This window comes from Quercus robur, chromosome 5 (genome assembly GCF_932294415.1).
Source record: "Quercus robur chromosome 5, dhQueRobu3.1, whole genome shotgun sequence".
NCBI lineage: Eukaryota > Viridiplantae > Streptophyta > Magnoliopsida > Fagales > Fagaceae > Quercus > Quercus robur.
Window position 1 is genome coordinate 31,605,015 of NC_065538.1, and position 72,089 is coordinate 31,677,103.

Genomic DNA, 72,089 nt, shown 5'->3' on the forward strand with positions numbered 1-72,089 from the left:
AAGGCAATAATTAATCATGTTTTCCTACTTAAGCTCAGCCCGTTGAATTTTATCAATGTAGCAATGTACATTTTCTGAGATGCCATGCGATTGCTATTGGAAATAGTTAGATGCTTGAAGAGATTTGAATGCCTTCGTTTGCCATAAAAAAAAAAAAAAAAATTCAAAACCTTTCAAATGCCACTTTTTACATATATATATATATATATTTTTTTTTAATTATATCGGTTGAAATACCAATACCAATCGAAACAGTTGAAGCATTCTGGTACAGTTGGTGCAATTTGGTATTTCATTTGGTACTTTTTAGAGGAATATCGATACCATTTTAATGGTTGGTACCATGGTTGTCAAAATCACGATCCCACCTCACCAAAACATTTGGAATCGCAGTAGGATCGTAAAAATGGTAGGATCGTATGTAGGATCATGTAGGATCGTATTAGGATCGTATGGAATTCAATCGATCTTACCAAAAACATAATTTTTTTTATGGGATAATTTATTTATTATTTATTATTTTTATTTATGAAGCTTTAAGGGTTTTTATTTTTTCATGTTACAATAGTATGACTTTTTATTTTTTATTTTATAAAATTATGTTAACTTAAGCAAATGTTTTCTAGTTTTTAGTTCACTTGTAATCAAAATGAAATAATACTTCATCATTTCTAAATGAAGAATTTGATGTTAACTTTGCTGCCTTTTAAGTTATAATATTGTTGAATTTGTTTCATCAATATACTAACTAAAATATTTTTTTATATATAAATTTATCAGTTATGCTTGTATTTGTATACTGATTGGTTGATTTTTTTTAGCTTGCTCTTTAATTGTTGTTGAGTGGTATAACTTGAATAGTTGATTGCGAAATTGTATCTTGATGTCTTTTACAACTCTAGTATACAAATATATAATGCCTACATAGATGATGAAATGGATGATGATGATTAGGAATTTAGGATGGTGGTTATAAGAATCTTAGAATGGGAATAATTAAATGTTCACTCCACCTTAATATTCATTTTGCTTTTGGATTTCATATTATAGTTAACTAGTTTCCATTTGCTAACTTATTTTAGATTTCAAAATTGTAACTTAGAACTTGGAAAATATTTTCCATGTTTTGATAAATATTTTGGTATTTGGTTGCTAATTAAACATTTATTGAACTTTTTAGATACATTGGGTCAAAACTTAAATATATTTGTTTCGTTAGTATAGACTTTGACATGTAGATTACATTTGTAGGGACAAAGTTTGGAGCCCAAGCCCACACTATATGGAATCCTGGTCAAAAAGCCCAATACAATGAATTTTGTAGAGTATGGGTCAAAGAACTAGGTTTAGATGAGTCAAGCAGTGGTTTGCATGGGATTAAGGAACATCCAGACAGGAACAGAAGCTATTATCATGAAATGACCTCAGGTCCGAGGAGACTTAGAATTTTATTTATGAATAAAGATCACTACAGTAGGGTTCTTTTGCATGCTACAGTATTCTCCTTTATTTTTCTCGTCCCCCCCCCCCTTATGGGGGCTTCTATACATTATATAGGCTCTTCCTGATCATCTAGGCTTTACACTTGTTGATCATCCAAGCCCCTACTTGAGCACCTATCCCATCAGACACCTCTTTCAGTCCTTTGTGAGTTGTGGTGGCTAAGATAACACTGTTCAGGGGTCTTCTCTACATTAATGTGGCTAGGAAAGTAGCTGCAGTGCATTTAATGTGGTGGTGGCAGCTTTTGCATAGATATTTTGTGTTTTCTTCCTTTTCATGTGTTTATGGGATGCGCTTCAGTGGTTTGAACATACCTCTGCTCTGGATTTGCAGTGTCCAAGGAGTGGTTCCTCCTCAGACCCTCTTTCTTTGTCTCCCGTGATAAGGCTTATAACGCAGATCGTCTAAGTCACGTTGTCTCCTCGGACTAACTAGTGTCCTCGGTCGGCCCAAGGCCCAACTGGTTACTTTGGGCCATAACCCCCACAACATCATATAATGCAAATCTAAGTTTTTCTATGGATGAATTTATAATTGATTATTTAACATACAAAGCCATTATCAATATGTTTTTTTTTTCTTTAAATCTGAAAATATGTAGAATCTTATGGTTTACGATCCGATCCTACGATTTACGATCCCACCTGCCTTCAATGATTCTACATAGTATTCCAATTTTGACAACCTTGGCTGGTATGATATATATCCCTAGTTCGGCTGGTACCGGTATCATATTGGCTTTCCTGATATAGGTCCCTCTTATGTCTCACACATTTTCTCATTCTCAAATAAATAATTCTAAAAACATAATAAATTTTACAATATTTTTTTTACAACTAAAGAGGTGGCAAGTTATAATTGGTGTAAAATAAAAATAATGATAGTGGTGGTCATAGTAAAAATGATGTTATACACTAGTTACAATTAATCTGCCAACTCAACAAGTTGTTAAAAAAAATTATGAAACTTAATATGTGACCTCATGATTTTTATCCTACAATTTGTGTACGTGATACATTTTCTTGGAAAACTAGATGGATTGGGCCAATGTCTGTCGATCGCGCGTATTGAAAACAAAGGTGCTTTATGTTTTCGTTTTAGATGCTTCTATTTACTTTGAAGAAAAAATTACATGTGAATGGTTCTAATTGATGGGACATGGAGTGAGGCATACCCATGGGATCGAGGATTTTGATTCTCTTGATACCACACGTTTCTTACTTGCAATTGATTAAACTTCAAATCCTCTCATTGGAAAACCACAGTGGTGAAACTAGATTTTTTTAAAAAAAGTGATGTATATTTTTAGAGTTATTAACTTATATGAATAACTAGTCGCTAACCCGTGCAATGCAGGGAAGAGTCGAACAAAAGTTATAAATTTTCACTTATAAAAGTTACAACTTAAGAGGAAAAATAAAATTTAAGACCAAAAGTGAAACTCTAACACCAATAATGTTGTATGGTCTCAACCTTCAGATGAATAAAATGACATTGTTAGGGAGTGAAGACAAATAAATGTATCAAATATTGAGTAAAGATTGCTTTAGTCATCTGACTTAAATAGTAAAACTATTTAAAAAAAAATTCATTTGGACACTTTTAAGCCAATAAACAAAACAAACCCTCATCACACACACAAACGTGAGAAATTTGGAAAGAATAGATGTTGAAATATATGAATGTAAAAAAGAAGAAGAGGTACCAATTGAAAGGAAAAAAAGAGTATTAATCGAGTAAAAATGCAAATTGATCAAATATATGAAAAAAAAGAAAAAAGGGTGAGGCATTAAATTCCAGCAGAAGATGGGCTACTAATAACATATTTCATAATTTAAAAATAAATTCAAATCTATAAAGATGTATTTCATGCCTCTTAGCCCACCTTTTCTTTACATACCAACAATAAAAAAAAATAAAACAAAGTTATAAATCAAAGAATACAATTATTTTATGTGTTATTTTTTTTTTATTATAAATTGTTATAGTTTCTTGATTACACCTAGCATCATTGTATATGAATGCTAAAATGCAAATATATTCGTAACATATTAATGGTGAAATATATCTGGTATTCCATAGCAAAAGTAATTCTCATAGGATTTGAAATCATGAAAATTTTCTTTACATACCAACAAAAAAAAAAAAAAAAAAAAACAAAGTTATAAATCAAAGTATACAATTATTTTATGTGTTAGTTTTTTTTATTATAAATTATTATAGTTTCTTGATTACACCTAGCATCATTGTATATGAACGCTAAAATACAAATATATTCGTAACAGATTAATGGTGAAATATATTTGGTATTCCATAGCAAAAGTGATTCTCATAGGATTTGAAATCATGAAAAATAAATAAACTTACAAAAAATATTCAAAAGATTTTCTTTCCGAGAAAAATAAAACTACAGCTCCCCAATCTTTAATCTCTCTCTCTACATATTAGTATTATATATATATACCTACCAGTCCTTCATTGAGGCATTCCCTTAAAAAAAAAAAAATCATAAACATTGCTAATCAATGCAATAAACTCCAGTATGCAAGAGAGCAGGGAAAACCGATTAAAAAAAAAAATTCTGCCCAGACGCCTTTGATAATTCATTCCCAAAAAAAACAAAAGGGTGGAAAATTTTTATTACCTTCAGCCTTGCAGTAAGGTTGCTCTCTAAGAAGCTTCAACATTGTAAATTGCCAAGCAACGATGGCTAGCATGAAAACCACCTTCTCCTTCTTTTGCAAACTGAGTTTATTTCACTTGAAGCTATATGGTCCAATTCTAGTGCTGGTAACTCCACTGTGGGTTGCATTGACATGGAAAGGGAAGCCCTTCTTAAATTTAAAGAAGGTCATGATGATCCTTCAAGAACTCTTTCCTCCTAGGTTGGCGAAGATTGCTGCAACTGGTTGGGAGTACCGTAGGATTATAAGTCAAATAAAAAGAAGCTGTATTAGGTTTAGGGTTAGTGTCGTGGAGGAATAATTCAAATTTATTATTTTATAGAGTCCAAAATGAAGAAGGAAATACATTAAAGTAAAAAACCTAAAATAAAAAAGAAAAAGAAAAATAGTGATGACGTGGAAAATTGTGGGAGTTTCAGAGGTTTCGGTTTTATATATATATAGATAATATATCTTGATATATATATATATATATATTATAATTCATTCTACATTGACATGACAATAAAATTCAGATTCTAATTTGACTATACTTTATATATATAGTATATATGGGAAAGTAAAAAATATTGTATTAGGTTGTATGTCTCACTGAAGAGCAATCAAGAATTGACTTAAATAAAATATAGGTAATTAATAACATTGTGATAAATATTTCATTCGTAATTCAGAAAAAAAAAAAAAAAAAGACTCACTTTGTTGATATTTGTTGAAAAAAATAGAAGAAGGTAAGAAGCGGTTATTAAATTTATGCGAATACGACATTTTTGTAACTATAACATTATAATTAAGTGGTTTGATATTTAAAAATTGACAAGTCATATCTTATATATAATGACAAAATATGAATTTTGTAAATTTATTTATAAAAAAATCTATAATCTTAGATGACAAATTATTAACTGTTAGTTTTGAAAGATTTTTTTTTTTTTTTTTTTTAAAGTTTTGAAGGAGATTTAACAAACTACAAATTGAGATAGAGATAAATTGAAAGAAGAAAAAAAAATCTCTTTTAATTATAAACAAGACCAATACAAAAATATAAGATAAAATTAAACAAGCCCTTTTAATTGCCACACAAACAATTAACAAACCCTTTTTAATTTTTCAAATTTAATTTAAGAATATTATAGAGGGAGTATAACTATCATGGGTTCTGGTTAAAAGTAACTTCTAGAGTTTAACGAAATTTAAATAATACTAGTACAAAAGGTTTGTACTTTGTATTCAAAGTTTCAAACCTCTCACAAGAAGTTAGACCAATATGGGTGTCATTAAATTTTTTATTTTTGGGTAAAAAAAAAAAAGGTAGAAAGGAGTGACTAGTGTGACTTTCTTATCTGAACGTGACTATAATAGTACTTTATCCACTCTCAAGCGAGATCCCATATTTTCGATTGTGAAAAATTCATTTATTATTTTTTAGACTGTCTGAGATAAAGATAAAATATAAGAAGTACCAACATATAGTTAGTTGTTGAGACTCAAACCAAAATCTGGAAACTTGTTGGCCAGTATCTTACCAATTATGCCACCCAAATGTTGGTGGGTGTCATTAATTATTATCTTAAGCATACGTGGTGTATTTGTATTTTTGTGTGCAGTTTATGCAAGTAATCACTGACTTTTTACTGTTTATTAAAAGAAAGGAAGAAATGATAGCCTGAAATCACGGAATTAATGGGTGATTAAATTAAACTAAATTAGAAATTTGTCTAGTCCAGCATTGATCAAGAAAAGAAAAAAAGAAAAGAAAAGAAAAGAAAAGGACGCTCTTGTCTAGCATAACCCATTTTCCACGTCCACTCATTTGTGGTTGTGTTTTGAATGGTGCACCACTTTCTATTTGTCCTCTTTCAAAGAAAGAGACTTCACACTTTCTTTCGATTAAGAACGTAACTAACAAGATATATTGTCAAAATTGTCATGCACGAAATATCATGATATGATATGACCCAATTTATTGGAAGATAATGTCACTGTCGTAGTTAGAAGAAAATGCTTTTTAAATTAGTAAAGGTTGTCATTGTTTAAGAGACACGTGGGTGATGGGTGTGTGCTTTCAGTTTTTCTAATCAGAAAAAGTATAAAGCAAAGAACGAACTATGGGTTTGTGATTGGGATTGAATGACTCTGGAAAATCCATTTGTTTTTCGGTTGAATTCTTTCACTTTATAGCTTAAGCCCAGCCCATAGAGCTAACAACATGGCAGTTGGCCCTCAGGAGCCCATTCAAAGTTTATTTTTTTTTAATAATAAATCCGACTCCGACCTAATTTAAATTGTATATGAAATTCCCTTTTATAAACTTTAAACTTTGGCCTTTGACTCCCGTCTTATAAGAATTTGTATTTGTGAAGATTAATTGAAGAGGCGAATTACATATTATATTTTATAGAGGTTTTTATTTTAGTTATGAGTATAATTTAGAAGCCCATTGCTACACTTTTTAGAATCCTCTTACGATAGGAAATTATAAATATTTGAATCTTGTGAGTGGTTGAGGTGCTACTATAGTCACGCTAAAATAAAGAAGCCACATGGGTTAAACCTCCTCTAGCCATTTTTTTTCACCAAAAAAAAAAAAAATGTTTGCATGATAACATGTGGTACAGCTTCAAAAAGACTTGTACTATTTGGTGTCACTTTATTTAATTATCTCCTGAAATCACTCATGCTTTGGCGGGACCTTTCGGAAAATTATTATGTACTTCTGGATTACTATAAATGCGTATTGTGATATTGTCTCATCTCACATGAATGGTGGGTCCCACTAATTAAATTAATGATGGGACCCATCATTTATGTGAGAAGGGGGTACGCATTTATGGTACTTCGGGAATACCTAATAATTTTCCTGACCTTCCAAGCCGCTCATCCTATCTATCTCTCTCTTTCTCTAAATTATTTTGAGATGTCACTTGATTGTAATATAAGTTGCATGATATAACGAAAAATTGAATTTAATATACTGTTTCACAGTGAATATTCAGCTAACTGGAAACTGAATACCATTTATTACTGAAAATTGAAAATACTGTAACAAAATAATTTTTAAATATATAAATAATATCGTATGACCCAATTTTAAAATTGATTTTACCAAATTTAGTACTTGCAAGTAAGTCCTATAAATAGTATATGAGATTTACTATTTAAAATATAAAAGCAAGTGAGTTTGGATTTCAGCTGTATCCAAACTCACACAGAAAAGAAAAACACGCAAAAGGACTTTGAAATTCTTTATACGGCAGATTTTGCACTAGTGGATTTTTTTTTTTGCTAAATGATTTTGAACTAGTTAATAAATCACATGATGTCAATAATCACACTGGGAATACAAAACAACGTTGACCCAGAAGCAGGATCAAATATCGAGGTTTGATGGCACTTGGAGTTCTAGCACATGTTTTTAAGTAGCACATCAAATTGACCACCAAGAAGATGAATCTTTGCTTTGAAAATTTGTTTGAAATGCAAGTGGCTTTTAACAAATTCCAAAATTCCATCCATCACATTACCAACTCATAGGGTTTTAAAAATGTTTCATAGGTATGAAATAGAATAGTTTAACTAAAAGTTGGGACATTACTTCTTTGTTTTTATTTATTTATTTTTATTTTTAATAAAAAAAGTATTCATAATAGGTATATTCTTAGGACATTAGTTAAAGAAAAGAAAGTATTTATACTACTTTTATGAGAAATATAAAAAATTATCAAAAATTAAATTATTTTTTTCTCATAAAAAGTTTCTAAAAATATTTTTCTAAATTTGTTACATTTTCCCTTATAAAAATATATATGGTATCTATGATGTATAACTATTAACAACATAACTATTAAAAACAAAAGGGTTATGTTTCTAAAAATGGTTCCTAAACCAATACCCTGATGACATTTGTTAACATTTCTTTTATTATAGTTAAATTATTATATAAGTTTGAGATATAAGTCATATTAAAGAGGGGTCAGATTAACGGATAATTTTAGAAAAATTTTTAATATCACTTTTATGGGAAATATAAATTTTTTAAAAAAAAGTCCTTTTTTTTTTTTTTTTTTTTTTTTCTTTTCTCATCAAATATTGATACTTAATAATTTAATAGCAATGCTATAGACAAAAAAAAAAAAAAAAAAAAAAAATCACAATAGTTGAGTGGACAAGCATTTATTGGTTTTTATCTAGACCTATTACTAACATCATGTATTACCTACCACTAATAATCTGCCATATCAATTAGGTATGAATTTTTATTTTTATTATTATTATTATTATTATTATTTTTTTGCGTTTATAGACTTTCTCATAATTTTATGGATGAAAATTCATCTCAAAAGACCTAATTTTGATGCCTCGTATGAATAGTCAAGAGATTTGTAACTTAAATTGTTCTTATTTCTTGATCCTTTTAATAGAGACATTTAAGGTGATAATCCTAAGTGGGACCTTTATATTTAAATATCAATTAAAAAAATTATTTAATACTAACGAAATAACCAATCTTAATTTGATGAATTAGAAATTTTATGAATTAATACTAACTAAACTAAGGGTTTGTTTGGATTGAGGAGGGAGGGAGGGGGAGTGGAGGAGAGTAAAGCAAAGTTGGTTGAAAGTAGGCTGGACTAACTCTACTCTACTCCCTCTCCCTCCCTCTCCCTCTCAATCCAAACTAATCATAAAGTTAATTTCATATTTTTTTTAAAAGAAAATTTTAATTTCATATAGAGATAGAGATTGTTTGATGTGTAGCTATATGAAAAATTAGGTAAGTAATGTTGACAATATGTTGTGTAGAATGTTGTCTGGCAACAATTACAACATCAAAACAATTTTTTTTCCCAAAATAGTTTATGGTTTTCAACTGGGTTTAGTTTTTGTTGGTATAATACTTTGGAGACCTTTTTGGAGGTGAGATAAAAATCAACATTGTACAACCTTTATTTATTTATTTATTTTTAAACACTTATTATCATATAATCTTGAAAAATGCTAAAGGTATTATAAATTTTACCACATAAGGCACATAAATTGATGTAGCAATGAATGTAATATCTCCATCATCACTCTACAATTTTGGACCTTTTTATAATGAGATAGAGCCTTTATATAAAGGGTGAAATCATTAAAATATTGGGGGGCCTTAGGCTTAGGCCTTGAGCCTTCCCTGCATCTAGGGTTCAAACTCACATTAAATAATAATAATAAGAGTGGACGGTAATATAATATAGTTGACTCCAAACTTGTAAGTCTAAGTTTTTGGTTTTAAGTGGTATCCTTACACATCATATCAAGGTTAAAATGTAAATTGCACAATCTAAATTTGACTGAAATTTATTTTAATAATTTCATTAAAAACAAGATCGGTCTTGGCGCATGTGCTTAGTTAGAAGTCCCTCAACTAAATTATGATCAACGACAAGTTTCCCATTTCGGCTACCGATGAGCTATTAGATGAGTTGAATGGGGCAAGGTTTTCTCAAAATTAGATCTATGATTTGGGTAACATTAGATTCGTTTCCTACATGCTGATGTTCATAAAATAGCTTTTCGCACACTCCATGAACATTATGAATTCTTGATTATGTGTTACGTGATGTGACCTTCTTTTAGCAAAGCAACGTGTTTTGGTTTTAATTTGAGTAAAAACTAGATCTTCCAAAAGATTAACGTCCGTTATAATTTTCTCATTTATATCATTGTACAAAGTGTTAAGTTATTTATAGACATACAAACTCCAAATTGAAAGAAACAACTAATTAACATAAACAACAGATAAGAATAGCACAATGCTTATATCAACTGCTATTCAAAAGACTTCCTAACTGCTATGGATAATTACCCTCATTATTCAAAAACTAAAAAATAAAAAATAATGATAATCCACAATTGAATTATTCTCCAGCAGTATATTCCAACAACCTCTATGATAGTGTGCCAAGTAGGAGTTCTAGAATTCCTAAGCCCAATTATAAATACTTGGCTAGCTTGGAAGATAAGGATGAAAAGAACTCTGCTACTATACATGAGAAGTTGCCGCCAAAACCTTAGGAGTTTGATGATCCTTATCATCGTCTTTAATTATATTATCATCTTATCATTATTTTGATAATTGTTGTTAGTTCTTGTCGTTGTTATCACATTATCTTAGGACCTGTTGGTTAGTTGTTGAATAAGTCTCCAATTGGGAGATAATTGTTTAGCTTTAAATATTAGGATGTAAGCCATTAGGAGGAGGTTGGTGAATTTTCTCTTGTACTGTGAAGAAAGTCTTTTATCAATTTCTCATCTTTGTTTTATCAACTTGGTATTAGAGCATGGCCACCATGAAGGACCAAATTGAGAAATTAGAGAGTGAAATGCAGGAGCTAAAAGAGAGTGTGCAAAAGTTGACCATAGAATCACAATTTCTTGGTTCATCTATGCGTGAAATCAAAGAGATGTTGTCCAATTCCCGTGACAAATTAGATTCTTTTTCAACCCCAAAATCAGATGAGTCAATTAGATTCAAAACTACAACACATGATCAACCTCAACCCGCCAAGCTGGATTTTCCAAAGTACTCGGGTGATGATCCAATGGTTTGGCTTGACCTTGTAAGTCAATATTTTGACTACCAAGGGACACCTGAAGATCGTAAAGTCACGTTAGCTGTGTTTCATTTGGAAGGAGAAGCAAACCGATGGTGGCAGTGGATGAAGAAGGTGTTTCAAGAGGAGAAGACAAAGATCACATGGAAGAAATTCAAAAAAGAGTTATTGGTTCGATTTGGGCCAACGGAGGATGAGGATTTTGATGAAGCTTTGTCTAAGATATGTCAGAAGGGAACACTCCGGGAGTACCAGCGAGAGTTTGAAAGGTTAGCTAATCAAGTTGATGGGTGGCCTCAAAAGGCATTGGTGGGAGCTTTCATGGGTGGATTAAAAGAAGAGATTGCCTCGGAAATCCGAATGTTCAAACCAAAAATTCTCTCGGAAGCTATTGAGTTGGCTAGAATCAAAGATGAGAGTCTAAATAGACGGCGTCAAGGCAAGAAGGGTTTCCAGCAGTCCAATTCCATGACCAAGTCTCTGCGGAAGTCAAGTTCACGTAGCACTCTTGGTACAACGAATCAAGCAACGGAAATTGGAAGCACAGGGAAGATTTCTTGGGAGGAAATGCAAAGGGGGAATGAAAAAGGGCTATGCTTTAGCTGCAACAAGAAGTTTACACCGAGGCATCGTTGTGCCACACCACAAGCCTTTTTGGTAGAAGCTTACTCACAGCAGGAGCTATTGGAAGTCACTGACAGCAAATGGGAAGAAGATGATCTCTAAGAGAATGAGATCAACAAAGAAGATGCTCCATTGATTTCCCTTCATGCAATCGCCCCGAACCATGCAAGTAAAAGCGTGAATATAGGTAAAAGAGAACTCATTATTCTCATTTACAGTGGATCAATCCACAAGTTTTTGGATAAGAAGTTGTTCCAATCACTACAATTAGAAGTCACGCCTATTAAGGAGTTCATGGTGATGGTAGCAAATGGAGAGAGTTTGGTTTGCCGAGAGAGGTATGAACATGTCTCAATTACTGTCTAAGGATTTCCATTTTGCACTACTTCCTATTCCTTACCACTCAATGGGCTAGATTTGGTGTTAGGCATACAATGGTTGGAATTGTTAGGACCGGTGGAGTGTGATTGGAAGATTATGACTTTCAATGGGAGGGTAAACCATATGTAATCATGGCTTCCTCAATCAAACCCACTCAAGAGGTGACCCTATAAAGGCAGCTGGAACATGAAATGCAAGGTGGGGGGGGGGGGGGGGGGGGGGGGGGAACTATTTACCATCATGTAGAAGGGAGAGGACAACATGGGGATGGCTCTGGTACCGGCTTGATTGCAACCATTGCTCCAAGAATTTCAGCATGTATTGGAGGGACCAAAGACTCTGCCTCCTTCTAGAGGATTTGATCACCAGATTCCATTAAAAGAAGGCAGCTTACCCATTAATGTGAGACCTTACCAAAAAGATGAAATTGAACAAGCTAGTGAAGGAGATGTTGTCTATAGCAATTCGTCCAATTTGAAGTCCTTTTTCCTCACCTATCCTGTTAGTAAAAAAAAAAAGACGAATCATGGTGGTTTTGTACTGATTATAGTGCTCTAAATACGGTGCCCATTAAGGACCGTTTTCCAATTCCAACAGTGGATGATATGCTAGATGAGCTTCATGGAGCGACTTACCTCACCAAGTTGGACCTTCGAGTAGGATACCATCAAATTCGTGTCCACCCTGATGACATTCACAAAACAACTTTCCACACTCAGTGGCCACTTTGAATATCTTGTGATGCCTTTTGGGCTTTGCAACACCCCATCCACTTTCCAAGCAGCAATGAACGCCATATTTCAACCGTATTTACGAAAATTCTTACTGGTTTTCCTTGACGACATATTGATATACAACAAAATGTGGGAGGAGCACATCATTCAGCTCAGGAAAGTTTTTGAAGTACTTAGCAACCTGTGGACGCTTGGAAATTAATTCCCTCTTGGGTTTTTGGTTTCCACATTGGGTGCTTTGGCGACGTGATTTATGGGTGCATGTGTTTCTAGGGTGAGGTGTGTGAGTCTTTTTTTTTTTTTAATTATTTTTTCAATTCTAAGTAGTCACTACCAACCATTGGTTTTGTATTAGGTGTGATTGATCATCTATTTATCTAATTTGTTTTACTTAATTAACTAAAAACTGATTCAAGGGTATTAATTAATTAATGTAAACAATGTCTCGAACTAAAGATTTTGGACTCGGAAGTTTGATTACAGGTGTGAAAGATATTAGAAATTCCACACCGCCTATTCAAAGGATAGTACCTTATTTTAATTTAACTTCAACATTCACATTTTAGGAAAATAAATTAAACACTTGACATTTGATTTTTGAAAGAGTTTTCATCACACAATACATATACATGTCATGTGAGTATTTTGTTTTATGTATAAAGCATCATCATGTTAATATTTATGGCAAGAAGTATATACGAAAAAAAAATGTAAATTATATATACATATCATGTGAAAACTATTACAAAATTGCAAGAATTTAAATGTATTATAATAAACAAGTGAATATTATACTTACTATATATTTATCATGTGAATATGCTTATTCCATAACATAAAAAGGAGAAGAGAGGAATGATGTCACTTTATGCATTTAAGCCCAGTTTATTGCCCAAGTTTCATTCTCATGCATAAACACAATGAACCAAAAATTATTAGTGCAAAGGGGAGGGGGGATATGTTAGCTTGATGGGAGTCTAATGATTCAATGGAAGTGAATCATAGATACATAAAAAACCTCTTAAAAATGATGTCACTTTATGCATTTAAGCCCATTTTATTGTCCAAATTTCATTCTCATGCATAAACAAAATGAACCAAAAATTATTAGAGCAAAGGGGGAGGGGGATATGTTAGCTTGATGGAAGTCTAATGATTCAATGGAAGTGAATCATAGACACATAACAAACCTCTTAAAAATGATGCAATTTTTAAAGGAAAGATTTAAAAGCAACTCTATATAAAAGGAAACCTATAATTTTCTTTTAAAAAGATGAGTGTTTTCTTTTGAGAAAATCTCATGACTTTTGGAAAAAAGGTTTACTTTAAAACTAACACTCTATTGGAAGAGATCCTTAAAAAAAAAAGAAAAAAAGAGAGGATTCTCTTGGTTTTACATGAAAAAAGTGTTTTTATTTATTTATTTTTATTTTTTTGAGAGTGTGAGAGACCTCGACAAAAGCGTCCCTCAAAAAAGAGATTCGGGTACCTTTTAGGGCACCTCTCTTTTTGGGTATGTGGTATGGAGTCGCCACTTATTTTTTTTTTATGCAAAAATAAATAAATAATAAAAAATAAATATATACAAATACATGACTGAATTTTTCTTTTTATTGATTGATTAAAAGAAATTACATATCTTGAAAAACTTTAAAATTACATAGCTTTAGGTTCTAGTTACAATCTACCAAAAATACATGGCTTTTGTCCTAGTTACATTCTACCTAAAATAAAAAGTAAAGACAAGGCTAGGTCTACTTAACCAATGACCTAAATTCGGAGGCTAGGTTACGGAATGGGAAGGTATTAGGCACCCATTTCAACCAGACAGAGTCTGGTCTTCTAAACACTTGTAACCAATGTACTTTTTTATGTATGTTATGAATGATAAGTTGAACATGTGACACTAAAATTAAATCACACAAATTTATTTATGAATGAAGTCTCTTCTTTTGTTTTAAAAAAATTTAGATTTGTTTTGATTGGTAAAAAAAATTGATTTTGATTTGTCAAAATACTAAATCTGTTTTGTAGTATGTAGAAAAAAGTGGTTTTTGGAGGTAAAAATTCAGTTTTTTTTTTTTTTTTTTTTTTTTACATAAAATAAAGTCTTTTGGTTTGAAAAAAGTATTAGATCTGTTTTTTAAGAACTAAAAAAAAATGGTTTTTGGATTTATAAAAGATCAGATTTATTTTGAGAAAAAAAAATGTTTCTTTGATAATAGAAAAATTAGATCTGGTTTGTATATGTTAAAAAAAAATGAAAAAGATTTTTTAAGAAGAGAGTTTCACTCATAATCTAAATTTATGCAACATGAATTAAAGAAAATAAACACAAACACAATTATGTTTAATCTTTTTCTTTATTTCAAATCTGCATGTATTAAAGAAAAATTAGATATGTATCTAAGAAAGATACAAATCAGTTTTTAATTGAGAAAAATTCAGATCTGCATCTCATAAAGATGCAGATCTGTTTTTCTTTGAGAAAAATTTAGATCTACATCTAAGAACGATGCAGATCTGTTTTTGTATTGAGGAAAAATCAGATGTAGTCTAATAATGATGTAGATCTGTCTTATTTCAAGAAAAATCTAGATCTACACCTAATAAAGATGTAGATCTGTTTTATTTTAAGAAAAAGAATTGCTCACATGCAGTTTGTTGACATTCAAGAAAGAGATTATAACAATCACATAAAAAAAAAAAAATCATGCTTTAAACAAAACAACAATTAACAATTCATGCTATGGATAAAACATTTATCACCATAAAAAGATAGCATAAAAAAGAGAGGACGATTGAAAAAAACCTCTTGCATGAGCACTCCTTGTTCTTGAGAGGATGTTTTAAGGTTTAAAGAAACTTATTCAGTTATCTTTGAAACCTAAAAACCCTAATTTAAGCAGCAAATCTCAGAGAGGATCAGCAGATATCAACAATTTGAGAGCCTCAAAACGTGTGCCTCTTCGAGCGTAAAAAAAAGGGTGTTGAATTATGAGGTTTAGTCTCTATTTATAGAGGTCAGAGGGCTCTAAAAAATAGGTACAGACGATTAGGGTTTGAATTCGGATGCATCCTTTTGCGAAAAGATCGAAAATGGTATGCATTATCGTCACCCGAAGGTCGTTGGGCCAAAGCCCAATACATGGAAATTCAGCCCTTTTAGAGTGCCATTCGGCACTCCAAAAGTGCCGAATTGGCCTTTGGACTCCGAACGTTCTTTCGCATTTGGGTTCCATTTAGACTCCTTTTCTAGGGTTTTTTGGCTGGTCCTTGTACCTAGACGTGTTTTCATCCTCCGTCTATGATTTTTCATCTCTTTTTTGGATAATTCAGGCTATTTAAGAACAATTATCTTTTAGATAAATACCCTAAAATAAATCTTGATAAAGTTCAGATTATCCACAATTTTATTGTTATCCAATCATCCCTTTTATTCCTATGCATGCAATCCTATTTTAAACACTAATTATTAACCAATCACAAAATTATTTAATTAATTTTAATGGCTTAATCAATCAGAATTAATTTAAACTAATCATGTGTGGTCGACCTTACCTAGACACAATGCATGTTGACCGTGCAAACTTAATCATGCGATATCTTTTGATCTGATAGCCCGATTTGAAAATCGGAAACATCGTTGCGATCGTTAGAATCTCAAGATCATTTTTATGATAGGCAATGAATGAATTAATGCATGTAATGCAAAGACAAGTTGATGCATGTAATGCAAGAATCAATTGATGCATGTGATGTAATTTGTGGTACATGGATGGTCATTCAAGTCATTCTCCTTGATTAAATTATGGGTGCAAAATTGATTGTCTACAATGAGAAAACATAAAAATGTGCTAATTTTAAGAAAAATGGATTTTGGGAAAGTAAAAAGAACTTTTTCGAACAATACTTTAAGACTCAAAATCTTTTTAAAAACTTGTTTTTTAGGGAAAGAAAAGGGGTCTCCAAAATTTTTGGGAAGAAAAAACCCAAAACTTAGATTTGGATTTAAAAACATTAAAAGAAGGAGAAAGTTTTTAAGAAAAAGGGGGTTCCATGGTTTTAATGAAAACCATAGTTTTTGTTCATCTTTTAAGGTATTAAAAAAAAAAAAAAAACCCTAAAAATGAGCTTAGTTGAAAAAGGAATTTTGGAAGAATAAAAGGTTTAAAATTAAAATCATCATATTTTAGGGAAAAAGAGTTTCCACATCTTTTTGAAAGAAAAAACCTAAAACTTAGGTCAAAATTATTTTTAAAAAATAGGGGTTTTTAAGAAGAAAGGGTTCCATGGTTTTTATTCATTTTTGTGTAAAAAGAAATAATCAAACTTAACCTTTTTTTTTGGAAAAGGATTTTGAAATGGGCATTGATTGGGTTTTTTAAAACCATACCCCTTTGGAAGGTATTTTGCTGAAAGGGAACTCAAAAGAAAGTCGCATTTTATTCCTTGAAAAGATCAATTTTAGAAAAAGTGGATGGCCATTGGTGCCCATTTTTTAATCTTTTGGAAAACAAATTTTTAGAGAATTGTTTACCCAAACTTCTCATTATTTGGTAATTTGGGGTTCATGGTGCTAACTATAGAGCTAGTACCCATGAGAATGATAATAAGCAAAATAAAGAGAACTTATAGGTAAAAGAAATGAATTAAAAGCAACGAATAACATAATTTAAAGGACTTAAAATGTAACAACAATTTATGGGCAAGAACATAATTTAAAAAGTTGAAAATAAATGCAATTTATAAGCAAGAACATAATTTAAAAGACTTTGAAAATAAAGGAAATTTATAAGCAATAACATAATATCAAAGACTTGAAAATGAAGGCAATTTATAAGAAATAAAATAATTTAAAAGACTTGAAAATAAGGACTATTTATAAACAATAACATAATTTAAAGGACTTGAATATAAAGACAATTTATAAGCAAGAAGCCAAGAACATAATTTAAAGGACTTGAAAATAAAGGCAATTTAAGCAAGAGCATAATTAACAAAGAGATGATTTGAAGCTTTTTTGAAAATGAAATCTCCCTCAAATGAACCCTAAAACTTGTAAGAGCCAAGCTTGTAGGCTCCCTCCCATGATGGAAATGGAAGTATCTATACTCCTTCTTTCGAGTGATCCTATCCCAATTTCTAAAAGTATTCGCATGTTGTGCTTGGAAAAAATTTTAAGATTCATTTAAGAAAGACCTACCTATCTTATATCTCCACTTTCCTACTAAGATTGGTTGTGCGCGAGGCTATTCCAGCACATGCCTTCTAGTTCGGAAGATGAAGGTTTACCATATTCATTAAAGGAAAACCCACCTATGTTAAATCTCCATATGCCTTCTATTCCACCACAAAGAGAGAATTAAAGAGAATGATGTAGCTATGAACAAAGCTACCCATTTCTATTACAAGGCTTACGAAGCATACTTAAGAGCTTTGGAGGTATGAAAATGGTGGAAAAGAGGGCTGGAGTTTTTGTTTAAGTGAAAGCTTTTCTAAAGAAAAAGAGAGAGAAACTAAAATTAGAAAAATTCCTAAGAGAGAGAGAGAAAGAGAGGATTTTTGGGATTTTTGTGCATGTTTTGTTGGTAGGAGGGTGGGGGGGGGGGGGGGTCTATTTACAGAGGGTGTGAGATGTCAACATCTCACCCAGCCACACAAAGCATCTTGCGGCTTGGGGTGAGATGTCAACATCACCCAAAATACCTTGATGCATACACAATTTCACTTTTCGTCTTTTTATTTTTTTAAACTCTATTTTTTAGCTGATTTTTGGAGGCCTTACGAAGCTTGGGTTTCTTCAAACTTAGTGTCCATGGAAAGGTCTAGATGTCTAGTTTCCATAGTTCCTAACCTTGCATGATGTGGAGTTATGGTTGTTGAGATATAAAGTCTAGAAGGGAGGTGATGCAGTGCAGGAAATTTAATAGCACTGTTTTGGAAAATTCATCTCTCCCAATCTGGGCAGATATTGCCAGCTCTTTTTATGGAAAGTAGATGACTCATCATAATTCAATCTAGTTCAGGCAGATTGCACTAGTTATGGCAGGATTGATATAGTTTATTGCGTGAAAACGCCCTAAAAATAGCTCTTTTTACTTGATTTTGGCATTTTCATGATATCTTATCCGTTTTAATTTTGATTTTGGCTTGTGAAATGTTGTTTCGAAGAGAATTTCATGATATTTAAGATGGTTTAAAATTTACCTTGATCAGACGGTGGATAAAAAAGTCAATGTTTTGACCACACCTAGGTAGGGTTTGATCAGCATTGGTCAAATTTTGCTAGAAATGACAAGTTTTATTTTGGATTGTTTGTTTCATCGTCCAATTAGGGTTAATAGGGGTTTTACTCATTGTTTCCAACTTTTGGTTTTAAAAATCATGAGTTTCACCATTTTTTGAGATTTAAATCACTATTTTGGCATGTTAATTGGGGCAAAAAGAAAAAGAAAAAAGAAGTAGAAGATATTGACACTAATTCATTCGTAGGTTTTGTTAATATTCTTTAGACTCACAACTAATACCATTTTATTATCTATCATTTTAAAATTGTTATCTTAGCAATTGTGAAAAGTTGTCTATCTATACTTACTATTTACTATAATATATGTAGAAGGGAGTAATTCATGGTTCTTACATACGACTAGGAGTGAGCAATGACTGAACCTCACCGATAAAACCAAGCCTTACAGACCGAACTGCATTGAACTTTGGGCCGACCGAAGGAGCCAATGCCTATGAATGGAACCTGGTGACTCTTCCGACGTTGGTGCGGTAACACAGACGGAATTGATTTTTGAAATTGACCCACAAACTGCATCGACTAATTCATATATAGGAAAAAATTCAACAACACATGGCACCACTAGTAAATCTACAACTGAATTGATATGCAACATTGCAACCCACCTTGAGCCCATAGATGAGTCTTTGACTCTTTTCTTAGAGTTTCAGTCCTTCCTCTCTTCTCTTGTTGCATTCCATATTTTCTTAGTTTGTCTCCTTCGTCTTTCTTTATCTGATTTCCCTTCTTTTTTTAACTCTTTTTCTTTTCGCTTCAAGTTATTTAAACTAGTTTCTGGACTATTGTAGTGCCTTTAAATCCTTGCTTCAATTTCAAGAAGGGTACTGCCCACGCGTATGGTTGAAAACCATACACTAGGCAATGTTAATTAATATCAGTAACACTCTCCCCTAATATTTTACTTTTTTTTTTCAAGTAACTACTTTTTTTCTCCACTCCCACGTACGAATTCTTCTTCTTATAGTCCCTCTTTCTTTTTTTTTTTTTTTTTTAATTGATAGATATTTTATATAACATATAGCATACTAAACTAGTATTAGTTTGATAAAAATATATAATATATCATATAAATAAAATAATGGAAGACCTTATTGTGGTTGAGTAATGACTAAGGGTGTGTTTGAATTGGGTGAAAACTGTTTCCGGAAATCATTTTCCGTAAAACCAGAGTGTTTGGCTATCATGGAAAATATCATTTTCCGGAAAATGACTTCCAGTTGACCACTATTTTCACCTTTGACCCGGAAATCATTTACTCCCCTCATTTTCACTTCAAATCACTTCCGGAAAGAGAGAGAGAGAGAGAGAGAGAGAGAGAGCCACAGAAAGAAAGAACTCAGCGAACAAAAGAGAGAGCGAGCTAGAGAAAGAACGATCAGCGCCGATCACAAAGCGAACCAAACGCCGATCAGCGAGCGTCCCAAACGCCGATCAGCGCCGAACCGAACGCCGATTTCGTCATGAAGCAAACACCGATCCACCACTGCGAAGCAAACGCCGATTTCCTCCCACTTCGGTCACGCCGAGCTCACCTCACCGCCGATCCTTCACGGTAGTCCGATCACCGAGCTTTAGGAAGACCCACGGTGACTTTTCCTTCCACCTTTGATCGATTCGAGCTCCGATCCACACATCACCTCACCGCCGATGCACTGTCACCGAACCCCCACCTCCGTAAAACACACAAGTCCGATCCACATGCACATCGGATCCGATGTGCATTTTATATATATATATATATATATATATATTTTAATTCTCCATTTTTTATTTAAACTGTGTTCATGGATGTTTAAGGGGATCAATGTGTAGAACTTGGTATTGTGATTTTGCTGTGATGGAACCCCTGTTCTGTGTAGAATTTTGCTGTGATGTTGAAGAATAATGTTGGGAAATGTTGGTGCTGTGAACTTGATAATGTTGGTGCTATAAAAGGAAGTCATTTTTTGTAAAATGTTTGTACGAACCAAACACCGGAATTGATTTTCCGTAAAACGAATTCCGACACAGCCAAACACCTGAATACATTTTCCTTTCCGGAAAATAGCATTTCCAGAAAATGAAATATTTTCCGGAAATGCTTTTACGCAAACCAAACGCAGCCTAAGTAGAAAAACAATTTTTTTTTTTAATATTTCAAACCGATAAAATTGATGAAACCAACCACAAAAAACTGCACTATTGTAGGTTAAAAAATCGACCCTTGGAGGTGTGCATCGGTTCCGGTTATGGGGAAATCGATCCCTATCGGTTTGGTGATGAATTTGAGACAAAAACCACACCAATTGAACTGCGCACACCCCTACATACGATTATGTGACCCCTTTAAACCCTGACCCAAAAAAAGAAAAAGAAAAAAAAAAGGTTCATTGTATCTAAACCTTGTCAATATGAGTAAACCATGAGAGGCACAAGAATTCCTTGTCGGATTTTAAGGGCCTTAATCAACTTATCAATGACTGTGATCTTCGAATTGAAGGTTCGTTAAATTCCGGCTATTGGATATGGCCTACAAAGCATAATCAGACACTATACATTAAACCTTAAGGACAAAACTTAGGTACAGTACCTTAAGTGCTGTTTCTTAGGTTCCCCTCTTAAAATTTAGCCATGTGGTTACTTAACTAAAAAAATACACTTCCATCGAATGAGAAAAAATCCACATGGCAAAATCTTAAAAGAGGAACCTAAAGAACAACACCTAAGTACTGTACCTAAGTCTTGCTCAAACCTTAAACATGATTTTTTAGGGAAAAAAAAGAGGTATTTTGTATGGTATAGGCTTGTGATAGAAAAGAATTATACCTAATAGCATGGTTTTAAAACCCGGACCGTTCATTGAATCGTAAAAGGGAGAGGTTCAAGATTTTTGAGGTCAAACCAAGGTTGAACCGGGGTCAAATCATGATGATGTCATAATTATTTTAATAATTAATTAAAGCCTAAATATAGATATTAAATTTATAAAACTAGCAAAATTGACTAATATATATATATATATGTGAGGGAAATTTAATGATTTTCAAGCATATATTTAATAATTAAATAAGAAAGTTAATAAAATAAAATAATGACCATGAAAACATTAAAATTTATGATTAATTTTTGAAGTAAAGTTGAATATCTTTGAAGGATTTTAATTATAATTTTTTTAATTCCTTGTAAGAGATGGATAATTTAATTAAGTAGAATAAAATTGTGTTAAGTCGTTTTTTATAAAAAAAAAAAAAAAATTGCTAATGAGTTGGACCGCACGGTTCTTGCCATTGGTTTTGCTTGAATCGTGTGGTCCAATCCCGGTTTTAGGGGTTCACAGAATTGCCATATATGCCCGGTTCTCTAAGCTTAAAAAACCGGATTTCAATCCGGTTTCCGATTTTCATGGTCCGACCTTCCGGGCCGGTCCGGGTTTGAAAACAGTGCCTAATAGCCACACACATATTAAACAATTTTGGAGAGAAACAATTAAATGACATATTTAATATCCACATGGGTGTGACACTTTAATTTTCCTTCTAACAAAATCAATGTGAAAGGCATTAATAACCTAAAAAAGGAAAATTTAACATGATTTTCTCTTTCTCTTTGTAACAAATCTATTTCATGATTAAGATTAAAAATTACAAAACTAAATATATCTAATGACATGTCATTTAGTTAAGTCATGAATTCTCATAGGTGTTTTGTTTTTTTTTTTTTTTGTGCTTCATTCTGTGTTAAATTATGAAAGCTCAATTAGTGTAGAAACACTAATACTTGTTTAGACCCCCAATGTTAAATTACGGCTTAATTGCTTTTACTATAACCTAAGTGTGGAACAAGAGTAAATGAAGCGTAGTAAACCAGAATTACTCTAGTGCATGAACATAAGCAATAAAAAATGAATGTAAAGCACAAAAAGTAAGGGAAGAAAGATGCAAATACAAAATAACACGACAATGTATTATTAAAGAAGAAACCGAAAAACTTGGCAAAAAACCTTTTCGCGACCCTCCAAGTCGAAATTGATCCACTGGTGAATAAGTTAAAGTACACGAATATCAAAAAGACCCTCTAAGCCTAATCTATCAATGTACTTGAGCCCTCCAAGCTTCAGCTACCAACGGACTTCTCGGAGTCTTGTTTTCATTAGTTATCTGGATCTCACAATATTGCCCGATTGCATTCGCCAAGCCTCATCGACTTCTTTTGGCAAATCCCAAATTCTTCCCAGGCTCCAAAATACTCTCTACACTTTGAATAGGTGTGAATTGTGTTTGGGTACAATTCTCCTCTCAAAGTATAACAATGGGAGAGGGAAAGGAGAAGAAATTATAAAGGAATTCTCAATTAAGGATGAGTAGCGCTCTCTAAAATGGTGGGTGTGTTGTAGAAACCTCTCTAGTGTTTTCTATCTGAATAGCCTCCTTTTAATTTTGTGGCTAGTAAGGGTATATATAGTATGAGTAAAGGGTATAAGAGTCATACTTAAAATCCCAATAGTCAGTGCATTTCGTGGGTCATCTTGTGACTTAGCCAACTCGCGAGATGAGTTGCGAAACTCACTAACTCTTCAGCTTTCGGCATGTGCTCCTCATGTGACGTTTGTGGGTTGCACCACTCACGAGCCAAGTCGCGAGATCAACTTCTTGAGTAATCTTCACTAACTTAATACTAAACCCAAAACAATAAAATCCCACAAAATACAAGGAAATAAATTAATGTAATTACAACACTTTTTTATTATGGAATAAGCCAACATAAATGTTATGTGAAAAACCATAACTTGACAAATTAATTTGTTGTAATTCCACACACACACACACACTCTACTATACATCTCTTTCCCATAGATTTTAACCTAGAGATATAGGGTTTTATAAATCAGAAACTCACACCTTAAGAGTGTGAGAATTGTGCCTTTCATTAAAAAGTCAAATACCTTAGTTTCTCTACACCTCTTCCCTCTCACAATTTCCATACGAATGAGAGGAGATTCTATCCTTCACCTTCTTCACCATATTGAGTATTGATTTTTGTTTGGACATTTGGGAAGTATTAGAGTTTGACCACATTTTCAACCGTGGAGGCTTGGTGGTGCAATTGGGTGGTGTTGTAGGATCTAGAAAGCTAGCAAAGACAAAACTCCGTGAAGTCCGTTGGTAGCTAGAACTTAAAGGGCTCAAGTACATTGAGTAACTTAGGCTTGGAGGATCCTTGTGTATTCTTGTACTTCAACTCATTCACTAATGTATCATTTCCGATTTGTTTGGATGCTTTGGTTAATTAATTGGCTAATTATGTAAATTCTGCTTTAATTGCGTTCAGTCTAAAATTAATGAGAAATTAGAACCAAGAACAATTTACCATTTAAATTTTTTTTGTGAAAGTTTTATTAAAATGTTGTGTATGTAGCATTTCTTAAAATTAATTAAGGGGTAACTAAAATTGGAGGGTCTAGAAAAACAGCACCTAGTATTTGGCTAGTGCAACTTTCACATTTTAAAATTTCAAATGAGGTTTTCTATAACACCTGGTCCATGAAAAGAAAAAGGGCGAAAATCACATTTTCGTCTCTACATTTTCACACGATTCCCACTTTGGTCCCTATATTTTATTTTTACTGCTTTTAGTCCCTATTTAGAAAAACGCCTTCTGTTTTAGTCCTTTCCGTCAGTGTCGTTAGGGCACTGACCTACGTGGCAAACAGAATTATTAAAATAATAATAAAAAATTTTATTTTGTCATTAAAAAATGCCAAGTCAGCATTTAAATTTTAAAAAATAATTTATTAATTTTAATTAAATAAAAAAATAAAAAACAGAAATAAAAATAAGAAATCACATTAATTGAGATTGAAATGTGTCTTGAGCAAGAACAATAAGAACACAAACTCAGATCTAAGAATACAAAATTAAAATCCAAAAATCACAAACCCAATTAATAAGAACATCAAATTAAACCTGAACAAGGAATTAAACATGAAAACAAACACAAAACACAAACCCAAAAAATTAAAATAAAACTAGCACAAACCCAAAAAATTAAAATAAAACCAGCCTTCTGTTTGTATCTTTGATTTTCTTCTTTCATTTCAGATCCATGACTCTCTCTTTCTCTCTCAAATACCAACACCTTAGTGTTCAGCATATGGCCACCGACACAGCGCACGCGCGACGTCGTGGTGGTGCGCCTCGTCGAGACGCTCTCCAAGCAGTCCATTCTCTCCAAGTGCTACGGCACCTTGCCGAGCAACGAGGCCTCCTCCGCCGCGCGCCTCATCGAGACTGAGGCTTTCTCCACTGCCGCCGCATCCTCCTCTGCTGAGGACGACGGCATCGAGATCCTCCCAGTTTACTCTCGCGAGATCAGCGGCAAAATGCTTGACACTGTTAAGACTCGTGCCTCCTCCGCCGCCGCTTCTTTTGTCGTCGACGCTGGAACTGCGCCGCAGACTCCGTCTTTCGAGGCTGCTTCCGCCACCGCTGCCAGTGAGGATAACTCTCCTACCGTCACTGAATCTTAATCTGAAGTACCGACACTGTTAATTTTCTGTTGTTATTTTCTAGGTTGGTGATTTTTGAATTTTAATTTTGTATTTTTAGATTGAGTTTGTCTACTTGTTGTTTATTTTAATTTTTTGGGTTTGTGTTTTGTGTTTGTTTTCATGTTTAATTCCTTGTTCAGGTTTAATTTGATGTTCTTATTTATTGGGTTTGTGATTTTTGGATTTTAATTTTGTGTTTTTAGATCTGAGTTTGTGTTCTTGTTGTTCTTGCTCAAGACACACTTCAATTTCAATTAATGTGATTTTTTATTTTTATTTCTGTTTTTTATTTTTTTATTTAATTAAAATTAATAAATTATTTTTTAAAATTTAAATGTTGAATTGGCATTTTTTAATGACAAAATAAAATTTATTATTATTATTTTAATAATTCCGTTTGCCACGTAGGTCAGTGCTCTAACGGCACTGACGGAAAGGACTAAAACAGAATGCATTTTTCTAAATAGGGACTAAAAGTGGTAAAATTAAAATATATAGACCAAAGTGGGAATAGTGTGAAAATGTAGGGGCGAAAATGTCCTTTTCGCCAAGAAAAAATTCAACGCGGTGATGAAGTTGACTTTTTCCATTTTACTTGAATTAAGTGTCCTTCAAAGAAGGAGGCACCCAAGTATCAGGTTTCAGGATAACTTTGTGATCACCTTTTTCGTGATATGAACAGACCATAGAAGTGTGAACTCTCCCATTTTCCCTTGAATATAACATCCCTCTCTGAAATTAAGGCCAGAGGAAGAGAAAGCGTACTGTGCATATCATCAGAAGATCTGGGACTGTAGAAATGTCTGGGAACGAAGAAGAAGAAGACGTTATTAATGAAGTAAGGCAGCAGGAAGTTATTAAAGAGCTCAAAGAGAAGAAGGTTTCAAGCCAAAAGCTGCGTGTATATGAGTCGGACATGGAAGAATCTGACGAAATTTCTGATCACCGTAATGGCCATAACTCCAAGGTCTTTCCCACTGGAATTTACATATAATTCATATATATACTTATGGAGACACTGCTAACTAACTTAATTTTGTTTGAACAATCAACAACGTTTATTGCATGATTATAACTTGAAATTTTAGATTTTGTTTTTGTTAGGATCTTAAGTGGCCGGTGATATTGAACCTAGCATTCCAAAGTATTGGAGTGGTGCATGGAGACATTGGCACATCCCCACTATATGTGTATGCGAGCACATTCACTGATGGTATTAAGCACAACGACGACATACTGGGAGTACTTTCCTTGATCTACTATACACTCACCTTAATCCCTCTCATCAAGTATGTGTTCATTGTCTTACGGGCCAATGATAATGGCGAAGGTAAGATCTAATTAACAACCGATCATTTCTATATATATATATATATATACATGAAAACAATGATGGTTTAAGAAGGAAGAAGCTAAGAACTAGTTGTTCTAACCATGGTTTTTTGTATCCCGATCCGGATCTTAGAATCTTAAGATCCTAAAATTCTAAATCCTTAAAACGTCCTAATTCTTACTAGGATCTCTATTAAAGTGAAATTCGTCTGGGATCCCTTTCTAGATCTTAGGATTTTATAGGATTTTGATCCTATGGTGATACTAAAGATCCTATACTATAAAGGAAAATTCAAATTTTTTTTGCTTATTTCGGCCCTCCAAATGTAGCCCAAAAACCCCAAACTGATAAAAAATAATGTAATAACCAGATAAGCTTAGTGGCCCTAGCTTGAATTGATTAAAAAAACATTAAAAAAAAAGCAAAAAATAAAACCTTAAGGCTTATGTCAGTCGTCAATCATCACCTTAACCTAATAAACCAAATCAAAGAAGATAAAAGAGAAGAGAAGAGAATAGACTACTAGAGAGTAGAAGGTGAGTACAAGAAGAATTTGATAGTAACGCTATCATGAGAGAGACCATTAACAATGGAGGTGATTAAAAAAAAAAAAAAAATCTACTAACAATAACGTGAATGTTTTTTATAATGATCAACCGTACTTTGAGGAACCCATCCATGATAACTAAAACTTTGGTCTTGATGATTGAGTGTGTTTGTGGTGTTGTTTGAAACATTGTCATTTGCTTTGTGTTATTTATGTGATACATTAGGTATTGACATAGTTATTTGCTTTGAGTAATTTATGTGAGACGTTATGTATACTTTGAGTTGTTTAACTTAGAAACTAATATTTATGAGTTGTAACTTTTAAACTTTGAACTTTGTTTATTTATTTATAATTTGGTACTTTTCTTTTTATTATGAGTAATTTCACTAATTTGTGCCAAAAATTACTTTTTTTTTTTTCAATGTTTCTTTAATATATATGATGAGTTATAATTATACGAACCCTCTCACCGATCTGTGTAGGATCTCAATCATGATAACCTTGGTCCTAACTATAAATGTTCATGAATTTTTTCTCATTCATTTTGATCAAATAAACACAAATATTAAATCATGCTTTATATTATTAAGCAAATAATAATGAGGATGTTTTGTTTGAAATGAGCATTTGGTAAGTCTTTAAGTTATTAGTTTATTTTTTTGAGAGAATTCAATAGTTACAACAATAAATGTGGGGGCATTCCAACCATCATTCTCCTTGTAAAGAAAAACATACAATGACAATGAATTACACGCTTAATGTCATTTTGTATCTCACATTAAGTGACAATGAAGCTAGGTTGTGTTATTAATTAGATAACGATATGGCTGTGTCTAACGTCAATTTTGATCTATACATGTGATTAGATCTGAGCAGTGGTGGAGCTAGGATTTCAGATTAGGGGGGCAAAATTAAAAGACAAGATTGAAAGTAAAATTATTAATCGATGTAAATAACAAAATAAATATAGAATTATATACTATTAATGCAATTGTCATATAAAATCTAATATAATATAAACTCTAATTTATTTTTTCATACATAATTTAATTTATTCAATTGGAAGATTAGTAAAATACATCTCGATAAGAGTTTGTTTAGAATTTGAATCTAAGTCATTATTATAATTTGGCTTCTCCATAATCTCAATTGATTATAAGTATATATTTCATATTATTAAAATAAATAAAACAAAAAAAAAAATCATAGTTAATAACAATCAAATTAAGAGATTATTCTAAATATATAGAATTTAAACATGTAATTTGATTCCTTAAAATAAATTGAGAAAATAAATCAATATAAAAGAATTATAAAGTTGTATTTTCATTTATGCAAAATTCAGTATTTAATTTTTACTCTATTCTTTAAGTAAATAAAGAGTTTCAAAATTGAAATTATGAAAAAGTTAAAGTAGAAGAGAAAAAGATTAGGGAACGCTAAGGTTTTAGTTTGATATACAAGGACCTAAATATATTTTTATATTATAATTATGTGGGAATACCTTATTTGAGGAACAAATTGCCCTAAGAAAAGCACTTCAAGAAAAAAAAAATTCCTGTACTTAAGAACATGTGGCAAGGAAAAACAGCATGGGTGTTAAGTAGGACCCACAAAACTTTGTTTTGTTTGGAAAAAGACAAAATAATGTTATGAAGATTTGCACCTAATATTGCTTTCTTTTCTAGTCTCTAGGTGTGGAACATTTGTGTCAAGGTCAAAATACTTGATAATGTAATGTGCGTACCCAAAATATATGGTTATTGGGCTTAACCTCTTCTTGGGCTCACAATCTATTTGTTTTATGGGCTTTTTTGTTTCCTACTGTGGGTGGTTCTCTGCTCGGCATATCCAAATACACTCCTATCTCCCCAAGCCTTTCGCTCTTCCTCACAGAATCACTCCTTTGCTCTCTCTAAGTGTTTTACTCCTTTTCTTAGTATTCTTTCCAAAATTGCCAACGCCTTTTTTCTCATTCTCTCCTCCTATTTATAGGCTAGGATGAGTGGAGGAGTTATGATTACTTCTCCTTCTTAGTGCGAATGGAGGTCCAATTCCATCATCTTAAAATGGACGTTTCGTCGGAAAGGTGGGAGTGGCATTGGGACTGATTCCCATTTTTGTCGTCTAATCGATAGTGATGTTGTTAAATGCATGGTCGAGCAGCTAGGCACAATGCGCCTCCGGGCAAGAACTCTCCCATCCAGGTCAGAAATGATTAGGGGGGGTTTGCTTAATGTTTTCACTATGGTCTTATTTTGGGTTCTCGAGCCCAAATTGTGCTCGGAGGACTCTAGGCCGAGGCTTAAGGTCCAAGTGCGAGGACAGTTGTATGACGTGTTGTGGGGCTTGGCCCCAAGGAACACGTGTTCAAGGGTCCAAGCCCTGTATTAGGGGCCCAATTCCCATACAATAGCCCCCCTTGATTCGTGCCTGGTTACCGAGAACGAATCAAGGACAATCAAGTGGTGGTAGTGGTTTCCCAAGAATCTTAATCGTCAGTTGTTGAGTGATACAAATGCCCATCAATGCCACCTCAAAAGAAGCACCACGCCAGACTGTCATGTTCAGCAGTAAGTATGAATTGTCGGTTCGCAAACCGTTTGACGGTTCGTGAACCGAGCCCATGCATGTGAGAGTTATTTGGAGGGATAAGAAAGGTTTTCCTGCCTCTTTTGCATTAAATGTTCTTTATTCCTTCGTTGGCTCCTATAAATAGTTATCTCTGAGTCTTTACTTCACTTTTACATTCTTTATTCTCCAAACTATCACTCTCCCGAGCATACTGTTTTCGTGTGCTCATCTTCCAGCCTAGAACACCATTCCTTCCTAGAGTCCCAAAGTAAGTCCTCTTTTCCTTTCCTTTCAAATCCTCCTCTTCTTTCAGTTTTCTTTTAATCTTAGTTTAGGAATGGGTTATTCTCACCTCCTATCTTTAGAGGCATCCTTGGCTAGCTTTAGGGCAGCCTACAACGTCCCTAGAGATGTTGATATCGCCTACTGTCATGAGGGCGATATCAACCTCCATAGGCATATCGGTGCAAACACCGTCTTTTTCCCTTTGATGGCTATTCTTGAGGGTTGGGTTAGATTCCTAGTTGACCCTATCATTATAGGCACCCTTAGGTTATATGGTTTGTGTCTCGACCAATTCCCCCCTAATTTTTACCGAGTGGTAAGTTGTGTGAGTAGGTTATACCACATATTCGGTTTGTAGTTAAACCACCACGATATTAACTTTATGTATAGTTTGTGCGGAAATATTAGGTTCGATTATTACCTAAAAACCAGAGATATGCAAGTATAGCTGATATCATGCCTTCTTGATTCTAACAGAAACTCGACGGGGGAATTTGTTTGGGTGAGCGACAATTGGTTTGCTGATGAGCTCCCTTACCCGTTCTCGCCACGCGATGTTGGTTGGTACCGATAACTTTCATTTACTTTAAGTTTGCATCTTTTAATTAGTTGTTCACGTATTGAACTAATTAGTCTTTTTTGTTGATCTGCTGCAGAATCAAAAAGGTTCCAACCAAATCTCCGAGTTGTACACGTACGAGATCTTAATTTTGTACTTAGATCAGAAAATTTTGTTCATACAGACGGATGGCTTCAAGCATCCCATTTGATACTCGGCGTCGACCCCGTATATTCGACCTGGCAAGCATTCAACCAGGCATTGCTTGTAGATAGCCCACTTCTATCGTACATAAATGTCCGGCACGCAAACTTCCTCCCGCCTTCTCTAACCACTGGTAAAGCTCGGGACCTCGGCCCTAGGTATATCACTGCAGAGGACCGTGCACCTATACAAGATGAATCAGCAGAGCGTGTATCCCTGAGCCGTAAAGTCCACGTGCCTATTGAAGTGCCAGACACCCCCCCCCCCCAAGTAGCCGAGCCAGTAGAAGCCGAGACCGATTAGGACGTAGATATGGTGACCAGAAGGAAGATGGCCGTTGACTGTTTTATACCCAGCTCTCAGCCCCCAGCCCAGCCTCAAGGCGGGGACCGTGCTCCCCCTCCCCTCGTTGCCAGCCGTCCTAAGAAGAAACAGCAGGTTGGTGACCACCCCCTAAAGTCCCCAGTGATGCTCTTGCAAAGACTCCTTCCCGGGGAGGGATTATGATCCGAGAACCGGTGGGCGATTCCCGGCCACCTGCCAAGGGTAGTAAGGACGTGGCATCCTCATCTCAATCTGTGGACATCTGGCAGCCCACTTTCAAGCTTAGTGATGGGCTTTTGCCAGCGGTGGTCAACATTAAGGCTTGGGCATAAAGCCAAGGGGGGAGGGTGGCCGAAAGCTTGGTGCACGACTTCTTGCTTCTCGAAGACATCCACTTCTTCTCAGACGGGACTGAGGATTCCTTAGCACGGCGATTGCAGTGGCATACCATGGCGGTAATTTTTCTCTCCTTTATTTCTTGTTCATTTTAATGCATAAATAATCCTTTAGCCCTTATATTCGTTACTTTTTTCACCAGTCTGCTCAACTGACTCACATTCTCGATGAGAGAATGAAGGAGCTCGTTGAGGACACTAATCGGGAGAAAGTGTTAAAGGATGTTGCCAATGCCACGGCTAAGGAAAAAAGCATGGTTGCCGAGGTTGTCGAGAAAAAGGCTTAGTCCTCAAAGAAAGCTCGGCTAGTGGCAAAGAGGAAATTGGTCAAGGTAGAGGATAGATTGAGGGGTGTTGGGCTCAAATTGGCAGAAGCAGCCAACCTGAACTTGGCCTAGGCCAACGAGATAGCTAACTTGAAGTTGGCCCTTGAAGCTTGTGAAAACAAGTGGTATGACGAAGGCTTCGCGGATGTCGAGAAATCAATGGAGCCTGTTGTTCATCAAGCCAGGCTTCATGGATTCGGGGCAGGATGGCTGGCAGCCCTCCAAGCGATGGGAGTGCCCGAAGCTTCCCTATTAAGGAATCTAGAGCAAATACCATACTTGGCTCCCCCTCCCCCTGTTTGGAGCCAAATTGATGCTGTCGATGAAGAGGACACCCCTAGTATGAGGGGCGATCAATGTCCATGTTGACCCCGAGGTCACCAGCCACCTTAATATCGCCGAGGACGTTCACTCCTAGCAGCCACTAACCGAGGACGTGCCAGAGCAGCAGACTAATGACGCAACCTAGTTCTCACCTACTAATCTCGTTGTTTGATACTTATGCTTTTCACTAGTTTCTTTTATATGTTTTTATCCGCGTTTACTATTCCTATATTTGTTTGTTTTGCCTAGAGTCACCAGGCTATGGCGACGGAACAATATTTTTATTTTTCTAAGTTTTATTTCCCTATAGTTTCCGGGTTATGGCGACTAAACATTGGTTTAAATTTTATTTGCTTGTTTCAATTGTGTTTATGAATGTTTGCTACTAAGTTATTCTTTCGGTCATGTTCTTTGATTGTTTTTATCTTTTTATCTATATATTCCAGATGACCAAGTATTTTACTTCTCGGATTGGCCTGGAATAGGCCACCTATCTTTAGAAAGAATTTACTTCTCGGTGATAATTACTAGATTTGACATATGTTGATTCTTTAAGAAGACGCAGGGAAATTACCTTCCCCATGATTTGGGGTTGTATACGAGATTGTGGCTTTAGCCCTCCTTAAATGGATTAACGTACTCTAGGTGTGCCTGGCGACTAGAATAGAGCTGGAAAGCTTGTTTCTATTCTTAGAATAGACCAATGTATGGTTCACGTCCATCCAGGAATCATTCTTCTGCCTTTGGATAAAATTTAGGATTAGGTTTCAACCTACCCAGCCATTGTGATTGAACCTGGGAAGCGGGTTTCTACCCTTAGAAAAATCCAGTGTGCGGTTTCCATTTGCTTGGTGATGAAAATCAAGCCGGGAACAGGCTTCTGTCCTTAGAAAAATTTAGCGTAAAGTTTTCACCTGCTTGGTGATGAAAATCGAGTCGGTAATAGGTTTTTGTCCTTAGAAGAATTTAATTGAGCTGGGAACAGGTTTTTGTCCTAAGAAGAATTTAGCATAAGGTTTCCGCTTGTTCGACGATGAAAATTGAGCTAGGAACAGGTTTTCGTCCTTAGAAAAATTTGGCGTAAGGTTTCCACTTGCTCGGTGATGAAAATTAAGCCAGGAACAGGTTTCCTTCCTTAGAAAATTTTGGCGTAAGGTTTCCATTTGCTTGGCGATGAAAATCGAGCCCGGAACAGGTTTCTGTCCTTAGAAAAATTTGGCGTAAGGTTTCCACCTGCTCGGTAATAAAAATCGAGTCAGGAACAAGTTTCTGTTCTCAGAAGTATTTAGCATAAGGTTTCCACCTGCTCGGCGATGAAAATCGAGCCGGGAACAGGTTTCTGTCTTTAGAAAAATTTGATACAAAATTTCCCCGTGTGCGTCGACTAGAGCTTAATAAGTTAACAACGATAAAATCATAATTGCTGATACAACTGCATGGACAAACATCGCTTTTGTATTAATTAACAATATGCACATATAATATTACATTTAACATGTACCCCCGTGTTCTGATACTTAATGGTAGAATTTCTTCAGATTGTGGGCATTCCATGGCCGAGGAAGTGGTCTTTCGTCCAAATCCTCCAAGTAATATGCCCCTGCGCTTGCAATGGCGGTGACTTTATATGGTCCCTCCCAGGTTGGTGCTAACTTCCCTACATTGACGTCTCGTGTATTCCCCACTACCTTCCAAAGTACCAGATCTCTCTCTCCAAACTCCCTTTTCCTCACATCCCTGTTGTATCTTTGGGCAAGTTTTTGTTGATATTCTGCTAGCCGTATAGTCGTTGACTCTCGGCATTCTTCCAACATGTTTAACTCTTTCATCATCAACTCTGAATTCTCAACAGGACTGAATCCTGAAACCCGGGCATTGCACAAGTTCACTTCTGCCGGTATGATTGCTTTTGCTTCATATGTTAGGGAGAACGGGGTTTCTCCTGTAGACCTTCTCGAGGTAGTTCGGTACGCCTACAGAACACTGGGCAACTCGTCTACCCACCTACCTTTGGTCCCTTCTAACCTCTTTTTCAAACCGTTCACAATGGCCTTGTTAGTAGTCTCGGCTTAGCCGTTGCTTTAAGGGTATGATGGGGTGGAGTAGCGATTTGTGATGTCGAGGCTGTCATAAAACTCGTGAAAAGCTTTGCTATCAAACTGCAACCTGTTATCTGACACTAGGGACTTCGGTACCCAAAATCTTGTCATTATATTCCTCCATACAAATTTCTTCACATTTGTCCTGAATGGGATTCAAGTTCCTTGCCGGTTGGTGGATCATAGGGGCGTGCTTCTGACATTGCTCACATTTCCGCGCGTACTCGTTAGCATGCTTCTGCATTTGTGGCCACCAAAATCCTTGGGTCATTGCCCGATGAGCTAACGAACGCTCCCCCCCCCCCCCCCGTGACTATCGCACACCCCTTCGTGTAGCTAGGCAAGTAGTTCCTCAACCTTGTTGGGGTGCAAACACTGTAGGTAAGGCCCGCCAAAAGATCTTTGATATAGCTTACAATCAGCAGATAACTAATACTGAGCAGTTGCTTGGCATACTTTTTTTGCTTCCTTCACATCATCCGGCACATGGTCCTCAGCTAAAAAGTTGATGATTGGATCCATCCAACACGGCTCAACTATTGCCACTAGTGAGACACCTGCTCCTGCACCGATACTTGGTTCTGCTACCAGCTCTACTTTTATTAATCGAGGTATCCCCTCGGTTGATGATGATGCCAACATGGCCAAAGAGTAGGCATGCCAGTTCTGCCCCCTTGCCACCTGTCCACTTTGACGCTCAGAAAACGGTCCATAGTTTGCTTCACCAGCCGTAAGTACTCCATCATCCGGGGATCCTTGGCCTCAAACTTTCCTTGTACCTGATTGACTACCAATCGAGAATTTGAATAGACCTCTACCTCCTTAGCACCCAGGTCTAATACAACTCTTAACCCGGCCAGCAAGGCCTCATATTCGGCCTCATTGTTAAGGGCCTTAAAACCCAACTGAAAGGAATGTTTCAACTTTATTCCTTTTGGAGTGATAACTACGATCCCAACCCTGGTTCCTAATGTGCTGGATGCACCATCCACGAATACCTTCCATGGGATCACCCCTATAAGGCAGATCATCTCCTTCCCTTCTTTTGGGGAAAACTTTGCAACAAAATCAGCTAAGACCTGGCTTTTCACCGAGCTCCTTAGCCTATACCTAATATCAAAAGAACCCAGCCGAGTCCCCCACTTTGCTATTCTTCTTGTGAAATTAGATCTTTTCAACAATGACTGTAGGGGGTATTCGGTTAACACGTAAACGGTGTGAGCTTGAAAGTAATGGGGTAACTTCCTTGTAGCATGCACTAGTGCTAGCACCAATTTCTCCAAAGGAAAATATCTTGTCTCAGCATTAACTAGGGTTTTACTGATGTAGTAAATTGGTTGTTGTACTCCTTGGTCTCATAGGAGCATGGCGCTTACGATGCATTCAGATACTGAGAGATACATGAATAAATTCTCCCCGGGCTCTAGGGCTGTTAACATTAGTGCCCGCACCAGATATTCTTTTAGCTCCTAAAAGGCTCTCTCACACTCTTCACTCCATTGGAATCCCTTTTATTTCTTTAAAAGCTGGTAGAATGGTCGGCAGCGGTCAACGAATTTGGAAATGAATTGATTAAGGGCAGCTAACATGCCGGTTAGTACTTGAACTTCCTTTGAATTGCTCGGTGGTTTGAGGCATTTCACTGCTTCAATTTGGTTGGGGTTGACCTCTATTCCTCAATTAGTGATCAAATACCCCAGGAACTTGCCAGCCCCCACTCTGAAAGCACACTTCTCGACATTAAGTCATAGTTTGTGCCGTCGAAGTACTTCAAACACTTCTTTGAGGTCGCCAATATGCTGCATTTTCTGCTTGCTCTTTACCACCATATCATCGATGTAGACCTTGACGGCGCGCCCAATTTTATCTCTGAACATTCTGGTTATCATCCGTTGATATGTGGCACCGGCATTCTTCAACCCAAATGGCATCATGGTGTGATGGTAGTTAGCGTCAGGTGAGATAAACGCCGTCTTCTCCTAGTCCTCGGTAGCAAAGGCGATTTGATGATAACCCTGAAAAGCATCAAGAAAGCTCATCCTCAGGTGTCCATATGTGGCATCTACCAGCTGATCAATTTTTGGCATACGAAACGGATCCTTCGGACATGCTCGATTAAGGTCGGTAAAATCAACACAAACCCTCCATTTACCATTCTTCTTTTTTACCACTATGGTATTTGCAAGCCACCTCGGGAAAAATATCTCCTTTATAGCTCTAACTTCCTTTAGTTTTTTAACCTCTTGCCTGACGGCTTCAACATGCTTCTTATCCACTCTCCTCGGTTTCTACTTTTTCGGAGGGCACAACGGATCCACATTAAGCTTGTGAATTATGAACTTAGGGTCCACCCTGGGCACCTTATACGGGTTCTAAGCAAACACGTCTATGTTCTGTACGAGAAACAGCAGCATCTCTACCCTTTCTTCCTCGGCTACACTTGATCCTATTAGAAAATTCCTATCATTGTTCCGTAATATCCTTACTTTCACTAAATCCTCAGCATGGCTAGCCCCTACCTTGTCTTGGGGCTCCTGTAATTGCTACAAGGGAGTCTCCTTAGTCGACTCCTTTGGTTTAGCTCCCTGGTCAATCGCGGCTACCAAGCACTGCCTGGCCACTTGTTGATTACCTTTTACCACGGCAATACCTTACTAGGTGCGGAACTTGACCTTCACATGCAGGGTGGATGGTACTACCCCTATTGCGTGAATCAATGGCCTTCCAAGAATCGCCGTGTATGAAGAAAATGAGGTGACCACTATGAATGTTACCATTGTCTCTTTGCCCTCCATGTTTACGGGAAGTGAGATCTGCCCTTCTGGGATCACCATCTGGCCATCAAACCCCATTAAGGGTATATCATACTTGGATAGGTCTTCCTTCTTCAAACCAAGCCCCCTGTATAGGTTGGGATACATCACCTCGGCGCCACTCCCTTGATCTATCAGTACCCTCTTTACTATGAATCCATTTATCCGAGCTGTAACTACCAAAGCATCGTCTTACGGTTGAATCGTGCCTTCTAGATCATTGTCGTTAAAAGCAATGGGCTCCTGAGTATACTTCAACTTCTTTTTGGAGGGTTGCTCGCCTGTGCAACTCCCCCCTGGTGCTACAGCCAATACCCCCTTCTTTTGAACCCCTAGGTGCCTTTTGGAGCTACATGGATGACTTTTATCACTCCCAACGAGGGAGGGAGAGGATTCCCTCACGGTCGTGCACCCTGCCAAAACTCTTGATTCCTCGGATCCATCACAAATTACTTCAGGTACCACGCCTTCACCAACTACTCTAGATGATCCTTTAACACCCTACATTACTCAGTAGTATGCTCCCTATCTCTATGGTAAGTGCAGTACAAGTTTTGGTTTCTCCTAGACTGGTCTCCCCCCATCTTGTTCGGCTACCAAAAATATGGTCCATTCTTGATTCGATCCACAATCCTGTGCACTGGTTCCTTGAAGGCCACATTCACCTCTCCCATCTGTGGCCTCGGCTCTTGAATCTTCAAATCCTTCCAGGGTCTAGATTGGAAGCTGATATGCCGAGGATGATTTGTGACCGGGGCTTTGCCCTTATTTTGTAACCGATTATCTTCCAACCACTATACTCCTCAATACGCCTCATCAACTGCCTTATATCCTCGGTAGGCCTTCTCGTCAATGATTCCTGTAGTCTGGAATCCTCAAGCAACCCCACTCGAAAAATACTCGCTGTGATCTTTTCATTACCTTTGCCAATCTCGTTGTACAGTTCCCAGTATCGGCTAGCGTAGCTGCGGAGGGTTTCCCTAGCCCCCATTTTCATTGAAAGCAACGCATCCACGGGTTGTGGAACTCGGCTACAAGTCATGAACCGTACACCAAACTCTTGAATAAATTCGGAAAAAACTGTGAATCGAGCATTTTCTTAACCCATTAAACCATCTCAAAGTAATGGGGTCGAGGCTCGAGGGAAACACTTTACACATTAGTGCATCGTTATGAGTGTGTAAAGACATCATTTGAATGTAATGGCTTACATGTTTCACTAGGTCCATCTTCCCATTGTAAGAATTGAACGGTGGCCGTGTAAATCTGCTTGGCATAAGTGCCCTTTCAATGTCCCTCGAAAATGGTGATCAGGCAGCTCAGCGTAATGCACGGCTCATAGCGTTCATGGCCGCATTCTGAGGTCGCCTCTCCTTCGGGGAAATCAAGTCCCAGTTTGCATATTCCCGTGAGCAGTCTTGATTCAGATGAGACCCAGATTGATGAGACCCTGTTCCATGGTGGTTCCTAACACTATTCGACCTTTCCCTTTGCTCTCCATGGTCCCTTCTCTGACACCTACCTTTTACTTGCAATTCCAAATCCCTAACCAACCTTCGTAGGCGCTTTAGTTCCTCGTCCCTTTGCTTAAGCTCTTCATCCCTTTTGTTAAAACGATTATGCCCGAAGCACCAGATATTGTCCGGTACGTTTGAAATGACCCTTCTCCCAGGCTAGACTGCCCTTCCTCCTCATGCTCCCTATCTTCGTGCGTTTTTTGCCTTCTTTCTCGCCACGTGGATCCTCGTGAAGACCTCCCAGAGCCATTTTCAGCATAACTCCCTAGTTGACCCTCAGACATTCTCCCGTGCACGTTTTGACAGAACCATAGCTACATAGGAGATTCCCACAGACGACGCCAATTGTGCGTACCCAAAATATATGGTTATTGGGCTTAACCTCTTCTTGGGCTCATAATCTATTTGTTTTGTGGGCTTTTGTGTTTCCTACTGTGGGTGGTTCTATGCTCGGCATACCCAAGTACACTCCTATCTCCGCAAGCCTTTCTCTCTTCCACATAGAAACACTCATTTGCTCTCTCTGAGTGTTTTACTCTTTTTCTTAATATTCTGTCCAAAATTGCCAACCCCTTTTTCCTCATTCTCTCCTCCTATTTATAGGCTAGGATGGGTGGAGGAGTTATGATTACTTCTCCTTCTTAGTGCTAATCAAGGTCCAATTACATCATCTCAAAGTGGATGTTTCGTCGGAATGGTGGGAGTGGCATTGGAACTGATTCCCACTTCTGCCGCCTGCTCGGTAGTGACATTGTTAAATGCAAGGCTGGGCAACTGGGCACGATACGCCTCCGAGCAAGAACTCTCTTGTCTAGGTCAGAAATGATTGGAAGGGGGGGAGGGGGGTTTGCTTGAGGTGTTCACTGTGGTCTTATTTTGGGTTCCTAGCCCAAATTGTGCTCAGAGGACTCTGGGTCGAGGCTTAAGGTCCAAGTACGAGGACGGTTGTATGACGTGCTGTGGGGCTTGGGCCCAAGAAACATGGGTTCAAGGGCTTAAGCCCTGTATCGAGGACCCAATTCCCGTACACGTAATATTTAGGTTGCTACTCTAGATTTTTTTAGGAGGAGGTGGGGTGGGGGGGGTGTTAATGAACTAAGTCGTTGTTCGCTATACAAAATGGTAGCAAGGAGAGTATTATAATATTAAGGTTAAGCTATATTTCTCGTACTTCAAATTTTTTACAATCATTTTGATTTCTGAATATTAAGGTTGAGCTATAATTTACGTCTAGTAACACTTGAACATATATAATAGAAAGCTTCCTTTTTTTTTTTTTTTTTTTTTTTTTTTTTTTCAGGTGGGACATTTGCCTTGTACTCTCTAATATGCCAGTATGCCAAGGTGAGTTTGATCCCAAATCAACAAGTTGAGGATCATGACGTCTCAAACTAACGGCTTCAGTTGCCAAACCGCCGTCAGAAAAGGGCTTCGTGGCTCATGTCTAAGCTATTGAAGAGCAATTTTGCTAAGTCTTTGCTACTGTTTGCCACAATGCTTGGAACTTCCATGGTGATAGGAGATGGTGTTCTCACTCCTTGTATCTCAGGTTTACATATTCACTTTTTTATTTGTTAAGATAGTGCTTGCAAAGCCATGCATGTGGGGTATCTGTTCTTCCATTACTAGTTCATACATAGTGTTTGTCTCTTTGTTCTCTCATTATGTATTTGACTTCGGAATTAATAAAGAAAAAAATTACAAGTCTTCCCTGTTCCATTTATGTGATGACAGTTTTGTCAGCTGTGGTAGGACTCCAGGAAGCCACATCTAAAATCGCAGACGGTAAGTAGCCATTCAATATTCTATCAATATAGAGCTCCTACAAACTAGAATCCGAGTTCTAATTAGTCAATTTAGATTATCTGTAATACAGTCAATACAACCTCAGGTGGAACTATTATTATCAAATTATATCTTTTATTAGTGTTAAAATAATTGTAAAATGATTAAAAATTTTTCTTTTCATATAAGTGTGTGTATATATATATACAGATTTGATCGTTTGGATTTCAGTAGCTATCTTGATCCTCCTATTCTTGATTCAAAGATTTGGAACTGATAAAGTGGGTTATACATTTTCCCCCATACTTTGCGTTTGGTTTGTACTCATTTTTGGCATTGGCATCTACAATATCCTCAAATTTGATCCAAGTGTTGTCAAAGCCGTAAATCCAATTTACATTATAGAATATTTTCGGAGGAACAAAAACGAAGCGTGGATTTCTCTTGGTGGCGTTGTCCTCTGCACTACAAGTTGCAATTTCTTTCACATATATATTAGATACGAATACCCTTTATCTTGCTGTTTTGGATTACCTGGAAATTAAGCATGTTCATGAAGTATTATTACTTGTAAAATATGCAGGTTGTGAGGCTTTATTTGCTGATCTAGGCCACTTCACATTTCGGTCCATACAAATAAGCATGTGTTGCCTAAACTACTTGGCTATCGTTCTAGCATACATGGGACAAGCCGCTTTTCTTCCCAAGAATAATGAACTCGCCGGAAGTGTCTTTTACAGCTCCATACTGATAGGCCATAAACTAAATGACCCATTGTGATAGAAATTAATTAATTAATTAGCCAAGTTATTAATTAATTAATTTATTATACAAACGCGTGGTAGCACAAATAAATGACCAATAAACTAATAATGCAGCGGAAAATAAATAACACGGTGATTTGTTTACGAATGGGGAAAACCTAATGGCAAAAACCCCACCGGGTGATTTTCAGGTCACCACTCCCTAAACTTCACTATTATCACAACAAGCGGTTACAAGTAAAGGAATCCTAAGTACCTTACCAATTTACAGTTGAACCCTTACCCCAATACCCAATTGGACTTGTTCTGTAGTGACAATTCCCCTTTCAGATGCACGACTCCTAAGTATGTGACTAACCAATTGCACGGATCCCAGTACGCGACTTCAATCACCAACTAAGAAGGTTGTTGGTTGTAAAGTTCTTCAATTCATCCACACGATGAAGATCAAGAAGATGCTTGGTCACAAAACCCTATGGTGCACATACACAGCAACTTCTTCAAGAGAAAGAAATGAACTAGGGAAAGAACTTCATCTCCGGTCACAATTTGCTTGAACAGAGTTTTCTCAATGCTTGTGCAACTTGTGAACTGTTTGACGACCCTTAAACTGATCCTTTTATATATCTAGGGTTAGGAGAAAAGAAAACCCAAAGACAAATTCACAGATCCCAAGAAAATCATATTGGAATTCTGAAAATCTTAAACCTCGATAGATAGAAGGTGTCAAGCAGTTGTCGAGCAGGTGTCGAGCACACCGAATGTAGAACAACTTTCTTAATCTCGATAGATACAGCTGTCGAGCTTTAATGATTTTGCACTATGAACTTGTTTTCTTGGACAGACTTGAAGGCTTCAACACTTAATCTTGAAACATGATTTCTTAATGTATTTAAACACATCCTAAATTTACCAAAATACAAGTAAAACGCGTTTTGTCAAAGGATAAGCCAATTACATAAAATCATGATATATGTTCTTAACATGTGAAACACATATGTCTTAACAATCTCCCCCTTTGGCAATCCGTGACAAAACCACAACAAACAAATGAACATATGAGAGAAGTCATAAATCACTCAACTCATATTCACTTGTCGAATACAATAAAATCTATCCTAACACAAACTCTTGAAAAATTTTGCAAGAAGAGAGTTTATGGCAAGTAGACTTTGAAAACCTGTATTTCTGAAACACTTTAAACAAAACTCATCAATGCATCTTTGTGCGAAACAAAAATAATAGATTGCATACAAGTATAAGAAACATGTGTATAAAGGGAGAAAAGAAACAACACATAAAGGGGTAGGTGAAAGAAAAACATACATCAATATAAAGAAAGAGATAAGTACAATGTATGTTAATAAATGGTCACAAGACCTCATGTACAAGAGTAATGTATCTAAAAGGAAGAAAAGAAAATATACATACTATCCTCACTACATCCCTCAAAATGTATCAACACTCCCCCTAACCAAATGGTCCTATACTAACTCTCCTCCTAAGATAGACTACTCTCATATCAAAACTACTTCCCCTTTTTGTCATGAGTGACAAAGGGTAAGAATGTCAAGTAGACATCTCATCGGTAGAGCTAGCATCTCCATCAACATCATCTGAAGCATCATCGTCATCACCATCATCATCACCATCATCATCATCCTTATCCTCAGAAGCAAAAGCCACGGGAGAAGGTGGTGAAGGAGTAGTCTCAGGAGCAAAACCACCCATGGACGCCTATTGTCGAGCAATACAACCGACACGAACGTTCACCTGATACAACTCCGTAGAGAGTGCATCTAGGCGAGCATCCATGTGCTGCAGCTGCGTTATGATGTCTCCTAAAGTCACATCGCCCGAAGAAGAAGGAGGAGCGGATGTGGATGGAGCAAAACGGGATGGAGTTGAACGGGAGGAAGGAGCTGCTAAATCCAATTGCCGCGACCAAAGCTGGGCCTTGCTACGTTTAACGATAGCATAATCTATGGCACACATGACAGTAAAATGGTCGGAAGAGGGAAAATGAACAAAAAAATGGCGTAAGATCCTCGTGATAGCGGAAGGAAAGATGAGCTTATCACGGGACGCCGAATCTAGATAAACATCTATAATAGACAGAATGAAATGAGAAGGGAAATCTATAGTAAGATGCTCAAGAAGCGACAACAAAAATCGAGCACGAGGCTTTGTAATGGAGTTATAATGAGAGAGTGGATGCAAAACAAAGGTTATCACCATGTTCATGAATCTAGGACCTTTAGTAAAAGGTTGACATGGTGTAAACAAATACTCACCCCAAGCAGAAGGGCGCTCATAGAAAGCAGATATGAGCTCATCCTTGGACACAGTCCTCAGACGCTCACAACTAGGATAGTCAGGAAACTCTATCCTAGGGACCTGAAGCACATCCGCAACAAGTTGCGGTGTGATAGAAATGCGCGTACCTCGAACGCGAGTGAAGAAAAGAGGTATTGAACGATCAATCCCATGCATGTTGGAGTAAAACTCCTAGATAAGCATGAGACGACAGGTGACTAGGACGTCACACAGTGACTCCCATCCCCTATTGTGAATGACAAAGGGAAGGTCGGTGTCGGCAAAGTCTGGCAGAACGACTAGGCGTTTCGAATGAATGTCTCGTCTAGAGAAGTTCTCCGAAAATGCCTTAAAGGCATCATCATCACGGAACCAGATATGAGATAGAGTAGGATCAGATGATGAAGAATCACCGGAATGAAGAGGGTTCCAGGCTAGAGTGGATTTACGCTTAGGTGCCATAGACACGACTAACGTAAATAAATAGAAAGGGAGAAACAGAATGACAATCAGAAAAGCCCCAAGCAAAAACAAATATAACAAGTATATTGAAAAATAGTATGTATGCATGGGAAGTGCATGAACATGTGACATGTAAAATAAATTGCATTATGGGCTCAGCCCAATCCAAACCTATCAGCACACAAACAGATAGCACACATCTAAATGCATGACAATACCATTATAATGCTAATGTGATGCAATGTATGAGGTTTTAAACACATTTAAGTAAAAACCCATCCCAAAATTTCAATAATAACTCATCAATTTTGAAAAACTCCAAATTTTTTCAAAATCCCCAAAACCTAGGTTTCAAAACATGAAATGCATGAATGTGAAAGGATTAGAAGCTTACCAAGGGAAGAAATTCTTGAAAAAGCTTGAAGAATCCTTGAAGAACAAAGTTTGGAGTGAGATGAAAGTGTTTTGGGAGAGAAAACAGAGAAGTATCGAGAGAGAGATCGATTGAAATGAGAACCGGATCACACAGGGAGCTTATATAGTGCTGGTAGTAAATCTCGACAGATGCAGGTATCGAGAGGTATCAAGGTATCTGTTGAGGAGGTGTCGAGAAAAAGCTCGTCAACAGCTGAGGTGTCGAAGAGGTATCGAGGAACAACTCAACAAAAACCAAGAATAGAAGCTCGATCGATTCACCAGGTATCGAGAAGCTATCGAGGATGCAGACCCATTCTCGATCGATCCACCAGGTATCTAGGTACTGGTGAGATTACGATAAGAAAAAGCTTAGGAAGCTCGATAGATAGCTAGCTATCGAGGAGGTGTCGAGCCAGCTTTTAAAAACAGTTTTTCGAGATGTGAAAAACACAGACATGAATGCAATCCAACAAGTAATTCAATCAATGATCCAATTAACATATTAAGCTCTTAAAATCATCTCTCAATAAAAAATTTAAGCACATGGATCTTCAATAACACACACACACACACTAAACAAGTCTAACCAATTTTATATTTCAAAAGCAAGTCAAGACAGTTTAGTGAACATACATTAACATATGTAAAACCTCGTGATGGCCAAATCACATTGTACCTGCACATGTATCAAGAATAGCAAAGAATATTGCGTGTTGTGTGTGAAAAATATCGCAAGATTGCATAAGTGTATACATGTTATGACGATTTGAGATATGAGAAAGTCTTTAACTCACACACAATCATAACTGCTTGATGGGGACTATCACCTTCGAGGTACATCCTATAAAAAGCAAGTCAAGACAGTTTAGTGAGCATACATTAACACATGTAAAACCTCGTGATGATCAAATCACATTGTACCTGCACATGTATCAAGAATAACAAAGAATATTACGTGTTGTGTGTGAAAAATATCGCAAGATTGTATAAGTGTATACATGTTATGAAGATTTGAGATATGAGAAAATCTTTAACTCACACACAATCATAACTGCTTGATGGGGACTATCACCTTCGAGGTACATCCTATAACTCCCACATCTCCTAGAATACACGCTTGCAATCATATTTAAAGCATTTTTGATCTTTTTGCTTTTGATTTTTCTTTGCATATTTTTCTTTTAAGCATATCATGCATGGGCATATAAATGAGAGAAAAAGAAATACCCAATGATATTTGACATTCCAATTTTGCTATGCCTAAGCACACAAATGTCATTGACACTGCACTTTTGCTATGTCAAAGCATACAGGTGTCATATTATGATTGGCGGGCAACAGTGATGAGATGGTTATTTATGCTTTTCTCTTAGGATTTTCTAGTCCTTCCCGTCAAAAAGAGTGATATGAGTGTTAAGTAAAAGAGACAACTTAATCTTACTCATCACAAACACGAGCCACAAAACTCACTTGCTTAGTTGTGCATAGAGATGCTCATCTAAATTACAAATGATACAAAGTTAAGAAGACTTTGTTTCAATGGCCATCCAAGGTACACAAGTACCAATGTACACAAAACACACACTGTTTTTGTATTTTTCTGATTTTTCAATTTTTTTTATTTGTTTTTTATATGAAAAACAAAACAAAACAAAATTGAAAAATAACCAAACAAAAACATGTTAAACACCCAAAGCATAAAAACTAGACTGACTCAAAACTTGAAAGCACAACACATAAGTAATGCACACACAAAAACAAGAAGAGAGAGAGAGAAAAGTGACAGAATCACTTAGGGCCCTTTTCCTTCCACACCTTGGAAGAACCCTTCCTTTGATTAAACCGTTGAATCGGTGGTGAGGGAGAAAAACCGTTCAAGTTCGAAAGGAACATGAGAGCTTTGAGAAGATCTCCAAGGGGAGCAAGAGAGGATTGAAACTGATTCTGGTTCCCAGATGCTATCATGTCGTTGCTCTGTTGAGTGACAAGCCACTTGTAGCAATTTGGTTGAGTATGACCGGCAGCTCCACAATGATGACAGAGATACTGCTTCTTTTATTTAGGCTTTTGAGAGTTAGCCTTCTTAGCCCTAGGGTTTTTAACATCTTTCTTCTCAAGCTTAGGGGGTGTTCCTAAGATAGATTTACCTTTGCCTATGTTCTCACTAGCTAATTCAGTTTTAATCTCATTGTTCTCAGTTTTAACATTATTAGCAGGAGGAACAAAAACAGTAGTACTAGTAGAAGCAGTATTAGAGGAAGAAAGACCATACCCTAAACCTGTTCGATTTGAAGTAGATTTCTGAATGTTGAGCATCTCATCAAGCTTTGCACTTGAAGTCCTCTCCAGTTGAGCTCTGACTTGAAATAGCTCCGCTTTAAACTTCTTGGTCTTCTCAGCCAAGAAATTGTTTTCGAACCTCTGTGCTCCAATAGTCTGATTTGTTTCATCAAACTTTGTGGAAAGCTCCTCACGATCAAGTTCCACATCACTGAGCTTCTTGGTGGTAAGCCTATACAGTTTCTCATGCTTCTCAGAAAGCTTGTACAGCTTCTCATAGGCTGTATAGATGTCATCTTGATCATCCATCTTCTCAAACTTAGATTCCACCAATTCCTCTTCTTCAACCACATCTTCAACAATCCCATTAGTAGGATTGACAGTGGCCATGATTCGTCATCCTCATTGTCGGAATCATCCTCAAGCTTGGTGTCACTCAAGGTAACAGCAAGTGCCTTGCTCTTTCTAATGCTCTTGAGGTATGTAAGACACTCATACTTCATGTGACCGAAACCTTGACACCCAAAGCACTTAGGTCCTGAGGGAACAGTGTACTGAACACCTTCCTTAGAATCCTTCTTCCCTTTGTCTTGGCCTTTAAACTGAGAAGAACTGCATTGCTTGCAGTCCTTGTCAAAAACCTTTCCATTGGCGTTCTTCATAAACTTCTTGAACTGCCTGGTGATGTAGGACTTCATCTTGGAATCTTCATCATCAAAAGATTCATCTGTTTCATTGCTTTTGGCCTTCAGTGCCATACTCTTGCTTTTACTCGACTTACCTATTCTTGTCAACCCTAACTCGTAGGTCTGCAAGTTTCCAACCAGCTCAGTCAGAGGAATCTTGTCAATATCCTTTAATTCCTCTATTGCCGTAATCTTGGCATGGAATCTCTTGGGTAGAGATCTGAACACTTTCCTCACAATCTTGGGTTCAGGAATGGTTTCCCTAAGATTGAAGGCTGAGTTCACTATGTCTTTTAGCTTGGCATAGAACTCATCGAATGACTCATCCTCCTCCATCTTTATCTCTTCAAAGCTTGTAGTGAGCCTCTGAAACTTTGAGTCCTTAACAACCTTAGTACCCTCATAGGTTGTCTGGAGAATGGTCCAAGCCTCCTTGGCAGTTTCAGTTGAGGATATCTTCTTTAACTCCTCATTGGTGACTGCACTGAACAATGCATTCAATGCTCTGCTATTGAAGTTTGCCACCTTAATCTTGGTATCATCCTAGTTAGCTGGCGCTTCTGTAGGCTTAGTCTAGCCTATCTCCACAGCTTGCCACACTTTCTCATCTAAAGACTACAAGAAAGCTCTCATGCGTACTTTCCAATATGCATAATTAGTGTCATCAAATAAAGGAGGTATAATTAATGATTGTCCTCTATTCATGACAAATAGGGGTCAATGGATCAACACAGCAAAGATTAAACCCTAATCAGAGTGTGTCTGCTCTGATACCACTTGATAAGCCACAAACTAAATAACCCCTTGTGATAGAAATTAATTAATTAATTAGCCAAGTTATTAATTAATTAATTTATTATGCAAACGCGTGGTAGCACAAACAAATCACCAATAAATTAATAATGCAGTGGAAAATAAATAACACGGTGATTTGTTTACGAATGGGGGAAATCTAGCGGCAAAAACCCCACCGGGTGATTTTCAAGTCACCACTCCTGCAACTCCACTATTATCATAACAAACGATTACAAGTAAAGGAATCCTAAGTACCTTACCAACCTACAGTTGAACCCTTACCCCAATACCCAATTGGACTTATTCTGTAGTGACAGTTCCCCTTTCAGATGTACGACTCCCAAGTACGTGACTAACCAATTGCGCGGATCCCAATACGCGACTTCAATCACCAACTAAAAAGGTTGTTGGTTGCAAAGTTCTTCAGTTCATCTACATGATGAAGATCAAGAAGATGCTTGGTCACAAAACCCTATGGTGCACATACACAACAACTTCTTCAAGAGAAAGAGATGAACTAGGGAAAGAACTTCGTCTCCGGTCACAATTTGCTTGAACAGAGTTTTCTCAATGCTTGTGCAACTTGTGAACTGTTTGACGGCCCTTAAACTGATCCTTTTATATGTCTAGGGTTAGGAGAAAAGAAAGCCCAAAGACAAATTCACGGATCCTAAGAAAATCATATTGGAATTTTGAAAATCTTAAATCTCGACAGATAGAAGATGTTGAGTAGCTATCGAGCACACCGAATGTAGAACAGCTTTCTTAAGCTCGATTGATACAGCTGTCGAGCCAACTGTCGAGCTTTAATGATTTTGCACTATGAACTTGTTTTCTTGGATAGACTTGAAGGATTCAACACTTGATCTTGAAACATGGTTTCTTGACGTATTTAAACACATCCTAAATCTACCAAAATACAAGTAAAGTGCGTTTTGTCAAAGGATAAGTCAATTACATAAAATTATGACATATGTTCTTAACATGTGAAACACATATGTCCTAACACATACCAAGTACAGCAATGCATTTTTTATGTTACTCTCTCTTTTTGTTTTGGTGTGTGATAAGAGTATAACTTGTGCAAGTGGTTGAATATGATGCAGAAGCTATGTATAGGCCCATGTTTGTGGTGGCTGTATTGGCGGCAATCATAGCAAGTCAAGCAATGATTTCAGGGACTTTCTCTATAATCCAACAATCCCTCTCTCTAGGGTGTTTCCCTCGTGTGAAAATAGTACATACATCAGCAAAGTATGAAGGACAGGTTTATATACTGAAATCAATTACCTTCTTATGCTGGCTTGCATAGGAGTGACTTTGGGTTTCGGGACCACGGCTAAGATTGGCAATGCCTACAGTAATTTATTTTCTCACATTTTCCTTTTAACTATATCTAAACTATGCATCCATGTTTTTTTGTATTATGTTCAATAATATTCAACCTAGTCACTTATTTATATATTTATTCCTTTGAATGCTGAAATTCAAGAGTTTGAAAGAATAAAAATTCTTTCGTCACACCTTTTGTGTTTGACATTATACTCTATCAATTATAGCCTACCATACTTTCTTTCCTTCCCTTATAAATCACTCGAGTTTTCTATTTTTATTTTTATTTTTGAGAAACATAACATACTACATTTGATGGAGCATAAAAATGAAATACTAAGAGTGAGATTGAGGATTTTTATTTTAAATTCAATCTGTGAGATATGAGTATCAATTGATGAGTTGTTTACCGCGTGCAGGGATAGCAGTGGTTTTCGTGATGACCCTCACATCATCCTTCCTAGTTCTAATCATGATCATGATATGGAAAATCCACATAATTTTTGCCATTTCCTACATTGTTATCATTGGCGCATTAGAGCTTCTCTTTTTAACTTCGGTTCTTTACAAATTTGACCCAGGAGGATATCTTTCTCTAGTCTTTGCAGCAGTTCTAATCACTATAATGTTTGTTTGGAACAATGTGTTCCGAGGGAAGTACTATTATGAGCTTGAGCAGAAAGTTTCTTCCAACAAGTTAAAGGAAATACTTGATGACACAAAGTTTTGTCGTATACCAAGGCTTGCCTTGTTCTACTCAGAACTTGTTCATGGCATCCCACCAATCTTCAAACGCTATGCAGCAAATGTGCCTGCGTTGCACTCAGTCCTCATTTTCGTCTCCATCAAGACACTACCTATAAGCAAGGTTCCTGTTGAAGAGCGTTTCCTTTTTCGTTTAGTAGATCCTAAAGATCTCAACGTGTTCCGGTATGTTGTGAGATATGGATACACAGATGTGCGGAATGAGCAGGAGCCCTTTGAGAAGATTTTGGTAGAAAGATTGAAAGAGTTCATTAGTGATGACTTTTGGTTGTCTCAAAGAATGCTCAATAATGGTGAGGAGGATGGAGAAGTGAATGATGAGATGAAACAAGTAGAGGAAATCAAAGAAGAAGAGGCACTAAGTGACAATGAGGATGTTAAGGAAGTTGAAGAAGTTAAGGGACAAGAGGTTGTGAAGAGAGAGATTGGGGAAGTGGACAAGGCTTGGAACTCAGGAGTTGTTCACTTAATTGGTGAGGGTGAAGTAGTTGTAGCAAAGGAGCTAGTATAGGCAAGAGAATCCTCGTAGATTATGTTTACAATTTCTTAACGAGAAATTTGAGACAGAGTAATGAAGTGTTTGACATTCCTCACAAGCGAATGCTAAAAGTCGGCATGATTTATGAACTTTAATTAGAGGGTATTGCAGAGGTGTGCAACTGCAATAAGACCAAATGTGCCTACAATTTTTCTTTTAATTATAGTGGCGGAGTCAGGAATTTATCTTTGGGGGGTCATATGTATTTATTATTATTATTTTTTTGTGTGTGTGAATGAAATGTAAACAATCACAAGACAAGATTGACAAAACGATTTAATATCTTTAATCAACTATGAAATGTTAATATAGTAGTATATACTATATATTTTAATCAACTAATCAAGTACATTTATGATCTATAAGTACATTTATAATTTATAACGCCATTCAGTATATAATATATTGATTATTATAATAATAAATAATATACTATGAGGAATATAAAAAAGAAAGCAAATGAAAAGTAAAGTAAAAAAATCAAAAGAAAGCAAATCAAAGTACATGGGAAAGAGTTAAAAACAAGGGGTTAGATGGTTAGATAGGGGCACAGAGCACTGTACAGTCAAGGGATGAGGGGCTCATGGAAGCTTCAATCTTTCACTTTTTCTTGTCTAGTTTAGTCACATAGTACAAAACGTTTACTTTTTATATTGTAAACAAACTACAACAGTAGTGGGAGGGAAAAGGAAAGAACTGAAAAAACAAGACAAACACCAAGTCGCATTTATAATTTATAATACCATTCAGTATATAATATATTGATTATTAAAATAATAAATAATATATTATAAGGAATATAAAAAAGAAAGAAAATGAAAAGTAAAGTAAAAAAATCAAAAGAAAACAAATGCAAAGTACATGGGAAAGAGTTAAAAACAAGGGGTTAGCGGGTTAGCTAGGGGCATAGAGCACTGTACAGTCAAGGGATGAGGGGCCTACAGAAGCTTCAATCTTTTACTCTTTCTTGTCTAGTTTAGTCACATAGTACAAAACTTTTACTTTTTATATTGTAAACAAACTACAACAGTAGTGGGAGGGAAAAGGAAAGAACTGAAAAAACAAGGCAAACACCAAGTCGCATTTATAATTTATAATGCCATTCAGTATATAATATATTGATTATTATAATAATAAATAATATATTATAAGGAATATAAAAAAGAAAGCAAATGAAAAAAAAAAAAAAAAAGCAAATGCAAAGTACAAGGGAAAGAGTTAAAAACAAGGGGTTAGCGGGTTAGCTAGAGGCACAGAGCACTGTACAGTCAAGGGATGAGGGGCCCATGGAAGCTTTAATCTTTCACTTTTTCTTGTCTAGTTTAGTCACATAGTACAAAACTTTTACTTTTTATATTGTAAACAAACTACAACAGTAGTGGGAGGGAAAAGGAAAGAACTAAAAAAACAAGGCAAACACCAAGTCACCAATGGAGATAGAGAGCGAGAGAGAGTGAGAGAGAAAGTCACTTGCGTAAGGCAAAATGTTTTTGCAATTGTGTGGGGTACTTGGTGGTGCGGCACATCAACAAAACTTCTGACTTCTCAATTTTTCTACTGCTGTGGTACAAGTAAAACATAGATGTGTTGGAATGAAGATTATAATTTTTTCCCTTTTATTTGTTAAGGTAATTGTTAAAATATCTATGTGTTCATTTTAAAGATACTGAAGGTTTAATTATTATAATTTGTGGACATGTATTTATGGATTGTATTTCATTTAAATGAAAATTATGTTTATTTTTAGATTTTCTTAAATATGTATATTATCAGATATAGGAGGCCAAAATGACAAGGTTATTTAAAAATTTTCAAATTATTTAAGATATTTTCAAAAAACAAATTTTAATTTTTTTCAAAAATTTGGGGGGGGGGGGGGGGGGGTGGGGGCAAGGCCTGGCCCCCCTCGGTTCTCAAGTGGCTCCAACACTAATTACAGCTTTCTAAAATTTCACTTCTATTTCTAGATACAATTATATATACTCTACATTGTTTTTTTAAAAAATAAACTTTGAATGTGTGTGAGAGACTGTCTATATCGGTTTAAGAATGCTGCTTGTTTAACTCAAGTCTCAACATCTGGGTGGTGCCAATTGCCAAATGTGATTTTTCGTTCAATGTGAAAGGCATTCTTCTCTCTTTCAATTTTATTTTAAATTCTTGGACAGACGGATAAGAAGATGAAATTCATTAACCATGCAATTCAAACTAACAATTATAATTTATAACCATCAAGATTATGCAGCATTTCATTTCCGGTTACATCTGCAAAATGTGCTCCCACGGTAAATCCTAATGTCATTGCCAAAATTATTTTGGAATTAACATAAACATATCATAACAAGAAAATCACCCCTGAATTTTCTGCGGAATTGAAACATATACCTCATAACAATCTCTTAACAAGAAAAAAAAAAAAAAAAGAAAAAAAAAGAAAAAAAAAAAAAGGAACCAGTTTCTTTCACACATTAAATATTTGGTAGATGCCATACTGCCATGCATACCGGGTTTTTTTTTGGGTAGATTAATTGTTAATGTTGTCTCTGGAATTAGAGTGAAATGACAAGAGATTATGGAAGCCCATTGGCCCAAAAGACCGAAAAAGGAAATTAGGATGAGAGGAAGCTGAAATTTTCGGAAAACAATGAAGTGGTCTTTCGGAGAACGAGTTAGGGAATTGTTGTATGATGTATTCCTCTTTTCTTTTCTTTTTTTGGTGTAAAGCTAAAAGGAAGAGGAACAGGAATTAATTTGCTCAATAAGAAATTTATCACAAAGAAAAAGAACAGCATTGAAGTGATAATTTGTACAGTGGTATTGTAACTTTTTTTGGGAGCCTATAAAGTATAAACTGGTCCATAAACCAAAAAAAAAAAAAAAAAAAAAAAAAAGAAAAGAAATTGAAGTGTATTATATATAACAAAATTTTAGACAATTTAATAAATTTTAGAGTTCTTCCCTATAAATTCAAATAATATGTTATATTTGTTGTTAGATATATTATGGCCCAAGTAAATTAAACAAATTGTAGGCATGCACTTGTAAAACAAGCAACTTAATTTTGAATTAATATATAATTAGTTTAGGACTTAGTTATATATTCATGTTTGCTCCTCTCTTTTATGTTTCATCTCATCATTCTTTTTTTTTTTTGAGAAACATTTCATCTCATCATTCAATTACTCATAATCACACAATAACTTTTATCAAAGCCAAAATTTGATCTTGGCTCTCAAATTTTGTTTGTCTTCTGTCAAAGCCATAAGCCACTATATATAATTCAACCAAAACAAAAAATCACTGCGCCTGCCATCAACCCAGGTGACAAGTTTTGTTGTTCCACCAAAATATTTCTAATGGCCCATGTTGCATGAAGATGACAATGTAGCCGATGTGACACCTATGCTGATCAATTGACTTGTCAACTTTTACATTCAAGTTCGACCTTCTAAACTCATGCTTTTTACCTTTAGTTTTGTTAAATATTAGCATAGAGATGTGTTATATCATGTTGTGTATGCTAGAGTAGATGCGGAAGAGGAAGCATAGAGGAGGAACACTGAGAACACGAGGGTTACGTGGTCCAGCCTTACGGCCTACATCCACGGAGGAATCTCTTAAGGGCTACATCTTTATTGTATGAGAGTGTAGTACAATAACCTGTGTTACAATGAACCCTAACATAAGTATATATAGGCGACTAAACCCTAGACTACTAGTAGAAGCAGGAATGGGCTTGGGCCTATTACATTGGGCTAATATGTCTAATATATATCTCTAACACCCTCCCTCAAACTCAAGGCGGAAGCTCGATGAAGGCTTGAGGTTGGATAAGTATGAGAAGATCACTTGGAGATGCCTTGAAGAATGCCTTAAAAAAAAAAACCACAATGAAGAATGTGCCAATTGACTAATTTCAGAGTCTCAAATGCAGAAATGGAGCCCAAAATCGGAATCTACGCGAAAAACTGAGCAAGATAGGCCCTTTTGGAAATTTTGACTTTTGGTCAAAGGTCAACGCAAAAAGTAAAAGTCAACTGGTCCAGAGTCAAAGTCAACAGTCAAAGTGCTCACGGGTCAGATCCGGGTCGGTCCGGGTCAACGGTCAGCTAGGTGACGTGGTGCTGACGAGACGACACTGCTGACGTGGCTGATGATGTGTCGCTGACGTGGACTAGGGCTGATGTGGAGGTGCTTGCATGGCTGCTGACGTGGAGTGATGACATCATCTGGTGACGCTAGATGACATCAGCAGGAGTTTTCCGGCGCTGGCAGGAGCGTGCGATGTTCACCGGCGCGTGGAGGAGATGCCAGAAACTTGTGAGGCGCGTGGAGGCGCGTGTAAGATCGGTTGAGGCCCGTAATTTCAAGTTTCGTAGATCGGCGGACGAGGAGGCCGACAGGGTGGCGCGTGCGCCCAGAAGACGATCTAGAAGTCAAGAATCTATGGCGGCGCGTGGGAGATTTTCCAGAGGCTACTGTGGCGCGTGGAGGCACGTGAGAGCTCGTATGATTACTAGATTCTCAGGCCAAGTGGATCGGTGGACGACAAGGCCGGCTTGGCGGCGCGTGTGACTGAGATCCGAGCTGGGAGTCGAGAATCTTCGGCGGCGCGTGTGAGAGTTCCAGGAGCCATTGGTCGCGCGTGGTGGCGCGTGCGGCTGCCGTTGGAGGTCGGGTTTCTGGATTTTGGTCGCGATATGCCGTGGAGCACGTATGTCTTGTTGGTTTCATTAGGCGAAGGCTTGATGTGCACAGATCTGATAGGGAGAGACACTGATAGCTTGGGTTTAAGATCTGGACACAGCAGTGAGAGCCATAGCGGCTGCGAGATGCCGTGGAGTCTAGATCCAGCTGACAAGCATATGACTTTTGATGGTGGTGTGCACGTGAGAATCTTCTTTGCTTGCTAGAGATGTTTGTTTGATGCCAAGAACGGAGTTTGGCTCTGATACCATGTTAAATATTAGCATAGAGATGTGTTATATCATGTTGTGTATGCTAGAGTAGATGCGGAAGAGGAAGCATAGAGGAGGAACACTGAGAACACGAGGGTTACGTGGTTCAGCCTTACGGCCTACATCCACGGAGAAATCCCTTAAGGGCTACATCTTTATTGTATGAGAGTATAGTACAATAACCTGTGTTACAATGAACCCTAACATGAGTATATATAGGCGACTAAACCCTAGACTACTAGTACAAGCAGGAATGGACTTGGGCCTATTACATTGGGCTAATATGTCTAATATATATCTCTAACAAGTTTGAGGAGTTGTGTTAGATATATTATGGCCCAAGTGGCCCAATTGAATTGTAAGCCTATATATGTATTTGTAGAATATGTAACTTAATATTGAGTTAATATATACTTAATCGAGAATTAGTCATGTATTTTCTAATATATAAATCTTAAATTAAGTTCATTGTCATAATAGACAATATGTAGCTGTTAAGATTTTTTCACCGTAATCTTTTGTATCCTTTCTCTTTCGTATTTTCGCTCATTATTCAATCACTCGCAAACACACAACAACGTTAACATAAACATATGTAAAGGTTTACGTACGGTAAAATGAGGTCTTACTCTACTACACATTCTATTTCGCATCATTAGCAAAAACAAAAGTAGGACATAAGAAAAATGCAGGTATGACAAAAGTTAGAATGAAAATCGGTTTTGAAAACGGGTTCTATGTAAAGAAGGAGGGGAAAGGGGGTGGCTTGGCAATGCTCTGGAGAAGGGAGGTGAATCTTGAGATTAAGAGTTACTCAATGCATCATATTGATGCTGTGATAACTGGGGAAGGGGCTGGATTTCAATGGAGAATAACAGGTTTTTATGGGCATCCTGAAACCCACCGTCGTAAGGATTCTTGGAATTTTCTTGATGCGTTGAACCGCCAGTACAAATTGCCTTGGTTGTGTCTTGGAGACTTTAACGAAATTCTCTCATCAAAGGAAAAAATGGGTGGTGTTCCAAGGTCTCAAAACCAAATGGAGAGTTTTCGAAGAGTTGTCAATAGATGTGGGTTTAAAGATATGGGATACTGCGGAGCGGATTTCACCTGGTGCAACCAACAGGAAGGAGTGGACAGGGTCTATTTGAGGCTTGATCGCGCTTTTGCAACATTGGATTGGCTTGAGCATTTTTGTAACATCAAAGTTCACCACCTTGTAGATACCACATCTGACCACTGCCCCCTTCTTCTAACTGAGGCTAGTTCTCTTAGGCGCAGTAAGGAACGTAGGTTCCATTTTGAGGCTGTGTGGACGACCAGGGCTGACTGCAAAGATGTAATTGAGGAAGTGTGGAATAGTGGCTCCAACCTTGGTACTCCGAGTGGTCTTGCTGCAGGGCTTAAGCAATGTTCCAGTGCTTTGGGTAGTTGGAGTTTGGGAGTCTTTGGGCATATACCGAAAAAGATTGAAGAAAAGAAGAAGAATCTACACAAGCTGACTGTGCAGGATAAGGAAGGACAGAATGGAGCTGAAATTAATAGGTTGAAAAAAGAAATAAATGAATTACTAGATGGAGAAGAAGTGTGGTGGCAGCAGAGATCAAGGGTTAGATGGTTGGGAGAGGGTGATCGCAATACAAAATATTTCCACAACCGTGCATCAGAGAGGCGAAAAAAGAACACTATATTAGGGCTATGGAATGAGAATGGAATATGGTGTGAGAGCAAAGAAAGTGTTGCAGCCACGGCTATCTCCTACTTCGAGAACATCTACACTACTACAAACCCAACCCGAATTACTGAAGTAGTAAGCCTTATTCCAGCCAAAGTCTCTGGAGAAATGAATGACAGCTTGGTTCGAAACTTTTCTGCAGAAGAGGTCAGAGTAGCTCTTCAACAAATGCACCCAACTCGTGCTCCCGGCCCCGACGGTATGTCAGCTATTTTTTATCAAAAATACTGGAATATTGTAGGCTGTGATGTTACTAGTATGGTACTTAATGTGCTTAATTTGGATAACCCCATGTCTGAATTAAACAAAACTAATATCACTCTTGTGCCAAAAGTTAAACAACCTACCAGAATGAAGGATTTTCGACCCATAAGCCTTAGTAATGTTGCCTACAAGCTTATTTCTAAAGTTCTTGCTAACCGCCTCAAAGTAGTTTTGCCACAGCTCATTTCAGAAAATCAGAGTGCCTTTTTACCAGGGAGGCTGATCACAGATAACATCCTTGTAGCCTTTGAGCTAATGCACTACTTGGATCATAAAAAGGAAGGAAGAGATGGATTTATGGCTATCAAGCTGGACATGAGCAAGGCTTATGATCGAGTGGAGTGGAAGTTCATTGAGGAGGTAATGCGAAGAATGGGATTTCATGAGCGATGGATAGGGTGGATTATGAGATGCATCACCACGGTTTCATATTCCATAATTATCAACGGGGAAGCACATGGCAGCATAGTACCCTCTCGGGGGCTGCGTCAGGGGGATCCGCTCTCTTCCTACCTCTTTCTATTATGCACGGAAGCCCTTTCTGCACTCATTGAAGAAGCAAACAACAATAACGCCCTCACTGGTATATCAGTGTGCAGAGGCAGTCCGAAAGTAACTCATCTGTTCTTCGCCGACGATAGCCTACTCTTCTGTAAGGCAGAGAATTTGGAATGCAGCAAAATGGTGGAGATGCTTAAGCAGTATGAAGCTGCCTCGGGTCAGCAAGTGAACACGGATAAATCCTCTGTGTTCTTTAGCCACAATACATCTTCCACCATGAAAGAGGAAGTGATAGACATCCTGGGACCTATGCAAAATACAAGACATGGAAAGTATTTGGGTCTCCCATCTCTAATAGGAAAGTCCAAAACACAAGTTTTTGCTGAAATCAAAGAAAGGGTGGGGAAAAAGCTATCGGGTTGGAAAGAAAAAATGCTTTCGATGGGGGGGAAAGAAATTCTTATCAAGGCAGTAGCGCAAGCGGTTCCCACTTATACTATGGGTTGTTTTCTGTTGCCTAAAAGTCTCTGTGAGGATTTGGAAGGGATGATGAGGAATTTTTGGTGGGGTCAGAAAAACCAAGAAACAAAGATGGCTTGGATTGGTTGGAAAAAGATGTGCAAGGCTAAGAGACAAGGGGGGATGGGTTTTCGCAATCTCAAAGCCTTCAACCTAGCTATGCTAGCAAAGCAAGGTTGGCGTCTTCTTTCGAACCCATCTTCCTTAGTGGCTCGCATTTACAAAGCAAAATATTACCCCTTTGGAGATGTCTTAGGGGCGAAGCTTGGAAGCAATCCCTCGTACGCTTGGCGGAGCATATTCAACAGTTTGGAGGTCATAAGGAGGGGTTCTAGGTGGAGAGTTGGAAATGGGAAACTTATACACATTTGGGAGGACAAATGGCTCCCCACCCCAACTACATATAGAGTATGCAGCCCACCAAGACTCTTTGATGATTTTCCTATGGTTTCTTCCCTCATTGATGAGGACACAAGGCGTTGGAAAGCTGATGTGGTCCATTCCCTATTTTTACCCTTCGAAGCCCAAACCATCCTAAATATTCCTCTCAGCTTTAACTTACCTGAGGATACCATTGGCTGGATGGGAAACAAGCGGGGTGTTTTTTCTGTCAAGAGTGCGTATTATGTGGCTTTAGCGCTAGTGGATCAAACTGTGGAAGCTGAGAGTTCAAATGGAGACTATAGGACCCCCCTTTGGAAGAAGATGTGGCAACTGAAACTACCTGCAAAAATCAGAGTTTTCGCTTGGAGGGCTTGTATGAATGGACTACCTACTCGACAAAACTTGGAAAACAGAGGGGTCAGAATTGAAGGCTCATGTCCATTATGTGGAAAAGGTCCGGAAAGCATTAAACATGCATTAGTCCATTGTTGTAAGGCTTGGGAGGTTTGGTGGAGTTGGCAGTCCTGTCCATTAAATTTGGGAGAAGGAAACTTGGATATCACAGATATAGCTTTGCGAATTATGGATAAGGGGACAGATATGGATATAGAGATCTTCTTCGTCACAGCTTGGTCAATCTGGTACAATAGGAACCAGGTGGTGCATGAACAGCCTTGTCTCACACCCTCTCAGGTTTGGGATTATGCCCAAAGGCTTCGGTGTGACTATAAGGGTGCTATAACAGCAAACCTTCTCAGGCAGCAGCCCCCTGGTGTAGGATGGGCAGCCCCACCGCCAGACATGTTCAAGATAAATGTTGATGGAGCTACAGCTGATGATGGCAGACGCTCTAGTGTTGGGGTTGTGATTCGGGATTGTAGAGGTATTATGGTTGCTGCAAGAGGCGTTTTGTTAAATGCTTCCTATGATGTGGAGACTACTGAAGCTATTGCAATTGAGGCTGGAATTCTTTTGGCAGCTGAGATGAAGTTTCCTCAGGTGCTTATAGAATCAGATTCCCTTATTGCTGTCCAAGCCGTGAACTCTGGTTCTTGCCATGGTACTATGGGCCCTGTTATTCTTGGTATTCTTAATTTGCTTAATCAGTTTAGGATTTGGAAAGTTTTGCATCTGAAAAGGGACTACAACAAAGTGGCACATGAGCTAGCTCAGTATGCTAGAAAAGCTGGGATGTCTCAAACCTGGATTGGGTCCGAGCCCCCTTGGCTTCATAACCTGCTTTTGCTTGATAGATCAAAGTGCTAGTGTTGGCTTTGTTTTCTGCCTTGTTGTATTTCAATCTCAGTTTAATGAAAATTTCGAGGTTCATTTCAAAAAAAAAAAAAAAAGTAGGACATAGTCAAAACTCAAAAACGCCTAGGCCAGGAGTCGAGTGCATGGTTTTATAGTAAAGAAATTAACAAAACCAGGGACATGTTTCCCTTTGTTACGAAAAACAATGTGCGTTTGTCCACAGAAAGTTTCAGAATCTGCGGATGGGAATTGTCAAAAGGCCATTGCTGTTTGTCCAACAGCCAAGGAGGTTAAGGTCGTCTCGATCTTTATTACTACTGCCTTTTTGGGTATTGAAAGGGGGACCTCGATCAGATCATTGTGGAGGACACTACTTTTCCATCCTTTGACAAGTGAATTATATATATATATATATATATATATTTATAGTTTTGATTTTTCATAGTTTGTAGGAGGAAGATTATTATTTTACAACCTACAATATTGCAACGGATTCATTTAAAAATAAAACAAAAATAAGAAAATAAACCAATATTGCAACCAAAAAAGAAATATGAATACGTTGTTTCTTTCAGTGCCGGCTCGAGCATATAAGCAATTGATACAATTGACTAAGACCTCAAATAAAATAAAATAAAAAGGCCCTCAAATTTTAACCAATAAGTTTTTTTTTAAAATTTTTTCTTGGAGAAAACCAACCAATAAATATATGTCTTTAACATATACGAGTATTAATTAAAACCCAAATTTTTATTATTAAAGAATAATCTGGAAAAACAAAAACAAAAAATTGTTGGATATGTTGAACGGTTCGTTTTCTCTATGGGTAGTGTAAAAATCATTTAATTTCCTATATATACCAAAGCTGAAAAATCACACACTATACCCCCTCCCTAGCTCTCTACAAAGCAAACTAAAAGCAAAAAGCCCAAAATAAATTCAATCTCAAACCTCAATTATTTTACTGATTGTTGAGAAATTTCTATGCTCTTTTCATTCTAAGAGAAAAAGTGGTTTTCTGAAGTCTTCTTTGCAGTTGGCTTTGGATCTTCGAACCTCCTTCCTTGTTGGGCCATAGCCTTCAACATCCAAATTTGGAATTTTCTTTAACCCTATTCTTTCTTGCTTTAGTTTGCCTTCTTTTATTCTTGGTTGTTAGTGGTAGATAGCCTTCACACTTGTCAATGGTCCATACATTTTGCTAAAAAAAAAAAAAAAAGAGGGTGCACGGGTATTGGGTACTGGGTTGCATAGGTTTACCTCCACAATTTTATAGTTTTATATATACTTCCCTTTCTTTTTGTTTTTTGAGAGGATTCTTTTGGTTTTGTTAGTATATAAATTCTTAATTTGTTAAAAAATAATTAATTATATCTTTATATATAATAAGATCAAGCTATATTTTTAATTCATAGTACAGTAAACAATGATGATAGTTTGAAAAAATATTGTCTATAACATCTTGAATGTTATTTCAAACATAATATTTTTGATATTGATGGCTTATATTTATTAATAACATATTATTTAAGATCAATTATGCCATTATTCTAAAAAAATGTGGATAAGTCAATTATCATTTCAAATGGAAATGTTAGTAGAATTTGATTACAAAAACTTGATTAATACTTTTACATCGCAAAAAGTAATAAAATTAGGCTTTAAATAAAAAAAATGATATCAACATTTAAATAAAAATTATTTAATTCATATTTGATTAATAAAAAGGCCTATTTAAAATTGTGGCCTTAGGCCCCACAATTCATTGAGCCGGCCCTGGTTTCTTTCACTAGTATATCAACTTAATAAGAATGAAGAATCATTTACAAGTTGTTGCCTACTTGCCTTCATTAAAAAAATATTGTAAGAGACACATAAATATGTCTTCAAAAAGAATCTTTGGACTTTTTTTTTTTTTTTTCCTTACAATAAGTTGGAACATGGATTTTAATCCAAATTCTACTCTCTATTAGAGAATTAGATAACGTTCACAGAACTACTTGAAAATAAATAAATAATTAATTAATTAATTAATTAATTAATTGACTATGTAAAAGTAGATGTTTGCATGGTAAAGTTTTTTTTAAAAAAACTAAGGTATATAAAAATAAAATAGTACGAAGAAAAAAAAATAAAATTCTAAAATTACATATAAGCTGATACTGAGAAAATTATAAAAAGTTATATCTTAATTGATAATTGAAAATAAAACTGACAGATTAAACTAAAACAAAAGATTTTTTTTTTTGGAGAAACAAAACTAAAACAAAGATAAACTAATGCTAATTTTTTTTTTTCTTTTTCTCTTTCTTCATGAAAATTACAGCATTTGAATCTCGAAATAGAATATTGTTAACATGGATGAGAAATGTTGAGTACATGTGTCGAAAACGAGTCAAGATTAATTGCTCCAAATAAATTAGTTCATTAAATGTTTAAAAACTGGTTTAGTCAAGTAGACAATGTTCAGGTATTGATTCACTGACTGATCCATATATATAGATTTTTTTTTTCTTGCTTTGGCAAAGCTTTTATACCAGCACCCTTAATGTTGTTGCCCAATGTACATGTATCCTATCTAGGATGTTTCCTTTGTCAATCTCTAGAATTAAATAAAGAGGAGTCAACCGGAATCTAATTGCTCATATCAAAACTAGAGGGGTTTTTTTTTTTTTTTTTTTTGGGAGTTAAATATGGAAATTTTATAAACTAGTAAAAAAACATATGAAATAAGAATACATATCTTAGTATTCAAATCTAACGCCACAATAAGTCTAAATGGTATTTTGTATGATAGTTGCGTATAACCTTCCTCTCATTTAAAGGTGGATCTTACATTTGTGGGGGCACCTACAAGGAAGAGAGACGTTACATACAACTGTTATACAAAATAATAAATTTTTAATTCAACATTGTTGAGTTTGAGATCCATGTGGCAAAAGCTATTGCATTGCACATACTTCCACTTCAAAATAAAGATGATCACTATTCCAAGTGATTCGTTTACACGTAATAGCAAGAATCTAGTCCTCATGGTCACATACAAAGAGTATTGTAACTTAACGATATTACCTACTCTCCTTTATAAGGATAAAAAAAAAAAAAAAAAATTCAAATCTTCCATTACTCATTATTGTAACTAACTTGTAATTTCATGCATATGCATAGATACACTTAAAAATATACAATAAGATGCATAATATAATTCATATATATATATAATTTAAATACCATTGATAGTCATTTTTATATTTTGTTAACTCTTTAAAAATTATTGTGAAGTACTTTATTTTTTTTTTTTTATGATTCATTTATTATAAACTCTTTGATTTTTGTACGTAATAACTCACTTGGATAAATATTTATGATGTGGTTCCACATTTAGTTCTAAAATTAAGAAATAAAATTCTTTAAGAATAAATAATTTAGGACACATGAGACAAAATTGAAACTCTAATTTGGAATTCTAATTTAAGTTTCTCTCATCTTCACCATATATATAGACGATTAAATTATTAATAATCCAAAAAAAAAAAAAAAAAAACCAGTCTTGTGAGCTAGGGAAGAGGGAGATACACCATGAGCTACTATATTATTAGCTTAAACCAGAATATATGAAAAAGTATCTTATAAAATGTTTTCATTAAACCTCTCTCATAATATGTGTACCCCACACGGATTCAGTCTCACATACTAAGAGATGAAAGTCTTATGAGATACCCTTTGAGGTGTAGAGGGTTGCAACTAAGGACGAAGATAGGGATGGGGGGGGCTCATGCACCCCGGCCAAAAAATTTAATTCTATTGTTATATTAAATTCATATAATAATATAATATTATTTTGATTTTTTATTTATTTCCTAGTGATATAACTAATAAATTTGCAGTTTTGGTTGTGGCGTGTTAGTGTAATAATAAATAAATAAATAAATAATAAAACTAATAAACTATTCTCTTTTATATGTCAAACTTCAATAAAAACAATTAAAAAAATATTCTTATTTTTTTCAATGTCTTTGAATATTCTATACCTATAAAAGGGAAACAATAGTAGGATAAAAAGCAAAGAAGTAAAGGTTTTGCCAAAATAATTTAAGCTCTAAAAATTAGGTACATATATGTTTATAGAGTGCTTTGGGACAAGTTTATTCCCATTGAGCTATTTTGTTTAAAAATAAATTTATTCTACCAAAGTACAATCAATTTAGAAAAAAGTGAGACTTTAAAAAATTATAAATTTGTTAAAGATAAAAATAAGTTGGCATGTAAGCTAAAACAAACAGACTTATAGCTATACCAAAATCACAAAAATTTAAGTAAATTGTACATGATGTCTATCTAAAACTAAAAACCTTTCAATTAGTAAGTAGAATTATGAATAAAACTGGAAAAAAACAGATTATTCATGTATGAAGAAATCTTAATAAATAAACATAATATAATGAATAAAAATTTTTATCAGAGATTTTCTCGCATTCAAATATGGCTTAGCATCCATGTAAATAACCTGTTCTTTTAAAATTGGTCTCAAATACTATGTCTATGTCCGTCTGCTATGCATAAATGTTTGTGTCAAATGTAAATTTTGCCCCACTCAAGTAAAATCCCAGCTCGACTAGTGGCAATCAACGAAGTACAACTGCAGTAGCCTTGGTTCGATGTTATTGGTTGCAACTCGTAAACCCTGCTTAGAAGGTTACAAATGGTATTATGGATTTGTTGGTATTGTGAATTTGTGTAGATTTTGTGGGATTATACTATTGGTTGGTGAATATTTTGTTCTTGAACATTTTTATTTTCCATACAAGTCAAATGTCTGCAAATTTTTTTAGAGTATTTTCAGAAACACAATTAATTAGACACCAGAAAGCAATAGTTGTTTTATTAAAAATATTTTGCAGTCGTAAAATATTTTATGTTGAAACAAATATGTGCAAAAAAGAAGATCAAATGCATACTAAAAAAATTTTAAATTGTACCACATTTTATTTAAAAAAAAAAAAAAAAAAAAACACACACCATGCTCGAAATGGAATTAGCGATGCTATCACAAAGAACAACCATCTTGGAGTCTATCGGTTAAATTATCTTGAATTGAATTGTTCTTGAAAAAGAAAAAAATTATATTTTTTTATTGATTAATGCAACCAAGTCTATAAATTCAATTGAGAAATCTAATGCACTGTATCTAAGTTGTGCCTAAAATCTAACAAAATCATTTTTGAAAAAAAAAAGTATTATTAAAAAAAAAAAAAAAAAAAAAAACCCACTTACTCACTAAGCACAAAAATAATATTAAATCCACAAACCTTATCAATAATAAATCCATAAAGTATTAGTAGTAATGTGGTCATATTTTGCATGAAAAACATTTAACATGTCAATAAATGCTTAGTATTTAATGATTTTGGAATAATCATCCTGGTATTAGTACAAAGATATCAATTTGATTGAACTAAAGTTGTTTAAAATAGACAAATATCAAATTAATGTCATTACAAAAAGGTGTTTATCAAGCAACACTATTAGGATATTGGAAGAAACTACTAATTCTTCATTTCTCATTGTGCCCTTATGCTCCAAAATGCGTTGAGACTTGAGATAGCTCTGTCCATTCATGCCTGGGGCGGCTCTACATTGAGTTCAAGGTGGTACAAGACCACCATGACCTGGAAAAAAATAATTATTATATATAAATTTTAAAATTTTATGATTTTTTTTTTTATCCTTAAAAAAAATTGTGACTGCCCTAAATTTTTTTGAGGCCCAACATAATCAAATTTTGGACAAAATATGGCAACAAACTTAGTTGTAGACTAAAACAAAAACTTAACTTAATATTTTTTTATTAGATGTGAATTTTGACAAATCCACCACTTAATTACATTTTTTTTCTCATATCCTCCATACTTGCAGAATTTCAAGAAGATCAATGATCAATAGTTTTGTTATCAATCAAATGTTTAAATTTTGAGTTTTTGCGGTCTAAAATTATATATATAATATAAGTTTATAGTTCGAATAGTAAATAATATTCAATAAGCATGAAATTTGATATGTGTTTTAAGAACATAAAGAACATACAATTCAACGGTTAGATTTTTAAAATGCGTCACAATGTTAATTTTTTTTGTGAAAGTTGAAGCCTTAGGTTACAACTAAAATTATAGTCAAATTTTGTCCTTAAACTTTGGTCCATTTAACCATAAGAAAAAGCCCAAGAATAATTTTATTTAATTAAAATTTTAAAAGTGATATAGCTTGCAGCATTGATAATGAGACTATCATTCAATGATTTTAAAATAAGAAATTTCGTAAAAAAAATTGTAAGACCTTATGTATTTGCGTGTGTGTGTTTTTGTTAATATATGAAGTTCTTTTTTTTTTTTTTTTTTTTTTTTTTTTTTTAAGATTTTGTATGATTTAAGTTTCTTAATGACCATTCTAAAAAAAAAATCTTGGAACAACCACTGATTCGTGCATAACTTTCTTTGTAAAGCACAAAAAATAATTCAAGAAATTATGAAAATAGTGATAGAAAATTGTGGGGGCCAGTTAATCAGTAGGTACTATTAAGGCTGTACCAATTGGGCCTATGGCCCAATCTGAGGACATTAGCTAATCTGAAGATGGCCAGATAAGGTTATAAGGGAAACGGTATAAAGAGAAAGGTAAAGATAGTATGAGATAAGTCCAATGAATGTCCGGGGACAAAGGCCATCTCGGAAATAAGGGTCTGAGGTTAGTAAGAGTGCCATATCATCATAGACTTTTTTCAAAGTTACATCACAACTAAGAGTTGGACGTTAGACAAGGGGTAAGAAAAGGGGAGGGCAATAAATATCTTCAAAAAGTTGCTACCTCCACATTAAATACCCACCAACTAACTCTCTGACCGCATTAATGTGGAGGTGATACCTAAACAGTGGTCAAGTAGCCTTACAGCTACTAGTTGATGGTTCTGGGAGGTGTTGGATGGGACAAGAAGGAGTTCCTAGAATCTAACCTATACGTGTGTGGTAGGAATGATACTAAGATTGTAGTTTATAGCATGAGAAGATGGCCTAAAGAAGAGGATGAAGAAATTTTTGTAATAATACTGCGAACTCTTGTAACTTTGTTAAAAAAGAAGACATTATAACATAAGCTCCTCAAGCCACTCCAAGGACAAGTTTTCTTGTTTTACTTGTGTTTAATAGCCTTAAATTAGCAAATTGTATTTTTTTTCTGCTGGAATAGATCTAGTTCTTTCATCCACGCTCTACAAATTTATTTTTTGAGCTTTTTAGGCTAAAACCCAACACTATATTGGGTCCAATCCAAATTCAGTCTTTACAAAAATGAAAATCAAGAAGATATGAGAAAATATATTAGGAAAATGTACGTGGGTGAACGTGGGTGGTATGATTTAGGTTTACGGTGGGAACAATGGATGACCATTCATTCAAGAAGAAGTTTTTACTTTCTCAAAAATCTTATGGAAGACATTAAATTGTTCTCTTAGATTAGGGATATGGCTAACTTGAATAATCTTTATAGGAATAAATAATTATTATAATTATCTATATTGGATATTTATTTGACTGAGGTAGGGTTATGATTATTGGATTATATTAATTTTTTTGATACAAGATAGAATTTCTACTCTAATTTAATCTAAGTGTATATGTGTGAAACTCTCTCCTAGAGACTTGAACCCTGGCTCTTGCCCCCCCCCCTCTCTCACACTCCACAAGTACTTATATTTGTAGAGTGACCGCCACACCAATGGTACGTAATGGTATTGAACTATATTAATTAGATCACTATCACCATTTTTGAGCGTATCTCTCTCATTTGTCGATAAAAGTTGTGATGGTGTCCTCATTCTATAACAACCATTATATTGGAACATTAAGATTATTGAACCCTGGCTCTTGCCCCCCCCCCCCCCCCTCTCACACTCCACAAGTACTTATATTTGTAGAGTGACCGCCACACCAATGGTACGTAATGGTATTGAACTATATTAATTAGATCACTATCACCATTTTTGAGCGTATCTCTCTCATTTGTCGATAAAAGTTGTGATAGTGTCCTCATTCTATAACAACCATTATATTGGAACATTAAGATTATTGAACTATATTAATTAGATCACTATCACCATTTTTGAGCATATCTCTCTCATTTGTGGATAAAAGTTGTGATAGTGTCCTCATTCTATAACAACCACTATATTGGAACATTAAGATTATTAGAAAAATAAAAAAATAATAACATCATCTAGAATTTAGACAATTATAAAAATAAGATCATTTAGAGTTCTTGAGCAGTAATTAAGTTAATAGATTAGAACAAATAAGGTTTTTTTTATTTTATTTTATATTATTTTTTTGAAGTATTTTAAAGCAGTATAGGTGGCAAAGTGAACGTAAGATAGAATTAAAAAAAAAAAAGTGAGAAAAAAAGTTGATATTAATTATTAACTTTTTTTATATCTTAAAAGTGTTGCAAAAAAGTGATAGAGAATTGATAAGAATGAATAATTTATTGTTTTTATCTAAAATAAATACTATAATTTGGTATAGTAATTTGGTGTAGTCACTTGGTTCAACCATGACTTCTAGGCCAAACTTTTATTATATAGCATAGTATATGATCATATGGTATGATTTCAACTCCACTCTAGCACTTGAACAACAAACAAACCTCAAGATTTTAAAAACTGAATTGGACTAGTTTTTACATTTATTTTTAGATACATGAATTTATATAATAAATAAATGCTCAATAGACTACACATTCATTGTATTACATAGAAACATAATAAATTTGAATTAAAAAAAAAAAAAAAGTTTCCGAGCTTAGATACATGAACTAACATGTGAATATAATTAATACACAATTAAAGTATAATTGGAATGATATTTGGCATGAAATTGGTGTGCATTTAAAATCTATAAAGATGCTTGACATCAAATAATAGTAAAATCATAAGGATATTGACAAAATTGGATAGTCATTAGAATTTGATTTGAATTTACCCACCAAAGTTTGGGAAATTGACTTCCTATTGTATTGTGGTTCATCTGTTTGATTTTTAAATGGTATTTTTGTTTGTGTTTGTGATTAATATGAGTCTAGATACTACAATGGGTCGTGGGCCGTAGCCATAACCTATCCAAGCATCAATAGCAGCAACAATGACAATGACACAAAGGTATTCCAAAGTCTTTGTCCCAAACTTGGCTATGTTTTTAAAATACTTTTGCAATTACTTTGGTCCTGAACATCTGCTTCTCTCTTTGGTAATCAAATTTGGTTCAATTTGTGGAGCTAAATTTCAATTTTATTTGTTATTTGTATATATTTGTATATATTACATCTTGATGTTGTTAAGTCACTTAATAGATTGCCTACAATGTGTTTGATTATAGTAGTCTACGAGCTTGCTACGAGTCCTAATAGAACAAAAGTTGTTAATCTTAAGGTTTTTGTCTTGGTTTGTTTAAGATTATAATATTGGCAACAATTGTGGTAATGAATTATTCTTTTGCAGGTAACATCTCTTTTTTCTTACATTTCTCTATTTTTACATTAGTGGTGGTTACTTTTGAAGAAATGTTTGAAATTTAGACGGTTTTTTTTTTTGGGGGGGGAGGGGGGGGGGGGGGGGGGGTGGGGGGGGAGGGGGGGTGGGGGTGGGGGTGGGTTGAGGGGTGCTTCTTTTGGATCTTTCCAAGAATTAGGATTGTTATTGTCAGAGATAGCCATCTGTTGAAATTTTCAAATTAGTTACTTTGTCTTTACTTAAAAAAAAGTAGTTACTTTATTTTTCATTGCTAACATCTTTTTTCTAATTCTGCTAATAGAACAATTTAATTTTTTTTTATACACAATTTGTTTGAAAAAAATACTGATCTTTTGTTTTATTCTAGAATTCTTAATACATGGAGGTGGAACTAAAATAAAGAGCATGGTCTTGCAGAAGTAAATAAATGGTCCGTGCCTCCTCTGTGCAATGTTGATAGTCTTGAGACCTTCCTTACAATTCAGGTACTACCATATTATTAAGTATGGAGCATTGATTGATTATTGAAGAAATTTGTTTCTTTTAGAATCATACAAAATCTTTAGGTAATTTTTTTTAAAGCAAAAAAAAAAAAAAAGATTTTCTTTATTGTTATTATTTTGTGCAAATGCTTAAGATCTTTCATAAATGGATTGGTTTTCAAATTTTGAAATACAAGTTCCCTCAAGCAAAACTTTGACCAATCTCACCGTGTATTGATTGATATTAAGAAAATTGAAATGCAACCAAACTTTCACCAATCTCAGCTGAATGCATAAGAATGCTTCAAATCTTCCATCAGATGGGATTGTATATTTATGGTTAGGATAGTCCTTATTCATAAGACACTATAATCCTCTTGCTAATATATTCCAAATCAGGTTCCAAACTATGACTAGTGTAAATTTACAGAAATTGTTATAATGTACAAATGTTTTCCTTTTATTCATATTAATTTATTCACATTCATGCCTCAAATTTGGGAGTTGATAGTACTTTTGAAAAAAAGGAAAAAAAGAAGAAGAAGTTGGATGCTAATATTGATTTGGTGCTTCATACAGGTTTTGAAAACAGTGTTGATGACTTTGTAGTTGACATCAAATGATCTAATTTAGCTGATGTTACTGCTGAAAAATATTTTGATGGTTCACAAGATAATGAATCTTTTGAGTGCTTCAAATGCCCTTTAGAGAAGGTAATTCTTTCATTAGGTAATTCTTTCATTCCTTTGGCATAGTGTGTCTATAAAGACCTTTAAGACTTTAGCAAACATAGATCAAATGTTATTGCTTTATACTTAATATCCTTTAAGACCTTAGCAAACATAGATCAAATGTTATTGCTTTATAATTAATATTTTGGTCTCTTTTGTAGCAAAACCAAAATGTTTTCCAAGAATCAATTTCATTAAATTATTAGTAGGTTATTCTACTAGAGTTCAAAACCAAAATGTCTTTACTTTTTAAATGACGACAAATTCTATAATGTATTAAACAAATCTGCCTTCTCTTATGTTATTTTTAGTCTATTCTATTTAGTTACTTACCAAGAATTTTATTTCATATAATTTAATCTTTTATACCGAATTTGTAAACCTAATTTATCATCTTTGCCTTTTGTTTTGATGACATTGGGAGTGTCACCCTTGATTTTAATAGTCAAATCTGAAAGCTTAATTCTAATTTGTTGAGTTCTTTGCCAATTACAACACCTAGGTAATCTCCAAGAAGAGTTGCTGGAACAAGTTGATAGGTTAGGATAATCTAATTTTCCTTCAATTTATCTCATACTTCGTATTAGATTTTGTCCATTTAGTGTATTTGTGTTTGAATTGGCTCTGATTTGCATGTTTTAGCCTGCTTTTTTCATTACAGACTGATTTTAATAGCCGAATTTGAAGTTTAGAGTGAAGATTTTGTTAAACACTGTGTTACTGCATATTAAGGGATTATTTACTTAGTATGGTCTTTTGATTTACACAGTAATCCATGGATCTAAATTTTGTTGAATTGTTCTCAACCAAAAAAAAAAAAAAATGTTGAATTGCTGGATCTAATCTTCAAGAAGAGTTGCTAAAACAAACTGATAAGTTTGGATAGCTTGATTTCCCTTCTATTTATCTC

General features: G+C 35.5%; 1 protein-coding gene and 1 pseudogene across 1 annotated transcript; both read left to right on the top strand.

Moving 5' to 3' along the window:
- Positions 1-12,959: 12,959 nt before the first annotated feature.
- LOC126728107 (MFP1 attachment factor 1-like) lies at positions 12,960-25,334 on the top strand. The gene is made up of 2 exons (XM_050433978.1): positions 12,960-13,002; positions 24,949-25,334. The coding sequence occupies exons 1-2, from the start codon at positions 12,960-12,962 to the stop codon at positions 25,332-25,334; spliced, it is 429 nt and encodes a 142-aa protein (XP_050289935.1).
- An 820-nt stretch (positions 25,335-26,154) lies between these two features.
- Positions 26,155-50,893, top strand: LOC126728108 (potassium transporter 5-like; annotated as a pseudogene).
- The last annotated feature ends 21,196 nt before the right edge of the window (positions 50,894-72,089 follow it).

What these genes read in the sequence shown, in the direction of transcription:
- LOC126728107 (XM_050433978.1), top strand. Translation starts at nt 12,960, where the DNA reads ATGTCTCGAACTAAAGATTTTGGACTCGGAAGTTTGATTACAG. An exon ending in ACTCGGAAGTTTGATTACAG is followed by an intron (nt 13,003 to 24,948) that starts GTGTGAAAGATA and finishes CCAACACCTTAG; the next exon opens with TGTTCAGCATATGGCCACCG.